The 72,089-nt window shown below is 32.7% G+C and overlaps 4 protein-coding genes and 1 long non-coding RNA gene across 7 annotated transcripts in view; 3 read left to right on the forward strand and 2 right to left on the reverse strand.

The window, feature by feature from the left end:
- LOC143071139 (uncharacterized) overlaps positions 1-7,296 on the reverse strand; it is a 90,977-nt gene extending 83,681 nt beyond the window's left edge. The window contains exons 1-2 of the mRNA XM_076245274.1: positions 6,517-7,296; positions 5,795-5,950 (exon numbers count right to left, since the gene is read on the reverse strand). Of these exons, the coding sequence (XP_076101389.1) occupies positions 5,795-5,950; positions 6,517-7,146 (786 nt within the window). The 5' untranslated portion in view covers positions 7,147-7,296. The remainder of the gene's footprint in view (positions 1-5,794; positions 5,951-6,516) is intronic.
- A 10,039-nt stretch (positions 7,297-17,335) lies between these two features.
- LOC143071127 (uncharacterized) lies at positions 17,336-34,824 on the forward strand. The gene is made up of 6 exons (XM_076245251.1): positions 17,336-17,379; positions 21,538-21,626; positions 23,865-24,106; positions 30,939-31,086; positions 31,873-32,295; positions 32,730-34,824. The coding sequence occupies exons 2-6, from the start codon at positions 21,539-21,541 to the stop codon at positions 32,804-32,806; spliced, it is 978 nt and encodes a 325-aa protein (XP_076101366.1). The 5' UTR covers positions 17,336-17,379; position 21,538; the 3' UTR covers positions 32,807-34,824.
- Positions 34,825-37,654: 2,830 nt separating this feature from the next.
- LOC143071128 (uncharacterized) lies at positions 37,655-52,478 on the forward strand. 2 transcript variants are annotated; one of them, XM_076245252.1, is made up of 7 exons: positions 37,655-37,808; positions 39,532-39,620; positions 41,475-41,716; positions 44,741-44,888; positions 46,415-46,447; positions 46,971-47,399; positions 48,962-52,478. In XM_076245252.1, the coding sequence occupies exons 2-7, from the start codon at positions 39,533-39,535 to the stop codon at positions 49,039-49,041; spliced, it is 1,020 nt and encodes a 339-aa protein (XP_076101367.1). In that variant the 5' UTR covers positions 37,655-37,808; position 39,532; the 3' UTR covers positions 49,042-52,478. The 2 variants fall into 2 exon arrangements, with proteins under 2 accessions (XP_076101367.1, XP_076101368.1); XM_076245253.1 differs by lacking the exon at positions 46,415-46,447.
- Positions 52,479-52,662: 184 nt separating this feature from the next.
- LOC143071130 (uncharacterized) lies at positions 52,663-56,369 on the reverse strand. Its single transcript, XM_076245254.1, has 2 exons — positions 55,669-56,369; positions 52,663-53,572 (listed from the first exon to the last, which is right to left on the reverse strand). The coding sequence occupies exons 1-2, from the start codon at positions 56,099-56,101 to the stop codon at positions 53,202-53,204; spliced, it is 804 nt and encodes a 267-aa protein (XP_076101369.1). The 5' UTR covers positions 56,102-56,369; the 3' UTR covers positions 52,663-53,201.
- A 7,424-nt stretch (positions 56,370-63,793) lies between these two features.
- LOC143071145 (uncharacterized) overlaps positions 63,794-72,089 on the forward strand; it is a 10,618-nt gene continuing 2,322 nt past the window's right edge. The window contains exons 1-5 of one of the 2 annotated variants that reach the window (XR_012976803.1): positions 63,794-63,861; positions 64,105-64,215; positions 65,345-65,574; positions 66,365-66,518; positions 68,999-69,238. This is a non-coding gene — a long non-coding RNA (uncharacterized LOC143071145). The remainder of the gene's footprint in view (positions 63,862-64,104; positions 64,216-65,344; positions 65,575-66,364; positions 66,519-68,998; positions 69,239-72,089) is intronic. The other variant, XR_012976804.1, reaches the window with a different exon arrangement.

Below are 72,089 nucleotides of genomic sequence, written 5' to 3' on the forward strand. Positions count from 1 at the left end.
TTCAACTTGGGTAGTTTGTTGTATTCACTAGTTGAGCTAAAGAATGGGCGAAAATCTGACAAACGGTAATTTGAATTGTTCTGATGTTCTGTATATGAAGAGTTTATAGTATGAACGGGTTGAGTAGTTTCTATGCGTGGAGTAAAACTTTCTGCGTGTGTATTCAACGCTGTAGTTTTGACTAAGATAAATTTGTTGACTTGACGAATTTTACCTTCTAAGTTAAATGCATACTCATCTGCTTCAACGATCTCTGTTTCAATATCTCCGTCGTCCAGTTCCTGTACTATGTCCTCATCTAACTTGCGTAATATTTCTTGCTTCCGTTTCAGACTATCCAATATGTTTGACAAATCATCCGTGTCCACGGTTCCATCTTCTTCCTGTTGAACGTCTTCAAATTTCTTTATCAGTCTGGAAACTGCACTTCTATGTCCTGCTCGTATCGAACGTAGCTTCAGATTCATCCTGGTCTCGGTACCAATATCGTAGAGTGGTTGTTTCGGACACAAATTAAGGCTTAGTAAATAAGAACGTCTGCTTGCAATGATACTTGTATTGAACTCTGAAAAGCTAACGTCACAACAACGGTGACGTCGTGTACATAGTGAGCGGTAGCGGGAACACATAATGTGCAATTCTTAACAACTATGTTGTATAACAGATTAGCCACAATTCAGAGACACTTACTTATAAAAAAGAAGAAGTGGTATGATTGCCAATGAGACAACCGTTCACAAGAGACCAAAATGACACAGAAATTAACAACTATATGTCACCGTACGGCCTTCAACAATGAGCAAAGCCCATGCCGCATAGTCAGCTATAAAAGGCCTCGAAATGACAATGTCAAACAATTCAATCGAGAAAACTAGCGGCCTTATTTATATATAAAAAAATTGAACGAAAAACAAATATGTAACACATAAACAAACGACAACCATTGAATTACAGATATACCGGTTTAAGTAATATGTATTTCACGAGCTAATATAAGCGGGAAGAATTGTAACGGTAAATCTGTGTGCAATTATGTGTCATTCGAATTTTGCATTTCGGACAGTTCAGTCTGGTCATTTTCTTCAATACGGCCGAACATACAGAAGAAAGTCTACTTCTACAAGACGGCTCGTTACCTGATAAAAGCAGTGATGGTGCAAACAGATCATCTTCTGATAGGGTCTGACATGGCACGTTCTCTCTAGTCAAGTTGTACATGGACGGGAAAATGGATATCCTTGAATCCTAGTTGGTTCGTGAACAAGACGCGATGTCCAAGAAGATAAAAGAGGAAGTCTCTATCAAGTTCAAGCACGAAGGAAACCGAATCCAATTTAAATTTAACGAAGAAATTGTGATTGATATCAATAAGCTCTACAAGTTAATACCGCCAACAAAGGCACAGAGTATTCGTGTTGTTCTAGATTTGCTAGATAAAGTTAAAGGCCGTAATAAGCTTATACGGATTGCTGATTCTTCACCGACAGGATGGTCAACCGTCCGCGAGTATGATTCTAATGATATTGCTTCTGACAGTGAAGATGAGAAGAAAATTCACCAGGCGGAGTGTCGAGCTATGCGCACAATGAAAGACAAGACAAAAGGGCGTTCCGCTCCGTATTCCAACAAAACCAGATTGCCACCAGCCGAAACCTATGCTAATCCTACCTACAATCAACTGTTTCAGAGGCAGCCCTTTCGTAACAGCGTCGCATTATAGTCATAATTTCATGTCATTTACGGGTGTAAAAGGAAGGTTATCCAAGCATGTAAAATTTTGGGAAAATATTGGTGCAAATTCCCTTTTTATTGATATTGATTTAAGCAGTAACGGTTATGTCATTCCATTTATTGACCCACCGGTAAAAAAGTTCTTTAAGAATTACAAATTAGCACTGATGAATGAATCATTTGAAAATCAGACTGTTTCTGAGTTAGTTTCTACATGTTGTGTTGTTGAAGTATCATTTCAACCTCATGTTGTCAATCCCTTAAGCGTAGCGATTAAAAAATCTGGCAAAAAACGGCTTATTCTTGACTTATCTGTTTTAAAAAAATCAATCAAAAAAGACAAAACAAAATTTGAAGATTGGAAGATATCAGTTCAGTATTTTCAGAAGGATTCGTACATGTATAAATTTGATTTAAGTTCTGGATATTTTCATTTGGACATTTGTCCGCAGCAACAAACCTTTTTAGGTTTCAGATGGAACAATACAGTTTTAGTATTTGGTATATGTACGGGCCCATACATATTTACAAAAGGTCTGAGACCTATGGTAAAATAATGGCGTTAAAACGGTATAGATGTTGTATTGTACCTTGATGATGGTTTTGGAATGTGTACAGATAAATCTAAGTGTATAGAAGATTCCAAATTTGTTAAGAAATTTTAAGAAGACGCCGGTTTTCTGATAAATGAAGGAAAATCAATTTTTTCCGCTGTACAGTCATTAGAATGGCTTGGTATTGTTTGGAATGCTAGCGAATTTAGTCTTGTTATCCCAGACAGACGTGTAAATGATTTGCGTGTATCAGTTATTGGAAGATTTCCTATAATATAACTGCTAGGACCTTAGCTCAGGTTGTAGGTAGAATTATTTCCATGGCTCCAGTCATTGGTAATGTAGCTAGAATTATGACAAAATTTTGTTATATGGCAATAGAGTGTAGAACAGAATGGGACAAATGGCTTTTATTTCCATATCCGTACAAAGTCTTATCAGAACTGCATTTTTAGTAAGAAAACACAAATACTTTAAACATTAAGTTGTTGGGTCATTACTCAAAGTCACGTGTTGTATTTTACTCTGACGCCAGTGGTAAAGGGGTAGGTGCATATTCAGTAGAACTTGACAAGAAATTTTTTAATGAAACATGGGATTTTTCTGAAGCTCAAGCTGATAAATACTGTAACATTCATTGAACTTGATATTATTACTGTTGATCTAAAAACCATTAGAAAATCCTACAGTTTATACTGTATTAACCAATGGTACTGAACAGTATTTTTTATGACATTAGTTTTACATGTATTGAAATGTACACATCCCCACATTTTCGGCTTTATTTTATTTGATTTTTGGCTGAAACTATTCTCTTTTGGTGTGAAGAGGTGGCCTCTTGTTTTTAGCAATAACATGTACGAAAGTCTTCAACATAAACAAACGGATTTAATTGAAGAATTCTTTCAGTAATTACCATATTTTTTTTTCTTTTTGAGATGATCATCAGGGGTGTTGTCTGTTGAAAAACACGTCCTCCGAACGTAACAAATATGTTGTCAATCAAGAAATCAAGGATCTTGATAATGTCAGTTTCAGAGAATTTTTTGTTTGAATCAGAGTGATTCTTTAAAAAGTAGGATGTATCCCTTCCTAAGACAAGATACCTGTATCTTCGTTGGCCATTATTTTTGATGAAACAAAGCAATACCAACTCTTTCAATTTGTCTTTTAGTTTGGAATGTGGAATACTTGTGACAGGCGCAAAAATGCGGCGGGGTTAAACATGATTGTGAGATCTCAACCCTCCCCTATACCTCTAACCAATGTAGAAAAGTAAAGTGTAGAAAAGTCAAATGTTTCAATACTATTACAAGATGAAAGAGAGTTAGATTGTATGTACTCTTAAAGATCTGTGGAATTTTTAAGTATCCACATCTGATTCACGCCACCTCTAGAATAGGCAGTTTCACAATAACTTTGAAGCCCGTCTTTGATTGCTGATAAAATAGATGTTAATAATTTAAAAAGAGGTTTCGTGGAGCACTTGGAAGACCCAGCAATATACCGTTGTTTGTAAGGACACTTATGCAGTTTAGGTATCCAATACAGTGATGGAAGATCCAGTTCATCATCATTGGTTGAAATTCCAAAGGAACTTAGAACAGACCTATGATTATCCAGGATTTCCTCTTTGGGAAGTGTCGTGAGGGTATATGTTGGTTTTCCAATTGAATTGTCAATACCTAAATCATTTATCAAGCAGTTAATGTAATGAGTTTTACACACAAAAACAATGTTGTTTGGGGCTTTATCTGCGGGGACAACAACATATGTGTCATGAAGGTATGATAATTGTTAAGAATAGGATCCAATTTACAGGATATCAGTCCATTACCCATGATCAAAAGTCGCTCAAAAAATGTACCATTTTTGAAATGGGATATTGTACCGAGATGAAATTTACATAAAGAAGATTAAACTTGTAGTACTAGTATATATTAAGGGTAGTCATCAAAGTTTCAAATTCTGTTAGAATTAATGTGATTCTGAAATGTATGGGGTGGATGATTGTCTGAGAAAATGGTCCATATTTTATTTTTAATTTTAACCAGGGAGTTCATAAAATTTCCCTATTAATACTAAAACAGTTTGAACTCTTAAATGCCGCCTATATCCCTTCAATAATTCCCCATTAAAATCATGGAAAGGGCTACTCGTATGACAAATTAATTGACACTTTTATATAGGGAACACAATTTCTTTCCGTCAATTATGATTAAATGGCATTGAATTAACGAAGGAAATGATTGGGTCCCCGTTCCATGTGGATCTCCATGTTTTTAGTTTCATATTTTCTTATAAATAAAAATAGCTGAATACTAAAGTCGATAGTTATCAAAGGTACAAGGCTTATACTTTGATTCGCCAGACGCGCAATTAGTCTTCATAAGACTCATAATTGACACTCATATCAAAACATTTAGAACGCAAAAACAAGCACAAAGTTCAACTTTGTTTCACTTTCCTTTATTTATGTGGATTTGCTATTGAGGAAAGTAGAAGTGGTTTGATAGACAGAAAAAAATAACAATTTATATAATGCATTGTTAACGGAGCTTTATACCTAGTTATTTGTTTTTATTTGTAAAATAAACATCTTATTACTTGCCAGACTTATTATTAGATAGAAGCTGGAAATACAATGATTTTTTTTAACCTTTTTATCTTTCCCCAATCAACGTGTAGGTATAGCTGTAAACAGGCAAAACTGATTTTTACCGCCAAAATATTTTGATCTTTGTTCAATGTGTTTATTGACCGTGTCTGGCTAAGTTTAAAACTTGCTGCGTACAGTATGATGATGTCAGGCGGGGAAAAAGTGTACGTTGAATTGCACACCTGCGTATTAAAGGTAGTATACCGCTGTTCGAAATTCATAAATCGATTTAGGAAAAAACTAATCCCGGTTACAAAATAAAATTGAGGGAAACACACCAAATATAAGAGGAGAACAACGACATAACAGAAACAAAACACTAAAATGCAACAGACACAGAAACGAACTATTATATATATAACAATGGCCATTTTCCTGACTTGGTACAGGACATTTTAAGAAAAAAACGGTGGATTGAACCTGGTTTTGTGGCATGCCAAACCTCCCGCTTTTATAGCAATGTTCAATATAACATTAAAATAACATCATTTTATGACGGGACTACAATACAAATAAATAGGAGAACATACAGGACAGAGAATCACACAAATAATAGACGAAAATGTGTCAAAAGGACAGCAATCTGACCAGAGACCAGACACCAGCACAAAGCCCAAATTGGGTCTTCTTCACAGCGATAAAATCCCGCACCCTAAGTCGTGATTCATCTGGCTTCAGAACAAAAGAATAACTGTTTATACATGAACTAAAGATTAAATTGTTTATGAAGCACTTAGTTCAATTCAGCTATTTGAGTCTCTGATTTAACTTTTTGCAATGGCAGAAAAGATTAAAACAATTTATTGTCAGGTAAATGAATTATTTGAGTTAATTTGACATAAAAACTTACATTCATTGATGTCTGTATTCCTTGTAAGGTTGTGTTTACTCCCTGGAACGATCCATGCATATTCCATCCTATTCCTTGTAAAGACATATTAAGACCATGAACTGTTGTGCTTAATGTTTGAAATGTAGAATTCAGCTCTTGAACTGTTAGTGCAATCTAATAACAAGAAGTTTGTAGAAGATATTTTAGAATGAAAGAGTAGTGAAAAATTATTCAGCGCAACATGTATTGTAATTGAACCTTTGACCAGTGAAGAAATATTATTTGTATAGCTTTTCAGAGGGATGGTTAATCAACATTGTGTTTGTCTATTTTGAAGTAGACATCATTGGAGTCTCATTTTCCTAATAAGAATTCTTATTTTTACAGATGAATCTTGATGTGTTGAACTCACTTAATGTTAAAATCTTGCACATATAGAATTCAATAAAATAGTAATGACTGATAAGCATTATCACAATTTTATAATTAAATGTTCCCTCAAAAAAAAAAACAGCACTTCACTCGCAATGCTCTTCAACTCTATAAATACTTTGCATCCCCACTATTCATTTTAGGAGTCAATGTTTAGGAATTTATATAGACTTAGAATAGAACATACAACAATGTATGTCTATCACATTGAATTAAATTATTTACCGACTGAGAAAGTTTTCTTAGTTAATAACATGTGACAAATTCATGTTTATATCGTTATTTATATCTTAATAACATTGTTGTACCTGATCCATTTTCTTGTGAACATCCAAAAGGTCAATGAAGTATTTAGTGCAAAGTGGTTCGTCCATAGGCCTGTTCTTTATTCTGACCAGTTCATCTTGTTTGGTAGGATCAAGTTGTAAGACAAAGTTTGTGAGATGTGGCCACAATGCATCATATTCAGGTTTTGTTATGCCACATTTTGTGTTGTGACTTAAGTAGTCATTCTTGTACTGCCTGAGCATTTTGATTGCTAGTTGTTTGGCTGGCCCCAGAGTGCAGCAGTTAAGAAGAATCAGGCCTGCCAGGGTGATATCAATATCCTCCAGTTGCACAGATTTAGCTGTATATTTACAGTGACAGTAATGTTGACCTGGCCCTTGGTTTTCTGTATACAACACATCCCATTGGCAGTAGTTGATTAGAAGGGTTGGATTACTTCTACAGTTACCATTGTCTTTACAGCACTTCATGTATCTGTGTCTTAAATGGAATAGGGTATGAACCACTGGCTGACTATTAAGATAATCTTTACAGCATGCTACTCCATGGTTAGTGTAATTGTTCTCCAGCTTTTTTCTTAACACTGGCGTAACAACTTCTAAAATAGCAGACCCAATAACAAAGAAACGTCTTCGGTCTTCTCTGTCCATAGTTCTAAAACTACATACAATTTCAATATAAAATTCTATAACAACAGAAGTACAAATAGCTTGGTCTATTTATGAGCTTAAGTTATATATACCATTACTATCGAGATATAATTTGATTAAAAAGATCAGAAACCAGCCTAAAGTCACAAATGGGTCTTCTACACTGCGAGAAAATCCCACACCCGAAGTCGCGTTTCAGTTGGCTTCTGAACAAAATATGTTTGAGTTCAGTGACAATTGATGCTATTCTAGTAAACACCGAACATATAAATGAACTTAAATTAAAAAAAAACAACAACAAGAATTACAAAGACTTGAGACAGTCGCAAAAATGTGGCCTGGTTTAACATGTCGATAACCATTTGCTGCATACTTCCATCAGGTCAATTATATCATAACACAACATGAGTTATGAATGAAAAGTCCTTATGTAAATTGCCTTGCAATCATCAGAAATTTAGGTGAGAGGTTTACATGATTACTCCTATCCATTGATTTACAGATTATATTAAATAGTACTCCTTGACTAGAAATTCAAATTTGTTAATTTGCAAATATTGTCCTTGTGTCGTTTGTTCTTTTTATTTTAGCTTAATTATTTGATAACGGGTGAGAGTTTATATTGTATAGGAATATCTTAGAAGAAGTATGCTGTTGGGTTTATATCTCTTGTACACAGTACCCTGTTTCAATTTTCTATTCTAGCATACTGTGGATTCATTATTATTCGTTGGATACCAAATTAATTGAAAAAGGCATGACCGAACATAATATTTTTTTAAGTTGTAAGTAAACATGTCACAATACAGTCTTTGTTATGTAAGTATCACTCCGGTTTCATGAATAACTGATAATCATGGGAAATAACACACTTCATACGAGTAAAGTGAGATATATCATCACATGTGCTTTTATCTAATAATTTGACCCCTGATCTTAGAAATCATATGCATATTAACAGACAAACATGTACATGTATTAAGAAAATCATGAATTATTATTTCTAATGCACACTAGCAAATCAGAAGATATTTTCTTTTGTCAGTGAAAAAGGGGGAGGGTCAAACCTTTTAAAAACAATAGTGCTGCACCTATTTAAATATTAAGCTATAGATTTATTCAGAATGTCATACCGATGAAGATTAAATAAAAATATTTGAAAAAATCAGATCTATAGATTTCAATATGGGACAATGTCCCTGATGCGCCTCGAAAAATAGGAACTCAAAAGTCACGTGTAAACAAAAAATCTCTGTATAGTGATATTGGACATGTTTCTATTGTTTACAAATTACTTAGCTTAACCATTTGTGGTGATTATGAAGTAGAGGAACATAGAATAAATGTGTAAAAACTATGGAGCTATTAAATGTGTTCAAAGTATTAAATTTTTAGAGAACTTATTGTGTTAAAAGAGGGTTTTTTTTTTTAAACAAGGAGCATCACGAAAGGATGTTCGGGGTATGCTTATTTACGGGAAAAGTAATCTCACTTCGTACCCCGAAAATTTAACCACATATGTGAAAATGTTACAGCTTCGAAACGAGCTATCATAAATATCCAAGTTTACGATATGGACTGAGCTACAGGAAAAAACGTTACCATTACCGCCTATGTATAAACAATTAAAGATATTGACCCAGTTCAATCACAAAAGTAAAAGTTCAACAATTAACAATTTTCTTACGGCTGATATGCAGATTCCGAGAATTAAATATCCATGAACATTTAAGTTTTCCTTCATCTACAAAAAGTGGTACCAACAAAAATAATGAATCCACAGTATGTAACACATCAACAAAAGAGGGACAGTCAAACTCATAAACGACAACCACTGAATTAGAAGCTCCTGAATTGGGACAGGCACATGCATAACGAGTGTTTACTCTATTCGTAGGATTATGTAGGATATGCCATTGTCATCTCCACCAAGAGTTTTTTCTGCCCCTTCAGATTTTTTGGATTCTAGTATTCTTTTCAAAGTCGGGTCATTTCGCAACAGCTTTGACCTATTTCTTAGCGTCTTTTGCTGAGAACCATACTAACACTAGCAAACCTGGTGATAGTAAGTTCTCTGGTTTCGGGCCTGCCTCTTGCCGAGAGACATGCAATTCGATGAACTTTGAGATTTATGGATCTTCCTTGGGGATACCGGCTCTTCTCTGTGATGTCTTTCACAGACGTCATATGTAAAGCCGGGGAATAATCATCTGAGTTGTCTTACTTGTTCTTGAGACAGCTGAATGCTGTTTGTTGGCAGCTGAGTCTCTTTTAAAGGACACAGAGGGGAATTCTCAGACTTGAAGTCAATGCTCCTACAGGTTTACAAGAGCTTTGAATGTCTCAATTCCTTCTACTTGGCTCTGTGGCCAACTTTACTCTTACTAAGAGACAGAAAAATCGAGTGTTTCTGGGGCTCTCCAGCAAAGACTTCTCAGTTCTTCTCTATCTAATGACTAGTTGTTCTCTGTTTCCTTGGATCAGCTACAGAAGGAAGTGAATAAGGCTTCTCCTGTTGTCAAGATTGATGTTAAGGTCACTGATGGGAAGAGATTTGTCAAAAGACTACTCAGATAAACAAGCTTTCTTCCTTTCATCAGCTCAAGGCTTCTTCCTCTTCTTCTGCATAGTCTATGAAGATATCAGCTATTTCTCGTTCAGGTTGAAAAAAAGTGAAAGTTGTAAATGATAAGAAGCAGGACAAGTGATGTGTTGTTTCCTTGGTTAAATTCGTTTTCACTGGTAATGATCTCTGATAACTTCAGACAAGTGTGTATTTTCAATTTTACGGAGGGGATTGGAACGTTAGTTTTTGGAACAGTCTCCTCTTTCTCCTGTTCCAATCAATTTGTCAGTGTCAGTGTCAAAGGATTCTCAAAAGAATCAGTTGTTACAAGACGAAGTGAACATTCTCATTCAGAAGGGTGTGTTGGAGATGGTAAATCCGTCATTTCATCTTGGGTTTTATTCTCGACTTTTCTTGGTTCCAAAGAAGAACGGGAAATGAGACTGGTACTTGATATTTCTGTTCTCAATAAGTACCTTGATATCCATCATTTCAAAACTGAAACCGACAGGTCAATCAGGTCGACTATTTAATCTGGAATTTGAACGACCTCTAATGCACGCTCCCAAGTTTCGTCATTACCTGAGACTGGTTTGTGCAATTTCTGAGTCTTGCCTAGGCTTTGCGGCTGATAAGACCTCAAATACACTGCTCATTGATTCTTCTTTTCTAACTAAGAATTATTTACCTGATAAAGATTCTAGGTTAAATACTACTCCTGTCATACCTGTTTCTACATACAATCAGGTATTGGGCACTGCGAGAACTTTGCTCATGTATCTAGCCACGTCAGCAAAATAAGAACCTACTGGATTTTCGTCATTCCTATTAAAATGGGAATATCTGAATTTCTGCTAAAACCATTTATATCACAATTTGCAAAACTGTCATGTTGGCTTATAAGTTTGCTTTATGTGTAATTTAAGCTAAATATCAATTTAAAGCTCATGAAGTCAGAGCCTTTTCTTGAAAATTTTTAATTCCTCATCTCTGTCGGAAATCCAGTCAGCTAGTTTTGGGTGGTCAGTTGTCCTTTCATAACTACTATTTACGCTCTATGCTACTTTATTGTGTCAACCTCTATTCTTTATCATTGTTTTTCCTCCTCCTAGTGACGGGGTTCAGCGCTTTGTTAAATTATGTTATCTAAACTTATGAAGGTAAGGTATTTAATGTAACAAAATTGTAAGAATTAAAATTTATTACAATTTGGTTTTGTAAATAAAATAATCACCTTCATAAATCAGGTCTCTCCCCTTCCATTCATCGTCACCCTTAATGCCTGGCAATTCAAGGAACATAGGTTAATGGCGCACATGCTTAAGTGGGAGAAGTTGTCACGGGGGGTTGCTTTTTTTCTATTGCTGGTTGCCGGTTAAATAATGACAAATGTATGAAGGTGTGTATTTTATGTAGATGAAACGTGCGTCTGGCATTTAAATTATAATCTTGGTACCTTTGATAACTATATACACCACTGGGTCGATGCCACTGCTGGTGGACGTTTCGTCACCAAGGGTATCATCAGCCCAGTAGTCAGCACTTCGGTGTTGATATGAATATCAATTATATATATATAAAAAAAGAAGATATGGTATGATTGTCAATGAGACAACTCTACACAAGACCCCGAAAAGACACAAAAATTAACAACTATAGGTCACCGTAGGGCCTTCAACAATTAGCAAATCCATAACGCATTGTCAGCTATAAAAGGGTCCGAAATGACAATGTAAAACAATTCAAACGAGAAAACTAAAGGACTAATTTATGTACAAAAAATGAACGAAAAAACAAATATGTAAAGCACATAAACAAACGACAAATATTGAAATACAGCTCATGACTTAAAATAGGCACATACAGACAGATGTGGCGGGTTTAAATATGTTAACGAACTATAAAAATCACTTGAAAAAGGCTTAACACATCAGATGGATAGTAGGACGTAGAAGGGTTCTTGTACATCCCCACAACAAAAAGACACTAGGTACATACCTGAGAGTACTCGCTGTTAACTGACATCTATTTCAAGACCTCTAACAACTAATAAAAACATCGTGCATATATATGTTCATTTTTTTAAATTTCCTGTTACAAAATTTTGATTTTTTTACGGGTGGCAACGGAAAACACATAAATCTTATCAACTACTATAGTATTAAAATGATTTTTTATAACATAACAATAAGGTACAAATGTATATGTAAAACATAACATCAATCAAGTTTATGCTACACAGAGTATCTCATTCCACAATATGTAGATGATACTTCTCTTATAAAAAATTAATCTTGACAAGAAGAATTAATTGACATATTCAAATTAGTGAAACTTTTACTCTTTTCAGAAAATTTAAATATTTTGGAAATGCAATTTCTTGGCCCCTATAAAAAGCTGAATAATTCATTTTTGAAAAAAGTATTTGATGCTTTAAAATATACTAAATAAGTCTTTGATTAACACATGCCATATATGGTTTGTATCAAGATTAGACAAAAAAGGTGTTTTCTGATTAATGACGTGTAAGACGAAGGTGGAAATCTTATGACTTTTGATCACTTTAAAAATGTAATTATTTATATAAAAACTAATTTTCTTACATATCAAGGCCTAATTTCTCCAATAAAAAAAGTATTTAAAAGAATGAAACATATGTCCCAATGACTTAGAGAAAAAAGGTCTAGTTTTGCCCTCAAATGTGAAGTTTGTTTTAAATCCCAGAGAGGTTCAAAAGACATGTACAATATTTTAAATAAAAAAAAGTAAAATCCTAAATATAAATGTGAACAAAAATGGTCATCGTTTCTCAATACAAACTTTAATTGGAAAAATATCCCTGTAATGCCCTTTCATTAAACAAAGAATTCAAAATTCAGTGGTTTCAATACAGAATAATACATCGAATTTAAGGCACGAATGAAAATCTCTCTAAAATAAAGATTTAAGATACAAATACGTGTAGTTTTGGGTGCGGAGGGGTCGAAAGAATAGAACATATATTCTGGACTTGTCAAAATTATGGAAAGACCTTAACTCCTGGATATTGACAGAAATAGAACTAACTTTAATTGTTTTATTTTGAATTCTTACAAAACAGATAAAAATTACATAAGAAACTTATTAATTCTGTTCACAAAATTTTACATTTATAGAAGCAAATTATCAAGCTGTGTCTATCAAAAATATTATATATCTTCTGTTTATTGTATATATTGTGCATAAATGCGTGTATAACTTATGATTATGTTCATCTGCAAATAAAAAGAAATGCATTATTCAAAACAAATAATTATGCTATGCAAATATTTTCCTTAAGGTAGCACAATACAAAGATTTTTCATCCCCAATCAGACATCTTTAAACTGATGTAATTCCACCCATCTTTCTTTAAATTTTATAAATGAGGTACCAACAGAAAGAAGAAGGATTATTCTTTCAAATTGTGATAATTTAATTATGACATAATTATTACATAATCAATTGTTATATAATTAGTTGCCATTCTGTGATGTCCATACTTGAATGAATTAAGCTTCTTTGTTCTTCATAGCATCCTAAAAAAAATTATAGATTCTTGCACAACACAGTTTGACCTCCAAAACTGTGTCTCAGATTTTTCCTATTGTATTTCATTCTCTCATAAATCTTCAATGAAGTTTGCAACATCAATTCATTAGAGACCACTAAGTTCAATTGAGTATAAAATTTGTTCTATTGATGATTTTGGAAATCTGAGACACAGTTTTGGAGGTCAAGCTGTGTTGTACGAGAATCTATAAAATATTTTGGGATGCTATGAAAAACAAAGACGCTAAATTCATTCAAGTGTGGACATCAAAATATAGCGACTAATTACATAATAATTAATTATGTAATAGTTATGTCATAATGAAATTATCACAATTTGAAAGATTGATCTTTCTTCTTTCTTTTGGTACCTCATTTATAAAATATAAAGAAGGATGAAATGAATTACATCAGTTTAAAGTTGTCTGATTGGGAGTGAAAAAATCTTTGTATTGTGCTACCATTGTCCTCAAAACCAGACCAAAGAACAATGTATCCATGCATAAAAATATACGTGCCCCCTTTTCACACATCATTCCCTGGGTAAAAACCCGTGTAATTTATATACCTAAAGAGGGTATGGTAAATGTGATGTAAAGTTCAATTAAGCCTCTTGGTTTTTTTTTTTTACTTGGAGGTCAATAATAAATGTAAAATAAATACATTTCAGAGTTAATATTAAGGTTCATCATAACCTTTTGGCTAACATGGCCGTATTTACACCACAAATTTTACTCTGCGTACAGACATACCTGTGCACCTGCAAAAGTGTTAAGGCTTGTCAGGACCTAGATAATTAAATTGTAAATGCATTTTTTGATTCAAAAAATTATAAACTTTTCTGGATTTTGCTATTATTTTTTTTTCATTCCTGCAGAAGGTGCAAAAATAAACTAAGTTGGAAAAACATTTGGGAGCCTCATATAATCGATGTTGTGAGAAGTGTTGAATTAAATGGACAATAGACACCAGGGTTGAGTTCAATATAGTAGCAGTTACGTAGTGCTACGTAGATTTTGACTATTGAACATGTAGCTATAGACAAGTTGTTACATAGATATTGATAGCAGCTACGTAGCCGCTACTCAACCCTGTAAGGGACGACATCAAAAGATCAATGTAAGACAAAAAAAACTTAATTCAAATAGTACGGGGGTGGGGGGTTGAACTGCTGCAAGATTTGGTTATCCGACATTGATTTTTACATATATCCATATGGGTCAATCAATTTTTCCCAAATTAAGTTAATAGGGGGTAGGGAGGTCAGTGAAGAAACTATTTGAATTAAGTTTTTCATCCTTTATTGAACTTTTGATGTCGTCCCTAAATAAGCAATAAATTATTTAAACAGTGTAACTGAGTGGACCGTATCAAATGAAACTGGTGTTTTTGTTTATTTTGATATCATCTACAGACTGGTAACAAATGCACATCAAAATCCAGGTGAGTTATTAATTTTCTGAAACATAGTCTTCAAATGACTTCAATATATCTAGGTCCTCCATGCCTTGAAATTTCCTAGATGCATCAGTGTGTCTGTACTCATAGTAGATTTTTGGGTGTAAAAACGGCCATATTTTTCAATTCCTTCAGATGAACCGTTTCACTTTTAGTTTTGTTATGTACACAACAACAACAACAACAACAACAACAACAACAATACTTTATTTTAAGAGGGTTACACAGTTAGCTATATAAATAATCTTTCCTGAGGCCCTCATCATGAGAAATCAAACAAAATGCAAACATATACATTGCATACATTAGTATAAAAAGTCAAGTATGATAATAATGTTCAATACAACTTGATAGAATGTGATGACAAAAAAAAACATGATGACATGATCAGTTTTTAATATTATTGATACAGCTAGGTTGCTTTCAATAAATGATCTGTTATGTTGTATTTGAAAGAATTAACATTTGTAATATTTCTTAACGGTATTGGCAAATTATTCCACAAGAATGGTCCAGGCATAGGTTACCTTAGCCGTATTTGGCACAACGTTTTGGAATTTTGCGTCCTCAATGCTTTTCAACTTTGTACTTGTTTTGTTTTATAACTATTTTGATCTAAGCGTCAATGATTCTTCTTATGTAGACGAAACGCGCGTCTGGCGTATTAAATTATAATCCTGGTACCTTTGATAACTATCCAATCAAATTCAAATATAATGTGTGTACAAACGTTTTACTCCGCCTACTTATAATATTGATTGCAGATGTCAATCTTAATTACAAAACTTGAGCAAACATTAATACAAACAAAATAGACAAAGCAAGCAAGTTAACCAAACTCAAACATGCATTACAAAATTGAGTCTAGTATTATGTTTATTCTTAGTTTTTTTCTTTACAAAAACACTGTACATCTACATTTTATATACTAGTTAAGGTATTTTCTCTCCGTGAGGAAAGACCTTATTGTTTTTGTAATGTTTTTTCTTTCTTTTTTTTCTTCCAACATTTGTTTTGACATGGCCTCCCCCGTTTCTGTTTAAGTTATCAAGACCAAATATGAACCTCATCAAGAAGTATTACCAGATGACCCTGTTAAGGATTTCATCGTCCCCTTTAGAAGTTATCTCCCTTTTATTGATTTTTTTTTAATATGGCCCACCGTGGTTGTTTTTAAAGATATCATGACCTTATTTTATGGTTTCAATATTTTTTATAACGATTATCTTACTGTGGTCTCATCAAAGATACCAGGCTTATAATTTTGCTCGGTGACTATACAAAAAATCTCTTACTAGCGACGCTCGAATAAAAATAATAAAACAGGCCAAATAGATAGTACGTTTATATTTTCCGAAACATAATAATTGCGAGCAATGATAAAGATAGGAAAAGAATGTTATACATTTTTGGAGAATTCGCTGAATTAAGACGTGTTATGCGTTCACTCTTCTACATTGGCTAGAGGTATAGAGGGAGGGTTGAGATCTCACAAACATGTTTAACCCCGCCGCATTTTTTCGCCTGTCTCAAGTCAGGAGCCTCTGGCCTTTGTTAGTCTTGTATTATTTTAATTTTAGTTTATTGTGTACAATTTGGAAATTAGTATGGCGTTCATTATCACTGAACTAGTATATATTTGTTTAGGGGCCAGCTGAAGGACGCCTCCGGGTGCGGGAATTTCTCGCTACATTGAAGACCTGTTGGTGACCTTCTGTTCTTGTTTTTTCTATGGTCGGGTTGTTGTCTCTTTGGAACATTCCCCATTTCCATTCTCAATTTTATTGATCCTGGAAATGTTACATTTGATAATAATTTAATCATTTGATATGTTTAAAAAACGATTTTATTAATTGAAGCTTAAAGTCATGTCTTTTTTTTTTATATTAAATAAAAAATCACAAATCAATTGGACAACACTAATGTAATCATTTTGAACATGCATTTCATGTAGCGTAGACAAAATGCTAAATTCCATTCGAAACGATCATTTGTCATTTCGGGGCCTTTTAATTATAGCTAACTATGCAACATGGGTTTGTCTCATTGTTGAGGGCCGTAGGTAACCTATTATTGTTAATTTCTTTGTCATTTTGGTCTCTTGTCAAGAGTTAATTGAACTTATCGCATGTGTTATCACTCGAAAAAGCCCGAACTACACTCGAAAAAAATGGACCGAATCACTCGAAAAACCTCGGTCCTAGCCGGACACTATATCTACCGTGAATTTCTATAAAATGAATTACAAAAATATGATTGAAAATGACGGAAAATTAAATTTGAAATTTTGAAATAAAGAATAAAGATAAAATGTGTGAGTTTTACAGTTGCAGGAAAATTGGTATCGTACATGTTATTATCGGAATATCTATACCTTCAAAATTACAACAAAAAATAATTCATTTTAAAACAAAAGAATCAAAATCTTTTAAATTAAATTTGATTGAATTTACGTGATATTTGATTTTACATGCTAACGCTCGTACTTTATAACGACGTTAATCATTCGCTCTCAAACACACACAAACATCCCACGGTGTTTATTTAAAGCTTTCAATGTTAAATTAATTAACCGTTAAATCGTATTACGTTTCGACTGTAATTGGTATACATGAGTCGGATGACTGTTTATCTGTCATGTAAGTTGAATCCGATTTATACTCGTCAGTTCTAGAGAAAAGCGTACTTTTCAATAATTTGTTTACGATTTGTAAGTAGGTGAGAGTAAATCAGTTTAATGATAAGTTGATATTGACATGAAACTCTATTATTTTTTAGAAATCATGAACTTTATTGGACATAAATTAATAAATATTTAAATAGTTATAAATAAGATAAACCTGTTTTTAAATCCCAATCAATATCGACATTTAGGTCATAATATATGTACAAATAGGACCCGTTACTATGCTCTAATAAGTTTATCGTATTTGCAATATTTGTGATAATTGCTCAAGTGATTGATTCTAAGGAATCATTATGATTTAAAACAAAGGAAATATTCTGTGCAAAATATAAGGACTTCGCTTTTTTAAATGAGTAAGAAAATTATAAATTAAGACAAGAAAACAATATACATTTCACGAATTTTTACGTCAATACTTATTTATAAATCAACAAGGGGTAAATATAAGAAAGACTTTTAAAAACCAGTTATGTTGGGATTGTTTTTAAAGAACATGTAACAAATAGCCTGTATTATTAATCAATATCTAAATTACTATCTATATTGTATTATTAATCAATATCTAAATTACTATCTATATTGTATTATTAATCAATATCTAAATTACTATCTATATTGTATTATTGTCGTGGTTTGTGTTGAGCACTGACAATAATAATGTTTTACGTTAAAAATTATATTTTCTTTTAAAAATAAGAAGGTGTGTTAAATGATTGTCAATGAGACAACTTTCCACAAGAGACCAAATGACCCCGAAATTACAAATAGGTCCCCGAACGACCTTCAACAATGAGAAAAGCCAATACCGTATATTCAGCTACAAAAAAAAACCGAAATGACAAATGTAAAACAATTCATACGAGAAAACTAATGGGTTTGTTTATGGGTAAAATAATGAACGAAAAGCAAATATATTACACTGGTTACATATACTATTTACTATTATAAGATATACACATTTATTCACTGAAAGTTGACAGCTTGAGAGCTAAAGGGTAGATAGCCCAACCAACAGTTATACAAAACAATTAGACATTTATAATTAAGAGTAACGGATCTTAAAACATTACAAACGGTTCTGTAAAGATGTATCTATCATTTCTAGTCTTATGCAATAATGATCGAATTATTGTCTTCCAACTTAACTTAGTAAAATAATGATAACTGATTTTTTTGTAGTTGAGTGTACTACATGTACGATACATGTCTAAAACTTATGTTTCCAATTGTCATATGTGAATGGAGATAAGTGTTTATGGTTAGATGACATAAAAAGTATTCTAAATGAATGTGTTTTAACATATATTTGGAACTCACAAACGTTTATTAATTTAAATTGGCTGCATCTGACAGTTAGTAGAAACCTAAACGATCAATTTGAACAGAATTGGCACTTATAGTTAGAAAAATCACCAAAAGCTGTAAATTACAAAGTATTTAAAGATAATTTTATTTCGGAGGCTTATTTAGATATTTTAGACAACAAACATCTTGTAGAGGTTTGCAGATTTAGAACGACGAATCATGAATTACCTATTTCAGCTGGTACATGTAGAGGACATGTACCTTATTTGTATTGGATACCAAAGCTTCATAAAATTCCGTACACACAACGGTATATTGCTGGCTCATCTTCATGTTCAACTAAAGAATTGTCCATTAGATTGACTAAAATTCTGTCCGCAGTGAATGAGGGTATTCAGAAATACTGTGAAACTGTTTACTCGCGTAGTGGTATTAACCATATGTGGATTCTTAAAAATTCTAAAGAACTTCTAGACAATTTTAAATCTCGGTCTTTTTTCTGAAATTAGTTCCATCAAAACTTTTGATTTTTCAACCCTGTATACCACCATTCCCCATGTGAAATTGAAAAATCGCCTAAAAGAATTAATCCACAATGCCTTTCAACATTAAAATGGTAGCATACGCTAGAAATTTATTACTGTGGGATTTCATAAGGCATATTTCGTTAATAGTGACAAACAAAAAGGTAAAACATACTACACAGAACAACAAGTGATCAGTATGCTGTAGTTTCTTATCGACAACATATTTGTTGAGTTTGGAGGTAGACTTTTCCAACAAATTGTCGGCATTCCTATGGGAACAAACTGTGCGCCTCTTTTTGTCGACCTTTTCTTATTTTCATATGAATCGAAGTTCCTCCAGACACTTGTCAAAAACAAGAGGATCAAGGAAGCCAGATTATTTAATTTCACTTTCAGATATATTGATGATGTTCTTTCCATAAACAATCCGAACTTTTCTGATTGGGTTCCATTAATATATCCCCCAGAACTAGAGATTAAAGAAACAACAGACACGGCTTCCTCCGCCTCATTTTTAGACTTATATCTCGAATTTGACTTACACAGTCATCTCAGTACCAGAATCTATGACAAACGAGACGATTTTAATTTTGAAATTATAAATTTCCCCCACCTTAGTAGCAATATACCAACTTCACCTGCATATGGGATATATATTTCCAAATTATTCGATATTCAAGAGCTTGCAGCTCCTACTCCGACTTTGTAAAACGCCATCAGTGTCTGAGTAGAAAGTTGATGAACCAGGGTTATGTCAAAGAACGTCTCGGCCTTTTTCTAAAAAAGTTCATCGGAAGGTACCAAAACCTTGTTGATAAATATTCCGTATCAACTTCTCAAATAATATACACGATGGTCTTGGTGTATAGATTCTGCGTACTGATGTTGCTTATCATCTTAACAACGTGTTTTATAGTTCTTTCATTTGTCTTTGTTCTATTATTTATATTACTTTTACTGTTGAATGGTTTTATATGATATTCGTTTGACGTGGCTCGGTACTTATACATCTCGTCAATGTGTTTGTATTGGCTTTTGTTTTTTGGTGGTTTGTTTTGTATATGCGACCTTTTTTTTTTCTTTTGTTCTTATAACGTGACTCTGTACTTTAAAAGATCCCGTCGGTATGATATTGTTCTATTATATGTCATTATGATATATTTCTATTATGAATTACTATATACGTTGAACCACAAACGTCAAAATCATTCAATCGCGTAGTGGAATTAACTATTTGTGGATTCTTTTAAATTCTATATATAACTTTTAGACTAGTTTAAATCTCGGTCTATTTCTGAAATTTATTCTTACATACTTTTGATTTTTTAACCCTGTATGCTAACATTGCCTATGTAACGTGTGTGACGTATAAAATTTTCTGACATCAGACACTCAAATCAATGAATGTGTTCTTAGATAGTAGATGTTTTTGTGTTCTGTTAAATTGTTCCTTTTAAAATTGTTATACGATGATGACTGATGTACCCATATTTTTATTTATTTAACGCATCAATGTAAATATAACGGAATTTGATGAGACTGTCATTAAAGTGAGAGGGTTAGCGCTATAGAACCAGGTTTAATCCACCATTTTCTACATTTGAATATGCCTGTACCGAGTCAGGTATGACAGTTCTTGTCCATTCGTTTTTGATACGTTTTGTTATTTGATTTTGCCATGTGATTATGGACTTTCCGAATTGATTTTCCTCTAAGTTCAGTATTTTTTTGATTTTACTTTTTTTTTAACACCAGTGAACAAAATAGAAACTGTACTCTGTGCAAAAACAATGAACTCGGGGATGAATTTCACTTTATTTTGGAATGTTCAATTTGAACAGGAGAGAAAAAACTGCATACAAAAATGTAGTTACACCAAACGAAATATTTTAAAGTATCAATTATTAATTTCATCCAAAAAGAAAGTAGAGTTTATTAAACTCGACAATTTATCAAAACAATAAATAAATCTCCAAGCTGAATCTAGTGTGAAGCCACCCCTGTTAATTTTTGTAAAAGGTCTTGTACTAATAGTATTAATTAAATGTTGTGTATATTGTAAATGTTGTACATAAGTATATCTCTATACCTTGTCAAAATGATGGTTTATTGAGAATAAAAAGATATGTCAATAAGCGAGGTTTATATATATTTGTGGTTTAAAATTGATAAGACGCAGCAATACAAGAAACAAATGAGAAATTCACACTTTCACACAAGAGTTGTTATTTACATTGAGGTTAAACCACGTGCAGTAATCTGTTTTTGTGCTTTTTTAGAATGAAGGTCACAAGAGAGCATACGTTTGCCTTCGTGTTCTTGTTTAGTCTTAATATAAACAGTTGTTATGGAATATATTCAGTTGATTGTAAGTATACTTATTATGTCTTGAATTTAAGAAAATCTCGTAGAATGATAGTCATACATATTAATTATTTGTTTTATACTTCTTTTATTTTCAGAAGGAAAGCTTTTTAATTGTTTTTATGAATATCTATGCTTTATTGTTAGATTAAATAATATTTTGAGTGTGAGTACCTTATTTTTTGTGTCGTTGACGAATGCAGTATCACAGATGTGTCTAGTCTTCCTCCTAAGGATGTACTTAAGTGGAATGAAATAAATTAACAATTAAAGATTGATACTATAAGTCAGAAGAGCATTAGTTAAGGAACAAAATAAGCAAAACATATTGATAGGTCATGGAACACCTTTTCGAGTTATTTGATTTTTTAAACATGTCGAAAAAAGGATGACTCAGACTTTTACCTTATATTATACTTTCATTGGTATTATTTGGTTCTCTACTGAAAAGAACGAAAATCAAAAATCTGCTTATATTTTGCAAAATAATCTTTTATGAGCTATCAACTCTTATATGAAAAAATAAATGGGTGTTATGGGGCAAAATATTTTACCTTGTACCGTAGAGAAAAACACCAAGGAGCCTGAACATCTGACACAAAACCCCACTTTAGTTCATCCTTAAATTCATAATTGTTGAGTTTTATCCAAATTAGATTTTTATCTCTCAGTTTGTAGATAGTATCAGTATCAAATGAACACATATAGACATTGTCTGTAATCAACATTATATACATATATTATCAGGAAAGAAATTTTCGGCAACTCATTTGATTTGTAAATTGTATTTTGCAATTTGCATTTTATTTCAGTTTGTCTTTTACGTTCAGATATTTCACATCTAATCTTTTATAGTCATATTCTTTACAAAGCACGGTCGGTATAAAACAATCCAACAGTAAAAGTAATATTAATGATAGAACAAAGACAAATGAAAGAACAATATAACACGTTGTTTTAAGATGATAAACAACATCAGTACGCAGAATCTATACATCAAGACCATCATGTATTATTTGTGAATTTGATACGGAATATTTATCAACAAGGTCTTTGTACCTTCCGATGAACTTTTTTAGAAAAAGGACGAAACGTTCTTTGACATACCCCTGGTTCATCAACTTTCTACTCAGACACTGATGACGTTTAGTATGACGTCCATTATCACTGAACTAGTATACACATTTTTTAAGGGGTCAGCTGAAGGACACCTCCGGGTGTGGGAGTTTCTCGCTACATTGAAGACCCATTGGTGGCCTTCGGCTGTTGTCTGCTCTATGGTCGGGTTGTTGTCGCTTTGGCACATTCCCCATTTCCTTTCTTAGTTTTATTTTAACCATACTCTCTACGTTAAATCATTTGTTGATGATGTATGACTATGAAAGTTTATTTTTTCTTGGTATTTTTGTTGGTTTTTTTTGTATATAATTTTTAAATTCCCATCGGTCTTAACGTATTTTATTGGCTTGAAATATTCTCAAACTATATATGTGAAATTGATAATTTTTGCTCTCAGTCTTTGTTTAATAGAAAACAAAGGATTTATTGATTGTTGGTTGCTTTACGCCGCATTAGCACAACAAGGCTATATCGCGGCGAGAAAACAAAGGATTGGTTGATTGTTGGTTGCTTTACACCACATTAGCACAACAAGGCTATATCGCGACGAGAAAACAAAGGATTGGTTGATTGTTGGTTGCTTTACACCACATTAGCACAACAAGGCTATATCGCGACGAGAAAACAAAGGATTGGTTGATTGTTGGTTGCTTTACGCCGCATTAGCACAACAAGGCTATATCGCGGCGAGAAAACAAAGGATTGGTTGATTGTTGGTTGCTTTACGCCGCATAAGCACAACAAGGCTATATCGCGGCGAGAAAACAAAGGATTGGTTGCTTGTTGGTTGCTTTACGCCGCATTAGCACAACAAGGCTATATCGCGGCGAGAAAACAAAGGATTGGTTGCTTGTTGGTTGCTTTACGCCGCATTAGCACAACAAGGCTATATCGCGGCCAGAAAACAAAGGATTGGTTGATTGTTGGTTGCTTTACGCCGCATTAGCACAACAAGGCTATATCGCGGCGAGAAAACAAAGGAACTACATGTAGGGTATCTATTAATGACACAAAATCAGTATGTACACAGCATAAAGAAATACACAAAAAGTATAGTAACAGTGCTATTGTTTTTAAGTCTTTCTAGTCTATAGTCATGTACAAATATTTTATTATGTTTTAGTACAGTTTACGTCATATAATTGTGATGAGGAGGCAAGGCGACTAACAGAGAGTAAATATTATAATTTGTCATGGAATGGGCAAACTTCTCCTAAACTATGTGATTTTAGTTTTACTGGAGGAGAGTACAATAATCAAAGATCATATGAAGTATGTTTTGAGTCATTACTATTTGATTTGCCTTCTACTTTTGGAAATGTGGAGCTGCACGTACAGAACAAAACAGGGAGTAAATCAAGATGGGTAAGTGCATAGTGTGAGTGATAACATGATAACATATTCGTTTTAAATACGCGAAGGATTCTGAAGCGCTACGGTAGTCCGATGCAATGGTAGTGCTGCAGTACGATGGTCCGCACTGAAGCGTGTTTGTTTTCACTGTGTGATAATACTGAAAATGTGACGCAAATTTGCTGATAGCTCCGCTGAAGTGCGTTGGTGGTTATATGGTCGATGGTTTAACTGTGACGTTGATGTTTACGATGAAAGTCAATGCCGATGGTGTATACTAGCTAATAAGCAATGGTCTTAAGTGAGAACTACATTAAGTGTGGTAGTGTAGTGTTAAGCATGATAGCATTGTGGATATTTTGACAATACTGAGCTACCTCTTATTTGTTATATTTACAAGAAATCTACCCGGAAATTTGTGTTTAATTATAGTCAACTGTGTAAAGATGTTAATATCAGTGAAAATACACCTACTTCATGTAATTGTAGTACCTCCGAATATATTTATGGACCCATTTCCCATGTTATAACAGGAGATCTTAACATCGTTCAAGACCGAGAGTTAAAATCATTCCTCAGTAAAGGACCTAAATATCGTCCCCCGTCAATTATTAATTGGAATGAGTGTCGTAATATCATCCACGACTCACTCCATACTTACTGTATGAAATGGATAAAACGGGAAAAAGCTGACAAAAAATCTTTGGACTCTTTTTTTAATTCAGTAATGAAGATAGTTGATATACGTATTCAACATTTTAAAGAACATTTTACTATTAACAATAACCACAAAAAACCTATTTCTCGTATCAAACATAAACTAAAAGAACTAGCCAAGAAATTTGTTTTTGTCCCGGCCGATAAAGCTGCTAATAATATTATTATTGTTTGACGTAAATTTTACATTGAGGTTCTGAAAAAAGAAATCACCAATTCACCAACATTCCAACTGACTCCATTTTCAGAAAACGACATCTGTAACAAACATAAACTTTTAGCTACCGCTTTACAAGCAGAGCCAAATACAATGAAAGTCCCAAATATGTACTGGCTTCCGAAGCTACACAAAACACCTTACAAATATAGATTTATTTCGTCTTCAAGCCATTGTTCCACTACTAAATTGTCTATTCTTCTTACCAGCACACTTGGTACAATTAAAAACCTGATAATAAATTGTTCAAATAAGGCCTTCGAAAATAGTGGAATTAATTACTTTTGGAGTGTCAAGAACTCGTTGGAAGTACTTGATAAATTGCATGCTTATATTGGTGATTTTAAATCTGTTCAAAGTTTTGATTTTTCTACCCTGTATACCACATTGCCTCACATTCTCATTAAGAAAAAATTCACACACCTAATTAAATGGGCATTTAAAAAGTCAGAATGTGAATATATATGTTCAAACTCTTTTAGGTCATTTTTTAGTAGCAATAAACAAAAAAAAAAACTATGTCAATTGGACATGCTTTGATACTATATATGCCCTTGAATTTTTACTAGATAACATTTTTGTTCGCTTTGGGGATTCCGTATATCGTCAGATTATCGGAATTCCAATGAGGACTAACTGTGCACCACTTATTGCGGACCTGTTTTTGTATTGCTATGAGTTACAATTTATGACAAAAATAAGCAGAGACCCATCGAAACAACATCTTATAAACAAATTTAATAATACTTTTAGATATTTGGATGATATTTTGGCTCTCAATAATGACGACTTCAGTATGTATATTAAAGAAATTTATCCTGTTGAATTTACTTTAAATAAAGCTAATACTAACAATGACCACTGCCCTTTCCTCGATCTTGATATTGTGATAGTCGTGTTTTACGGGGGTTCCATAAACGACAAGTCTAAGGTTCTTTGACATCACTTTATTATTATAACATGCAGACTTCTTATACGTTCAGGTATTTCACATCCAATTTTTTATGGAAATATTCTTTATAAAGCACAAAGGTGTCAGTAATCACCTCAAAAACTAAAAAAACCTTTGAATAGACTTATTAAGAAGGGATATAGTTACGAGACTGTTGTCAGGTCATTAAAGATTGCATATTTTGGCGTTAATATTGATTCACTTATAGGGTCTTTGCATCGGAACTAAACACATTTATTCAAAAACCAGTTGTTGGCATGACACGGGTTATGTTCTTCTCATATATGTTATGATGGTATGATACTAAACCCCTAACGGGAAGGATTGTGCCTGATGTTCATATGATGAAATCATAATCTTTCAGTCAGTTTAATTGAAGTCTGGAGCTGGCATGTCAGTTAACTGCTAGTAGTCTGTTGTTATTTATGTATTATTGTCATTTTGTTTATTTTCTTTGGGTACATCTTCTGACATCAGACTCGGACTTCTCTTGAACTGAATTTTAATGTGCGTATTGTTATGCGTTTACTTTTCTACATTGGCTAGAGGTATAGGGGGAGGGTTGAGATCTCACAAACATGTTTAACCCCGCCGCATTTTTGCGCCTGTCCCAAGTCAGGAGCCTCTGGCCTTTGTTAGTCTTGTATTATTTTAATTTTAGTTTCTTGTGTACAATTGGGAAATTAGTATGGCGTTCATTATCACTGAACTAGTATATATTTGTTTAGGGGCCAGTTGAAGGACGCCTCCGGGTGCGGGAATTTCTTGCTACATTGAAGACCTGTTGGTGACCTTCTGCTGTTGTTTTTTTCTATGGTCGGGCTGTTGTCTCTTTGGCACATTCCCCATTCCATTCTCAATTTTATTGTATTTAGAAGGTCGATTTTGAGTGTTGGTAAGGTGAAATCAGAGACTTTACAACTTAAATTATATAACTTTCAGCTTATCATGAAGCAGAACCGATCCAAAAACATTTAAGGGATGGCTTCGATTAAGTGTTATGTATTCAAGCGGGAAGATTTGCTGCCTGACTTTGTTTTAAATATTTATGTTACCTCCACCTGCACCGCTCACTTGATTCATTCATTCGTTACTTTCGTTTCCCTTTCCTTTTATTTCCTTTGTTAGCATGCAACATTCATACACTTATCCTCCTGTCTGCAAATTACTATGGTGTTGTAAATAATGGTTAATAATAAAAACATTGCAATATTCAAACGTAATGCTTGAACAATCGCAAAAGGACTTTCGTACTTTGGCGCGGACCATCATATTTCAGTGTCCCAATTGCATCCCGAATCACCGTTAACATATGTTTTCCACACACAAAACATCCTTTTGACTATTTTAATTCTATTTTCTTTAAAGTCTCCTTTTTTATTTTTTGAGGTACTTTCTGTTATGCGTTTATTTTTCTACATTGGCTAGAGGTATAGGGGAAGGGTTGAGTTCTCATAAACAATTTTGCGCCTGTCCCAAGTCAGGAGCCTCTGGTTTTTGTTAGTCTCGTGATTTTTTATTTTAGTTTCTTGTGTATAGTTCGGAGTTTAGTATGACGTCCATTATCACTAAACTAGTATACATATTTTAAAGGGGCCAGCTGCTCTATGATCAGGTTGTTGTCGCTTTGACACATTCCTTTCTCAATTTTATTTCTCAATTTTAATTATTTCTCAATGAAAGTAAAAAAAATAATATGTATCCTCTTTGGTTGCACTTTTATGTATACAAGAAACATACAATGATTGAAATAATTTGAACTGCATGTGGGTTAAGTGTTTTCACAGAATGAACCAGTAACTGTGGTTACTAGTAGTCAAAACTATTTTGAAAATTATCTGCTTGAATATATAATGAAGTATACTTACCCACTCGCAAATGAGCGACAACAAGTTGCTTTGGTTTCGTCGAATCATTTTAAAGTATGGATTCCAAAGTTTTATAACAATTTTGATATTGAAAAGAATACACAATGTGTAGCTTAGTTTCGGCATACTACCGCGACATTTAAAACACGAAGGTGAACAGGAAGATAACATTACTGTCGCAAAAGTTTCTGTTTTGAAAAGTTACTTCTTTAGGGGATGATTAAGTATTTTTCTCACTCGCAATATTAGAGAAAACTACATTTCTGTGGCTATGTCGAATAATTTTAGACTTACAAGCCTTATGGCAATTTGAATATCAGTTTTATTCAAAGGGTACACAATGTATGTATTGTTTCTGCCTATTACCATAGCATGAACCAGAACATTGTCAGGAAGGACCAATTTTTAAGTAAACAATAGGACTATAGAGTTCATACCATATCTTCTTAATTTTATTGTTTAAACCTTTTCCTTTTATGAGTCAGTATTTAAACAACACCTTTACTAAGATCACACAGCTCTTTGAGCTGACATGATATTCGATATACTATTTTCTTATCATGATTTCCAATTCATAGAAGTGATAAGTACAATGCAGATATACCATGACATGTAGGAAGAAAGTTATCTCCTTGAAACTTTTACGATATCCCTAATATTACCCAGAATTACCGAAAATGGATGTCAGGTTACCTAAACCAATCAGATCAAAGTGGTTATTTAATTGCGCAACTGAATATGGTATTCAAATAGATTATGAATTATCAACCCTGTATGACAGACATGTTGATTATGTGTATCGAATAGGCCAGGTTTACTATGGAAACATGATACACTACTCTTCAAAATCTGATAATCTATTGTCCGGATCGGATTCGGGTACCAGTAGCTTATTGAGTTTTCTTCTCTTTTTTCGTCAATCCGTGATGGTATCAACTTATAATCATTGATGTTCCGTATCAATACAGACAACAGTAGAAACCTGCTTTTCAATAGTCATAATTTGATTAAGCAAACTAAAAGCGAGGGACGCACATTAGATCTAAGAGAAAAACAACGGAGCTACAAAAAACACTTATCTACAACAAAAACAAACACCAACATACATGGAAACGGACTGTAGATGACAAAGAGGGACGAAATATATCAAAGGTACAGTCAAACTAATAAATTGACAACGCCATGGCTAAAAATGAAAAAGACAAACAGACAAACAATAGTACACATGACACAAATAGAAAACTAAAGAATAAACAACACGAACCCAACCAAAAACTTGGGGTTATCTCAGGTGCTTCGGAAGGGTAAGCAGATCCTGCTCCACATGTGGCACCGTCGTGTTGCTTATGTGATAACAAATCCGGTAAATAGTCTAATTCGGTAGGTCACCGGCATTCATGAAAGGGAAGGGGTTGTAGTTACGACGTAAGGAACATATCCGATATCATTTGTAAAACAGTTATTCCGTAACGGTCAACCAACTCGTGATGGCGTCCGTAAAATTTACGAATGGATGATTTCAACTTCACCATTTGGAACTCTCAGTTTAATAGCTTCCTTGTGAGCAGCAACCCTCTATCAAGAAAATCATGATAGAAAATGCAAGCATGGTAATATCGTTTCAATTGGGAGATATATACCACGTATGCAGGTGCTGCTGGAATGTTGCTACTTAGAAATAAAAGTTCACAGTTGGAAAGCTGAAATGATCTCTTTTGTCGTAAAGTTTTGTTTTCAAACGACCCTCATTGTCAATTTCTAGATGTAAGTCAAGATATGAGGCCGACTTAACTGTATCTGTGGTATCCTTTATCTCTAGTTTGATGGGATAGATGCGTTCCACATAGTCACCAAATTTTGAGTGAAAGAACATCATCTATATAGCGGAAAGTATAGCTAAAGGATATCGCTAACTTCTTATCTTTCTTCCTAAGATGTTGCTGCATGAAGTCAGCCTCAAATAACAACTGTCGTATATCTGACTTGGTACAGGACATTTCAAGAAATAAATAGTGGGTTGAACCTGGTTGTACGGCTAGCCAAACTTGCCGCTTTTATGACATGTTAAAATTACCGCGAAAATGACAACACTACGTGTCAGAAATGTTCATTTTTTATCAAAAAAATTATATTAAACATGTTAAAGTCATAAGAAACCTAAAATCAAAAAAAATAATGCATATGTTTTTTTTATAACTCAATGGATAGTTTTCATTATAAAACTTATGTAGATATACTTTTTTTCTGAAGAAAATTCTTTAATTTATTCATATTTAGAAGAAGTTTACTTTATTTTAATTGCTTTTTAAGAAGCAATTCCCCCGACATATTTTCCGTATGCAAAGTGACTTCAGTGTGACCCATCTCGTAAAAATCCGGTGACCATAATACGCATGGATGTCCTTAAAATAAACTATTATCTGAATTTACATGTTAAACACGTGCTGAATTTCCATGCTTTTTTGTTGATTTTTTGTCGATTGTTGACAAACAGGTGACAATCGTTAAACTTCGGCTTGAAAACACGAACTTTAATTACCTGCCATATTTTCATAACAACACTGATCGATTGAAAAAAAAATGACGATTGTACGAAATTTACACGAAAAAAATGATAAATTCGTGCACAGAAGACTAAGTTTATAATGTTTGTATGCATTGGTGTAAGAATTGGAAGAACATTATTTTTCACCGGTCACTCGTTTCTTATGACTTTAAATGAAATGATACCATATAAAAAAATGTCTGATAAAAAAAAAAAAAAAAAAAAAAAAAAACCAACAACAAAAAACTGAAAAAACATTAACACATTTTCGCTTAAAATGAACCGGTCAGATTTAGCTGATATATCATCATGTAGCTCGTCCGATAATGATTGTACCAATATAATTAAAATTTTATAATATTTAGTTAAAAGTGTCTTTCAATTTTATATTTTATCATTATCCTGTTGCATTGGACTGCTTGAAAATAAAAAAAAAGTCTCCAATTCTAATCAGATAAGAATATAATAGATTCTTCAGAAGTTTTCTTTCAGGGAATTTAAAAGCCGTGTTTTCATTTCTTTTTATCAACTTTTATTTTTTGTAGTCATATAATAGTGCTGACCGATATATAGAGAAAACCTGTGTAAAACAGGCATACGAGTTAAGCATGTCCATTATTTTACCAAATGGATATACAGAGCCAACTCAAAAGACCTATCTCAATATTAAAGTGACAGCCTCTCGAATAGAAGGTACTAATATTTATTGATGAAATATGTGCATGCATAACATGTTACAAGCTTGGGATACAAATACTAAAGGTCATTAATAAGGATTTTGTTATGCCAGGCATAGATTACCTAAGCTGTATTTGGCACAACTTTTTGGAACTTTGGGTCCTTAATGCTCTTCAGGTTTTTACTTATTTGGCTTATAACTATTTTGATCTGAGCGTCAATGATGAGTCTTATGTACACGAAACGCGCGTCTGGCGTATCAAATTATAAGACTGATACCTTTGACAACCAAATAATGATCTTTGGCCTTTTTAACTTTTTTTGATTCGAGCGTCACTGATGAGTCTTTTGTAGACGAAACGCGCGTCTGGCGTATATACAAAATTTAGTGCTGGTATCTATGATTAGTTTATTTATTAAAATTACGAGATTTACAAAATTTGAAATACCAGACGAAAAAATATCAAACAAAAACACGTAAACCAATTGAAGTCATTGGTTTTGTTAAATTGATTTCTTTTTTTAAAACCAGATATTCTATTATACAATAAACAATAGGAAATAAAAAAAACTCTGTAATTTCATTATTCTTTGTTTATTATTCCTTCTGCAATCCTCGATCAGGAGAACATCAAATGACACCATTTAAACAGATATAACTTTAAAATATTATATTAAATAATATAATATTTTTAAAAATATCAACCCCGAATTATGCTGCAATGAAAGTCAATATGTTTGAAATATTATTGATATTTCAATTAAACATTGATCAACTTCTTATTTTACTTATAATTTTAGAAGACACAGTTGTAACCGTCTTCAGTATTATTTTAACTGTAGTTGCTGTTGCAATATTTGTTGGGTGTGCATGTAGCATGTTTGGCTGTGTGAAGTCGGAAAATGGACCTTGTGGCGTACTTTCATGTATTGGTGAAGTTTTATCATATTGTTTGAGATGTAAATGTTTTGGGGATTGTAACTGTAGAGAGAATTTCTCATCATGTGACTGTGACGATATACTCAAGCCCTGTGGAGAATGCTGTTCTGCATGGGCGGGATGTTGTACAACACTCGTGTTAAGAGTGAGAGGCGAGAGTCCTCAAAATCATTCATCGGAAACGACAGAAATGGATTCCATACCACAGGAGTCTGAACAGATTAGCGTGTCGTCATCAATACTTGAGCCTACTGGACCGCCACCAAATTATCATTCATTACAAGGTATTTATTATCATTTATTACTTTATCATATGTTGTACATTTGTTGCCATTTGCACAACTACAACATAATTTGATTGCTTCAGCTCAAATCACGGTATATGAAAGTTTAAAGAGTTCATCAACGCATATACTTATTTATTTAATATCAATTGTTACCTTTGCATAATAAAAATAAAAAAATGCACTTGTTCTCGAAGACAATCTTTTCTTAATTACGCAGACAGAGGTTATCTTTGTCTGTGTTGTAAGTTAGAAAAGTTTTCAATAACTTTCAATTTGTATTTATATATTTCATTGTCATTAAACATTGTCATTAAAAGATAAAGACAAAGATGTGGTATGATTGCCAATGAGACTACTTTAATACTTTCGGCAATACACAAACTTGTTAAACGTAATACTACATCTGCAATACCCTTTTTTGTCTATTGCAGGAGATCCATTAGCGCCTCCTCCAAGCTATGAAGCCGCTACAGCTTACAAACAACCTTCTGCCCCTCCAATCGAGTAATAAACACACAAAGAGATATATTAACGCCTCCTCTAAGTTATGAAGCAGCTACAGCTTACAAGCAACCTGCAGCTCCTCCTATTGAGAGAGATAGACAGAGAGAAAGAGAGAAAGAGAGAGAGAGAGAACATCATACATACATCAGGCTATCTGGGACAAATATTGTTCGTTGCTTTTTTTGTACTGTTTTCGTCGTAGAAGTACATTACTGAGTTAATTTGTGCTGTGAAGTATTGTTAATGATTTCGGTTGTTCAAAATTTTACATCAAAGTGTTTTAGTTCCCCTGAATGTTTTACTGGCAATGTTATATACTTTTTAAATGCATTTTCGTACACCCCTTTGGCGCTCCATTATTAAAAGGGAAAATAAAATGTAATCAGCTCTTAAAATGTTGACAAATATATCAAGGGGATAGTCAAACTCAAGAGTAAAAAAACAAATTGAACTTGTCATGGCAAAATCAAAAATAGACAAAAATGCAAAAATGCAAAAATGCAAAAAAAAAAAAAAAAAAATTCAATGCGAACCCCACTACAAAATCCTGGATCATCAATGATGCTCAGTAACGGTCATGTATTTGTTTAGAGGCAAGCTGAAGGAAGTCTCCGGGTGCGGGAATTTCTTGCTGCGTAGAAGACCTATTGCTGACCTTCTGCTGTTGTCTGTTCTATGGTCGTGCTGTTGTCTCTTTGACACATTCCCCATTTCCATTCTCAATTTAACTTAAGGTTGAAGTCGAAGTTGATGTTAGGCTGCTGTGACTGTTCTTGTTATGTCTTTATTGTTATATGCTCAATTCTAATATGACGTCCTTATTACGCTTTGTAAACAAAGCCGTGTTCTAATGAGCACAAAATATGTTTGACACATGCGCACGAACTTACTATTTATATTAACGTTATTTCCATCGTTATCCTTTAAAATATATACATTTAAGCAGCTAACATAAACTTTTATTATATTTTTTTTTATGAAGCAACATATATTTACCCAGCTCGTAGCTTTTAAACTTATCAAATATGAAATGCAATGCACAGACTCCTCCAGGAGGAAACGGGAACAGCCAAACATTTTTACGGTAATTTCGTACGCTTCGACCTATAAAAGTACTGTATTTGTCCTATTAGAATCGAAATAATTCCTTCATGTCATGCTCTATGCTCATTTTAACATGGGTAGGCATTATATTTGTCGATATTTTACACTGAGCGTTGTAAAATATCGACAAATATAATGCCTACCCATGTTAAAATGAGCATAGAGCATGACATGAAGGAATTATTTCTTAAACATTCTTCGTCTTGAAATCTTTTTAGTCTCAATCGTGCGACGTGAATACAAGTATGAGATGTGATATAAATGAGAGTTTGACGAATCATTGACCAAAAGATCACACCACTAGGATTTGCTGGCCTTTATTAGTTCATTTAAATCTCAAGTGTTTGTATTCTACGTCGATTGTGATGACCAGTACAATGTCAGATTTGAACATGGTACATTGATATTGCATCAGCTTTAACTTTTATGGGTGTAAACACTTTGTATTTTTTGCATTTGACTTTTTAATTGTTTTAATTCAATATTCGAGAAAAAGGAGCGGATGGCTTTGCAAGCCATGTATATTTAATTGGTGACCAATTACAAACCACTGAATTGCTGCCACTGTTGGTTACCATTGCAGTCTTCGGCGGTATCAACAACACAGAAGTAAGCACTAAATTTGACATATTAAATGATATGATAATTACTATAAAACTAGGTTCAATCCACCATTTTCTACATTTGAACATGCCTGTACCTAGTCAGGAATATGACAGTTGTTGTCTATTTGTTTGATTTGATTTATCATTTGATTAGGGACTTACCGTTATGAATTTTCCTTGGAGATCAGTATTTATGTGATTTTTACTTTACATAATTTTACCGTATTTGCAACACTCTGTTATGCTACAACAAGCATATATGGCCCTTGTAATATTTGTAACAATTTTTAAATAGATGTTATTTTCAATGCTATTCAACTTTGTATTTATTTGGCATTCAACTTGTTTTAAGCAGGCGTATTAGTCTTATGTATACAAATCTCGCATTTTGTGCAACAAAGTCCAAACTTGGTATCTAAAATTAGTTTGTTTTGATAATGAGCATACTGTAAAAAAATGTAAAATTGGAATTACATTTTGATACAAAAGTCCTTGGCATGATTAGGTTTTTTTTAATCTATAATAAATCATAAATAAATATGATAAAAGTACTAAAGAGTTGTGAAAGATACCAAATGGACCTACAAACTCATAAGTCGAAAATAAACTGGCTACGTCATGTATAAAGAAGAAAAATACAAACAATAACACAATAAAACACAAAACACAGCAGTTTCATAATCAAATGTCATTCATATGTGACGGACAGTTCGTGGTTCTGTTGTGCTGCTTTTGTGTGCTGCTTTTGTGTGCTGTCCTAGGTTGTTTTACGTGTTCGTTGTTATATTGGAGTTAGCATGTCGAAATGTACTATTGTAATGTTTATTGGTGAATTTCTCTGTCCTGAATGATCTTTCATGTATTTGTTCTGTACTCCTGTTATGTAAATAAACTCATCATAGATACCAGGACCAAATTTTGTATATACGCCAGACGCGCGTTTCGTCTACAAAAGACTCATCAGCGACGCTCGAATCCAAAAAAGTTAAAAAGGCCAAAAAGGTAATGTTGTCGTTTTAAAGATAAATTTATCATTGCCACAAAAGCGCGAGGTTAGGTTATCCACAAAACCAGGTTCAATCCACCTTTTCCCCCCTAAAATGTCCTGTAGCAAGTCAGTAAAATGACATTTGTTATCTTATAGTTCGTTTCTGTGTGTTATGCATTGTCGTTTGTTTTTTTCTTGCACTTTAGTGTTCCTGTTGTTTCGTTGCTTTCGTCTTATAATTGATGTGTTTCCCTCGTTTTAATTATAGTTTGTAACCTGGATTTGTTTCCTCTCAACCGATTAACGACTTTTGGAGAGCGGTATACTACTGTTGCATTTTTTTATTCAGATACCACATTCTTCAATATTCTGTCAGATTCTTATCAAACGTGAACAAGTATAACACCATCTAGATAATAGGGATAATTTTCACCAGATTGTCAGATCGGAAGGAATAATGATACTCTTAACAATACATAAATGAAATATACATTTTTTTTACATTTATAATTATGTATAAAAAACGGTAAATCACAATTAAGTTTCAAATGATGATATAGACTTTGATGATCAGAATTATTATTATTATTATTGATGACTGCATCATAGATCGTATGAATAACGTAACTTACATATAGAATTTAAAAGTACTTACATTGTTTATCATCTCAATAACGTGTTAAAGTGTGCTTTTATAAGTGCATATATAATTATTTTTACTGTTTAAACTATTTTTTGTGATGACAATTTGATGTGGCTCGGTACTTATACCTCCCTTCATTGTGTTATAGTGCTATGGTATATTTTTGTGTTGACAATTCGATGTGGCTCGGTACTTATACCTCCCTTCATTGTGTTATAGTGCTATGGTATATTTTTGTGTTGACAATTCGATGTGGCTCGGTACTTATACCTCCCTTCATTGTGTTATAGTGCTATGGTATATTTTTGTGTTGACAATTCGATGTGGCTCGGTACTTATACCTCCCTTCATTGTGTTTTAGTGCTATGGTATATTTTTGTGTTGACAATTCGATGTGGCTCGGTACTTATACCTCCCTTCATTGTGTTTTAGTGCTATGGTATATTTTTGTGTTGACAATTCGATGTGGCTCGGTACTTATATCTCCCTTCATTGTGTTATAGTGCTATGGTATATTTTTGTGTTCTTGTATTTTATTTTTGTTGGTCTGCTTTGTCTAAATGCCTTTATTTCTTTGTTCTTTTACGATTACGAAATAACACAATGTTGACGACTGTAATCCTAATTTTGACATTTTTATCTATCATGATCGATTCACATATTATTGTCTTCATATAAGTTAGTGGTTTATCTATCTTTGAAACAAGATTTAATCTCCCATTTTAAGGACTTTCTTTTTTGAATTTTCCTCAGATAACAGTATTTTGTAATTTTATTATTTTCTACCTAAGAAAATGCTTCTACCTGTACCTTATCAGGAATTTGACAGTTGATATCATTGGTTTGATATTTGACTATTAGTTTGCCATTTAACTATAATGGACTTTGCGTTTTGAATTTTCCTCGGAGTCAAGTATCTTTGTTAGTTTACTATTTCCGTTGTTTGTTTAACATTTGTATACAAAAAAATATATCTCTATTTACAATTTTTGTCTCAGTTGACGTAGAAATCTATATATTTGGAAAAAATGGAACTTAAAATTTTTTAATTTCGTTGTTAATTTTTGAATACTATTTTTTTATCAATTAACAAATATAACTCCAACTTTTTTTTAGAAGTTTCCTTTAAGTAGTCAAACAGTAGCCCATTAGGTAATAGGTAATTAGGAAATATAAGGAAAATTTTAGAATGAATAAGTTTTTAAATAACTTTACTCTACATATTTGAATATAGAAGGGGTTCATCATGGGCAAAGGACTAATTTTGTCATTTGCATTTGAGTGAATTGTGTGGTATTTACATGGATTAACTCTACTTTAATCTCTTTAGAAATTAGATAACCTATAAGTTATGAAAAATTGGTTTTCAATAATTTATGTTCAAAGATTGATAGAACCCAAACGAATTTATTTTAGTTGTGAATCATTTAAATGTAAATATATTATAATGCTATTCTAAAACCCCGATCAATATATAGATCTATTTTTAGGTCATCATAAGTCCCTGTGATCATATATGCACAAATACTAAATTCCGTTTCCTCGCTCTAATAATGCTGTTGAATATTACAAATATGTGTAACATCTTAAACTATTGATTCAACAAAATGGAGGAAAACAGAAGGACTTCGCGTTCTTGAATGAGTACTCAGTACTAGTAAGAAAGGTAGTATCTTAATTATTTAGTAAACACGCCAAACAGGAAGTCGACATGACGTAATAATATTATAGATAATTCTATAAAATTAACAGTATTTACAAATAAAACAATTCTATTTCAAATACGTTCGATCAAACATGTAAATTTATGAATAAGGGGATGCAGTATACTGGCGGATCAAAGTGAGGATTCCGGGGGTTGGAACCGCCTTTTTTTTCTGACGATCATTTTTAAAAGTAAATGCTGGCACGTTATGGTTGGAACTCTCCACATCTTGATTTAGGGTTCGCCCCCTTTTGAAAATTGCTGGATCCGCCCCTGCAGTATCATTGCATATTAGATAAATATTCATCAAGATTCAAATACGGGGATCTGAACAATTAAAGGGTACGAAACGAGTCGAGATCTATTATTATTCACTGTAATATAATTGTTTTGTAAAAATGATTACAAACTAAATAATAATTTGGTGTAGTAAAAGTTGTTCCATTTCTTTTTAAAACTACCAACACAATAGCTTGTGTCTCTGATTGTTATTCCTCGAGGGTGATATAATCAAAATTGTTCAATACTTTGGTATCACCTCGATATCCCAAAGATACTTGTTTTTGAAACTAGCTGTTTTAAAACTGAAGAAATCATTCAAAAGTAATTCTGAATATATATATAAAAAAGTCAATGTGGTATGATTGTGGCAATGCTAAGGAGACAATTCTCCACAAGAGACCAAATGACACAGAAACTAACAAGTATAGGTATCCGTACAGCCTTCAACAATGAGCAAATATCACACCACATAGTCAGCTATGAAAGACCCCGAAATGACAATGTAAAACAATTCAGCTCTGCGGTTGTATAAAGCTGCGCCCTGCGGATCATCTGGTTTTGTCTAGTTTCTGTTGAAGTAACTGTAACCAAGGTTAAAAAAAAATGCTAGAAACACCTTCAGTAAATACCGGTATACGTCATGACACATGTACTATTGATAACATTACCGGTACTAATTTTCCTACACCAGATGCGCATTTCCACAATACATTCTCTTCAGTGATGCTCGTGGCCAAAAAATTTGAAATCCAAAGCTAATAAAAAGTAAAATCACAAAAATACTGAACACAGAGGAAAATCAATTCGGAAAGTCCATAATCACATGGCAAAATCAAATAACAAAACGCATCAAAAACGAATGGACAAGAACTGTCATATTCCTGACTTGGTACAGGCATTTTCAAATGTAGAAAATGGTGGATTGAACCTGGTTTTATAGCTAGCTAAACCTCTATGATGAAGAGCTATAATCAAAAAGGTCATTCAAAAGTAAACAAAAAAGTAAACAAGAAAGAGCCTTGGCTCACACCGAACAACAAGCTTTAAAGGGCCCCAAATTACTAGTATAAAACCACTCAAACGGGAAAACCAACGGTCTAATCTATATAAAATAAAAAAAAACGAGAAACGAGAAACACGTATAAATTACATAAACAAATGACAACTACTAAACATCATATTCCTGACTTAGAACAGGTGCAAATTAAGAACACACAAGCAGGGGTACTGGCCTAGTGCTTGTATATGAATACAAGTACTACATTTGTATTTGAGCCAAGGCTCTCTTTACAAAAAAGATGAAGAGCTATAATCAAAAAGGTCCAAAAAGTAAAACTAAATCCGTGAAAGGAATCAGAGCTTTGCATGATTTGTATTAATATTCGTCATACATTTTTTTCAGAATGCATTTTATCACAGAGCCAAATCTAGTATTAATTTTTATGATGTACCTCTTCATGGACAGTTGTTACGGATTGTATTCAATTAATTGTAAGTTTACTCAGATAGTTACTAGTTTAGTGACCCATGCATAGTTACTGTGATGCTTTATTTTTGGCTACATATTCACACAGATATTATATTATCAATGTCGGTTATGTAAAACTGAGTCTACATAAAATATTTTGATAAACGTTACGAATGTAGTTATAATTTTCATCTTAATGATCGGTGACAAATGACAGCAAACAGTGATTTTGTACATGTGTTAGATTAATTGATAAAAAAATTAAAACAAAAACGAACTCAAGCATACATAGAAATGAACTTTCTGATAACAACTACCATATTCCTGACTTGGTACAGGACATTTTAAGATGGTGGATTGAACCTGACCAAACCTCCTACTTATATGACAATTTTAAAACATATTCCTAATATCATGTGTTCCTAACGAGTACATATTCTTCTCCGCTTCTAGTAACCGCCATAAGTCATTATTAATAACCGGCTTAACCGGCTTATTCATATTCGGATATGTCACAATCGGAGAAAATTTTCACGGGAGAATACCTACGAAAATTTAAACATATCCATAGACATCTGCAATACAGATATTCCATAACGGTCATCCAAATTAAGATGTTCAGGATCACAATACAATCACATGGTGGTTTATAGTCCAGTACCCCTGTTTGTGTGTTCTTGATTTCTTGATATGTATCATAACCTAACTAGGGTTAGGTACTACAAATGTAGTACTTGTATTCATAAACAAGCACTAGGCCAGTACCCCTGCTTGTGTGTTCTTAATTTGTACCTGTTCTAAGTCAGGAATCTGATGTTCAGTAGTTGTCATTTATTTATGTAATTTCTACGTGTTTCTCGTTTCTCGTTTTTTTTTATTTTATATAGATTAGACCGTTGGTTTTCCCGTTTGATTGGTTTTATACTAGTAATTTTGGGGCCCTTTATAGCTTGTTGTTCGGTGTGAGCCAAGGCTCCGTGTTGAAGGCCGTACCTTGACCTATAATGGCTTACCTTTTTAAATTGTTATTTGGATGGAGAGTTGTCTCGTTGGAACTCACACCACATCTTCCTATATCTCTTAATTACTTGATATACCATAACGTCGCTGGGCTTCTAAAATGTTGTATATTACAAATTTTTCAAGAAATTTTTTTCTTACAAACAGGCTTTGAAAATTTTGGCAAAATGCATGCTTCCAAAATGTCGTATGTGAACTTGAACATTTTTGTAAATAGCAGTGAAATAAAAACGTTGACATTTCTGGATCATCCAAGAACTTAAATTATTTTCACAAAAATAAAGAAATGTACAATTATTTGTTTCCCAAAGCCATTCTACAACGATTTTCAAGTTTTCATACAACATTTTGGAAGCAAACTTTACAAACAACTGACATTGGCAATTTTGTAATATGTCTTATTTCACACATTTTGATTGGTCTAACTGTATGCTATTTTGTGATACTAAAGATTTCCTCCCGCCCAGACCATTGGTGTCAAAAAGTATTTTTAGCCAAAAAAGTCATATACGACATTTTAGAAGCCCAGCGACGATAAGTTATGCAGTGTTCGATACTAACATTCATATACTAGCACTAGGCCGGCACCCTAGCCTGATAGATATGTTATATGTTCTGCAGTGTTCGGTACTGACCTTTTTTCTAACAAACGTTTCCTGAATTCTCCGTTAATAAATGTTAGGAAAATAAGGGTCCAAGGAAGTTGTATTTTTTTGGCTATTTTGTTATGTCCCTTTTGGTCATGTAGCTCTTGTAAGGTTAGTCTTTTTTTCAAATGAAATTTATTTTTTTAGTTAAAATCACTTGCGTGTCGAATAAACAATCTAACCTATCAATCAGTTATCTTACTATTTCAGTACAGTTTGAGTCTCATTATTGTGACCAATACGTCAGACGACTTACAGAGAGTACATTTTATAATTTATCGTGGCATGGACAAACTTCTCCTAAACTATGTGATTTTAGTTTTACTGGCGGAGAGAGTAGTGAGCATAGATCATATACAGTCTGCTTTGAGTCATTGGTATATGATTTACCATATTCAGTAGGTGATATTATCTTGCAAGTAAAAAATGAGACGGGGAGTAAATCACAATGGGTAAGAGCAGTTTTATTTTTTGTTTTAATATTTTTAACCATTTTTTTACTATTAGTGGGGTCACAAAAAGAAGGATTAGTATTGCATCACCTTTTTTAATTAGTTTTGATATGAACGTTATCCAAGTCGGAGACCGAGGATCGTATGTGCAACCCGAATTCCCTTCCCCCGATTAATAAATGAAAACATTGAAATTTGACGATCCGCCATTTTTGTCAATCTGCGAGGTGCAATTAGTATTTAAACTTTTACGTTGCGGAACGGACAAAACATCCGGAATGTAAAAAAAGGGGATGATATTGTCTTGCAAATATAAAAAAATGATACGGGGAGTAAATCAAAATGGATGAAACTGAATCACATTCGGGAGATGGACGATATTGTCCTTCCGATTAAGATGATATTCATCTATATGATGCTGCAATTGTTTTGGACCATAGTTTTCTATAGTTTAAATTGTTTTACATTTGATATCTTGGAATCTTTTAAAGAAGAGGGGCGAAAGATACTAGAGGAACTGTAAAACTCATAAATTGAAAATAAAATGACAACGCCATGTCCAAAAATGAAAAAGACAAACAGACAAATAACAGTACACATGAAACATAGAAAACCGAAAACTGAGCAACACGAACCCCATCAAAAACGGGGGGATCTTAGGTGCTCTGGAAGGGTAATCAGATCCTGCTTCACATGTGGCATCCGTCGTGTTGATCGTGTTATTACAATCCCGGTAAACAGTCTTATTCGGTAGGTCACATTCATGAAAAGGGAAGGGGATTGTAGTTACAACGTAAAAAACATATCCGATAGCATCTGTGAAACGGTTATTCCATAACGGTCAACCAACTAAAATTTACGAATGGATGATTTCACCTTCACCTTTTAAAATTCTTGATGTAATAGCTTTCTTGTGAACATCAAGGAAATCATGATAGGAAATACAATCCCGGGAATATCTTATCAGTTTGGAGATATACTCCGTATGCAGCCGCTGCTGGAATGTTACTACATAGAAATGGAAATTACCCGATTTGAAAGCTGAAATAACTCGTTTGTCGTAAAATTTTGCTTTTAACCGACTCTCATCGTCAATTTCTAAATGTAAGTCAAGATATGAGGCATTCTTAACTGTATCTGTTGTGTTCTGTATCTCTAGTTCGATGGGATAGATGCGTTCAATATAGTCACCAAATTTTGAATTATTTAGTGAGAGAACATCATCTATATAGCGGAAAGTAAAGTTAAAGGATTTTTCTTACTTCTTATTTTTCATTCTACCAAGTTCCTGTATGAAGTCAGCCTCATAATGACAAAGAAACAAGTCGGCAAGATGAGGGGCACAATTGGTTCCCATTGGAATGCCGACAGTCTGTTAAATCGAGTCTTCCAAACGAAACAAACATGTTGTCAATAAAAACAAAATCAAGCATCTTGATAATATCAGTTTCAGAGAATTTTTTGTTTGAATCAATGTGATCCTTTAAAAGGTAGGATTTATCCCTCCTTAAGACAAGATACTGGATTTACGTTGGTCATTTTTTTTAAATTAAACAAAGCAATGCCAACTCTTTCAATTTGGATTTTCAGTTTGAAATGAGGATATTATTTTTGTAAAGTCTAGAAAAGTCAAATGTTTCAATACTATTGTAAGATGAAAAAGTCTTAGATAGCATGAACAATATAAAGTCCATAAAAGATCTTTGGTATTTTCTATATCCACATCTGATTAACGCCATCTCTAGAATAGGCAGTTTCACAATAACTTCGAAACCCGGCTTTGATCGCTGATAAAACAGATGTTGATAATTAAGAGGGAGGTTTTGTGGAACACTTGGAAGACATACCAATATCCTGTTGTTTGTAAGGACACTTACGTAGTTTATGTATCCAATACAGTGATGGAAGATCCAGTTTTTTTTTATCCTTGGTTGAAATTCCAAAGGAACATAGAACATACCTATGATTATCCAGGATTTTCTCTTGTGAAAGTGTCATGAGGGTATATGTTGAGTTTCCGAGTGAATTCTCAATACCTAATAGACCTAATTCATTTATCAAGCAGTTTATGTAATGAGTTTTACATACAAAAAAGATTTTGTTTATGGATTTATCTACGGAGACAACAATATATTTTTCATGGAGGTAGGACACGTGTTTTGTAACATTTGGGTCTTTAAAGATTGACGTAGCATGGATATTGATAGATCCATTCAGTTTCTTAATTCTGATTTGAATCAACGACCTCACAGCCGTAATCCATTCTGAATGAGCATCTACGTCTTCTTGCTTACGCTTCGCCCATTGCCTGTCATTATCCTGACTGAATCCACCTGTATTTTAAAATTGTATTTCCAATTGATGGATTTAGGCTCACGATATTTCGGACCTTTGGATAACACATTTCGCCGGGAAGTGTTATTTAAAGTTTTGAGACCGTACGGGGGCCTATAGTTTTAAAATTCTGTGTCATTTAGTCCTATGAGGACGGTGGTGTCATTGGCAACCATACCTCATCTTCTTAATTTTATATTTTGTAATATACCGTATAATGTCTTATAGGAAAGGAATAGAACAATTAAAGTTGTTTTTCATCATGTTCATACCGTGAACTTAACGTTGCGATTTGTGAGCTGTTATGCTATTCGAGACAAGGATTAACTTGATATAGTTAAGATAAATGTTGTTTGTGACACTAATTAGCACGACATTTACTGGATGACTTGATACTTTCGAAACGACGACAACGCTTCAGTTGAAATCATTGTAACTCTTATAACGCTTCCAATTTCATTTCCTGGTTTATAGGGGGATTTGTTTGCTTAATCTCTAAAATTGTCTATATAATTTGTAAATTTTTATCTGTAGGTTCATCTTTTTTCTATCTTTTAAACGTTTAATAGTTAGCTCGGCCTTTTAGAAATATTTTACATACTAGGAATTATTGCATAGAAGATTTCTCTGTGAGTAGATTTCGAGCCCTGATTTTGGCTATTGTTATTCATTTGTTTTAATCTACTGCAGTATTACACGGGACACGACAGATATATTGAGAAAACCTGCGTAAAGCAGGCGTACATGTTAACCATTTCCATTCTGCTACCACATGGGTATAGAGAACCAATACCAAAACCTTACCTTATCATCAAAGTCACAGCATTTCGTTTTAGAGGTAATTAATATAGAATAAAGGCGCTACAGAAAAATATTTCTTTTAGCATGACAATGAGAAGACTGCAATAACATTCAATTGGGTGAGTTGGTGTACCTTTATTTTTCTCTCTCATGCTATCCAAATCTACAAAATGTTTAAATACTGACTGAAAGTGATGTAAATGTGATAGACTGTAACCACTTTTCAATAAATAACTATATATACATAATAATCCATCAAAAATGTTATTTAACACTGTTTGCAGCTTGAAAAAGCTTACAAATTCTTCAGAATTTGGTCCACTTTTGAATGGGAACATATTGTTAACAAAACCGACAAAGTTACATCGAAATAAACATATTTATATTTGTTTCAGCGTAATTTTGTATTTGGTTTAGAATGCCCATTTAATACACCCACATTCATGAAAGGAAAGGGGAATGTAGTAACAACATTGGGAACATATCCGATATCATTTGATAAATGTTTATTTCATAACATTTAACCAACTCGTGATGGCGTCCATAAAATTTACGAAGGGATGATTTCAACTTCACCATTTGAAACTCATGGTTTAATAGCTTCCGTGTGAGCACCAACCCCCTATCAAGAAATTCATGGTAGGAAATGCAAGCATGGTAACATATCAAATGGGAGATATATACCCGTATGCAAGTGCTGCTTGAATGTTGCTACTTTGAAATGGAAAGTTCACAATTGGAAAGCTGATATCATCTCTTTTGTCGTAAAGTTTTGTTTTAAACCGACCCTCATTGTCAATTTCTAGATGTAAGTCAAGATATGAGGCCGACTTAACTGTATCTGTTGTATCCTTTATCTCTAGTTCGATGGGATATAAGCGTTCAGCATAATCACCAAATTATGAATTATTTAGTGAAAAAACATCGTCTATATAGCGGAAAGTAGAGTTATAGGATATTGCTAACTTCTTATCTTTATTTCTAAGAAGTTCCTGTATGAAGTCAGCCTCATAATGATAAAGAACCAAGTCGGCAAGAAGAGGGACACAATCGGTTCCCATTGGAATGCCGACAGTCTGTTCAAAAACACGTTCTCCGAACGAAACAGATATGATGTCAATCAAGAAACAAGCATTTTAATAATGTCAGTTTCGGTGATTTTTTTGTTTGATCCTTTATAAAGTAGAATTTATCCCTCCCTAGGACAAGATACTTGTATTTACGTTAGCTATTCTTTTTTATGAAACAAAGCAGTACCAGCTCTTTCAATTTGTCTTTTTGTTTGGATTGTGGAATACTTGCGAAAAGTGTAGTAAAGTTAAATGTTTTAATACTATTGCAAGATAAAAGACAGTTAGATTGTATGTTCTGTAAAACGATCTTTGAAATTTTTAAAGTATCCACATCTGATACAACATAAGGTACAGTAAACATTGAATTAGTCCCGAAAACTTTTGAATTACAGACAAGAAAATATTTTTAGCAAATTGTAAACAAATCCCAACAATTCTACTTAAAAGTGCATGTTCTAATTGTTAGTCAACAAGGCCTCTCTTCTTTTAGATGAAAAGACTCGATCAACCAGAAGTAACATAGGTATGCCTGTTATTTTTATTTTCATCTTTATTGTCAACTTAGTTTCTGTTATTGTGCTGTACTTTATACTTTGGAAGTATTGTCTTTCATTTCCGCTTATGTACTTTCTCTGCTTGCAATTTTATGTTTCTGTGTTGAAACAGTTATTTGTTTTTATTGCGACTAATATTACATTACAATGTTGACTGTAGTACCCTAATTTTTTACGCTTTTTACCTATTACGTATGTTTGTTTTGCAAAAACACATTTATATAACCAATATATATAATGGAATATAATGCGACTGGCATGCAATATATTGCTTTAGCAATCTCTAAAACCAGGTATTACCACCATATTCTACGTAATAAAATGCCTGCAGCACATCAGGAACTGAAAGCAGGTTTCCATGCGTGACATTTTTCTGAGCTTTTGATTTTGACATTTTATAAAGCACTTTCAGTATTAAATTTCAGATAGAGCTCGTTATTTTATTCTTTTTTAAACCGGTAGTCGACCTGGTTTATCTGCTTTCAATTTCAGATAAAAAATATAACACAACCACAAGCAACAACATAGGTTATACAGTAGCTGGAGTTGTTGTCTTTATTGTTTGTGCATTTGGTATGTTCTGCTGTATAAAGTCGCGTCTCAGATCTAGAAGAGAAGTAGGCTTGGCATGTATTGGCGAGGCTGTATGTACTTGTTTCACTTGTGAATGTTTTGACTGTACAAATTGTCCATCGTGTGACTGTGATTGTGAAGATATATGTAAGCCATGTGGGCTGTGTTATGCAGCCTTGGTGGGTTGTTGTACACCTTCTGTTTTAAATGTGAGAGGTGAGAGTTACCAAGATGATTCGTTGGAAACAACAGGAATGAATCCAGTGTCTGAAGAGCCGGTACAGACTCGCACGTCGACTTTAATGCCAGAGCCTTCTGCACCCCCACCAGATTACCATACATTACAAGGTATCATTTATGTATATTTTACATTATTTTATACAACTATTGATACTTTCACAGATTAAAGCACACACTTATATATTTTTTGAATTCAACTTTATTGCAAATAGGTCAATGGATAAACATTTCACATATAGCTCTGACATAATGCAGATGATTGTATTGCAAGAAAAATATTTGACAGTAGATCCGCAATGATGTCATCAGTTATAAAATGTTTTCCCGTTTTAATGATCGTTTTGTTCATTTCTATTTCTATTTCTAAATTTAGGAACAGACTTTTTAAGGTAAAGATTGCATGCAATGTAACCAAAGCCTTATGGAACTGACTTGATATCTAAATGTTCCAAGGCTGATCACTACTTTTTTAATACACAAAATATACTGCATTGATCATAACATTCTATAGATCATATCCATGAACATTTCAAGAAATTTAACAAAGTAATATAAAGAGAGCCGTGGTATTGTGGGTAGTGCATCGGACTACTAACACAAAGGTTCCTGGTTCGATTCCCGTTTCGGATGAAAATTTCAGGAACTCAATTTTCGGCTCTCCCTTGACACCATCTGCGAGTATGGTCTTGAGGAAACGATGATAGTCCGTCGGAAGGGGACGATAAATGGCTGACCCGTGTTAAGAGAGCCATATCTCTTGCACGTTAAAGAAACCCTTGTAGATTTCGAAAAAGAGTAGGCTAATGCCGCTACAAGGCAGCACTCTCACCCGCAAAGTGGAAAGGGATTAATATAAGTTGCAAAACTTGTTTCCCAATCCACTATAAATTAATAAGTTTAAACTAATATATGTTCACATATTCAAGGCACAAATGAAGTCTCACTTGTCAAGAAAATTACATAACCTTTGCAAGGTGCAGAAATCTTCGAATATCTGATTTAAAATGATAAATGATATAATGGTTAAAGTCAACCCATTGGAGTTATCTTCCTTTGTCTAAAATTGCTGTTAAATCAACTACAACCAATGCAATATTTGATTTTGCTTCCCACTGATAAATTGAAGCAATCTTTACCATTCAGTGCTTACAAGCACTTTGATAAATCAATGTCTATAGCTTCGAAATAACATTTTACGTCGTCGGTTTTCTACGAAATATTTATTGATCTTTAAAAAAAAATTAATCAAAAACCATGTATTACATCAATAAAACAACATAAAACACCAGCAAATAACACCATACTTCTCTATAATCATAACCACTGTAAATGGTTCTTCAATATCTAACAATGATATCAGAAAGAATAATAGCGAACATGTCAAAATAATTTACTTTTGGATGTAATGTGACTTTGTGTTATTACTTTAAAGACAGAAAAATAGTAAAAACAATATCGATAATGTGGTCATTTTTATAAATTTCCTGTTAATAAAACTTTCATTTTTTTGAAAACACTAAGGATTCTCTGAGAACTAAATTATAATCCTTGTACCTTTGATAACTATTGGTCTTAGTATTGAAATTGTACATTTGTTAAGGTAAAAAACATTCCCACTTAACATTCATAAAGTTCACACTACATTTAATATGACTTTTTGTTTGTTGCAGGTGATTCATTACCGCCTCCTCCAAGTTATGAAACCGCTATACGTGATATACCTCCATTAGCACCTCCGACCAATCATTGATGAAGACACATACGTACATCAAACCAATCATTGATGACGACACATACATACTACATGAATCTAAGCATTGATGACTACACATACGTACAACGTGAATCTAATCATTGATGAAGACACATACGTACTACATGCACCAAATCATTGATATTGACAAATACGTACTACCGTGATCCCAATCTTTGAAAGTAATCAATGACCCGACAAATAGCCAATGGAAATGTCATATTAACGTCTCATGATGCTGGTTAAGCTAACTAAATAAAAGCATGCTTGTATCACTTTTTCGTATCTGTACAGTGTGATACAATTAATATCTCTGCATGTAAGCATAATTAACAGGACATAATCATAAGAGAATTTCAAATATCCTATTCCAGATAGACAAGGATGTAAATGTATATATTTTCAATTCTCTTATTACTGATACTTCAAGCTGATGACATAAATGCATTCAATAAAAGTACATAGCTGGTTGAATCTGAAGACAACTGTTGAATAAAAGGAAAAACAAACAAGTTGGTAAATAGGATACGGTGTACTGCGATTAACGGAAAGTCGGTAAGGTGTCGAACAAGATTGCTCCATAATGACACAAAACAAATACATATTGCTGAAATGGCGTAAAACACATTTTACAAATTCTTAAGATTTTGGTGTGTGTTTTTAATTATCTCTCCCTATAGTATGAAACATAAGTCAGGTAAGACTGACCACGTATTGTTCGTTTGTCTTTGTTTGTATGTACGCTTTTTTCAGAGAACTTGGATGTTGGCGACTGATAAAGTTTGTTGTAGTATTCGATATTTTTAGCGATATCAAATTAAATGTATTAAATTTAGCACATCCAAATAGTTATCAAAGATACCAGGATTATAATTTAGTACGCCAGACGCGCTTTTCGTCTACATACGACTCATCAGTGACGCTCATATCAAAATATTTATAAAGCCAAACTAGTACAAAGTTGAAAAGCATTGTGGATCCAAAATTCTAAAAAGTTGTGCCAAATACGGCTAAGGTAATCTATGCTCGGGATAAGAAAGTTCTTTTTTTTCGAAAAATTCAAAGTTTTGTAAACAGGAAATTTATAAAAATGACAACATTATTGATATTCATGTCAAAGACAGGACTTCGTCAGGTTAGATAACTATTTCACTTTTGAAGTATTCGCCACAAAAGAAATGAAGGACAAGCTTTTTTTTACAATGAATTATTTTTGTATTGAATGTATGTTATCTTACGATTATACTAAATTTGTTTACAAAGACTGTTATAATGTTTTACTTTTAGAGTGGCCTATCATGATAATTATTAAACAGATAATGCTTTAACAGAATCTGAACGAAGAAGATATATATTTAATTAATTTTCAGTTTGAAATAAACTGAGAAAAGAACAAGGGGATGAGAAATCAAAACGATATATGGAATAAAACAAACACAACACCATGAAAAACGACGAAAAGCCGATCGATTCATAATACACTACAGAAAAATAAATTTTGAGCAACACGAACAACGTCCAAGGACGGATATGAATGATATAATGGTATAGAAATAAATGAAAATCCAAAAATAAAGTTGTCCCAAGCTGCTTTGCAGGTAATACTTCACAGACTGCATTATGATGACGTCTTTATACTTTTAATATTCATTTAAAGTTACTGTTTGATATATAAGGTTCAGAAAACAAAGGATTATAGACTTGATAGACATACAACTAAATAGTTCTAATTCGAATTTAGACTACATTTAATATTGTGACTGCGATTACTATTAGATTGATAATCGTTTTTCATGTATTGTTGTTGTAGACATTCAACCGTGTATTACTCTTTTGAATGTTTTTACATTTTGCTTAAATAAGATACTTTGAACGACAAAAATTATTCTTTATTTCTTCCTGTGTGACGTTCACATTCTGACGTCAAACACTCGACACTACACTAGAGTTTATGTGAATGCAGCCAGGGCACTTCAAATATTTCAATCCTTTATGTGTTGATTTAAAATACATATACAAGTAAGCAATGAGTGTTGTTTTTAAATTTGATAGATATTCTTTGTGCTTCTTTTTTAAATAAGTGTATGTTTCTGTTCTAATTGAGGTTGACTGTGACACAATGATGACTGCTGTACCCCTATTTTATAAATTTCCTGTTTACAAAACTTTGAATTTTTCGAAAAACTAAGGATTTTCTTACCCCCAGGAGTAGATTACCTTAGCCGTATTTGGCATAACTTTTTGGAATTTCGGGTTCTCAATGTTCTTCAACTTTGTATTTGTTTGGCTTTTTAAATATTTTGATCTGAGCGTCACTGATGAGTCTTATGTAGACGAAATGCGCGTCTGGCGTATTAATTTATAATCCTGGTACCTTTGATAACTAATTAATCCACCATTTTCTACATTTGAAAAAACCTATACAAATTCAGGAATATGACAGTTGTTGTCCGTTCGTTTGATGTTTTATCATTTGATTTTGCAACTTGATTAGGGACTTTCCGCTTTGAATTTTCCTCGGAATTCAAGATTTTTGTGATTTTACTTTTTAGTAATAGGTTGAGATCATTGTTTAAACTTATTATACGCAATAGGTTGAGATCGTTGTTTTATATGCTACTCACTGAAATACAGACTGGTTGATGAATTGGGACATGTACATTCGAATGTTGCGGGGTTCAACTTGTTACATGTAGCGGACGCACAAACCTCCCCTAACATGAGACAGGTGTGTAACAGTTCAAAATGAGAACAAATTTTAACGATCAGTTGAAAAAGGCTTAATTCACTTGATGGATACAAATAGAAATACATCCAACAAAAATAATTACATTGGATGCATGTTTTATTGTAATACTTTATTTGATTGGCTAACATCAATCTCGAGTCATTCTGAAATTATCATTCATTTCGAAATGAATTGTAACATTGATGATGACACACATTTCCACAATAAAGTGCACAGGTAAATAAATGAATAACTTAATTGTAATCGTGTTTTCGTGATCATAGAAAAAAAAAGGTAAATACAAGTATTGAATGCTTCTTTTAGTAATTTCATAAGGTTGTAAAAGCGTTGATTGTGCGTACATTTTAAGACTGAAGCGCGTTAGAGCTTCATACAAAATGTACTTCGGTCAACGCTTGTACACCCAATGAATTGACATAAAGAAGTATTCAATACTTGAATACAGATCAGACATGAAAGCTACTGTGTGACGCTTATTCCGAACACACCGAGTCTTCACTGCGGAAATTGATATCATTTACGAAGTAGGAACAACGGCTTGTAGTCTCTTAGTATATATGTCATGTACTTACCGTCTTTATGGCAGTACATATTATATAGCTAAAAATGTATAACGCCATTTTATATATTTGGTAACCAAATTGAATTAGTATTGTTTTAATGCATTGGAATCTAAATTAAAAAAAAAAAATAACACCTACATGTAATAAATGTTTTGTACTCGCAGTGTTTTTCTGGATTTACTGTGGCCTTCACCAGGAAAGTCAAATGCCCTCAAAATAAAGGGAGGACGTGTATGACAAAGAGGGACATAAAGAGAATATTATATCATTTGTTATCGCATACAGTTTTCTGACTGTTTTGGAATATCAACTTTTTATATTTATTATATCATAGTCATTTTAAAACTCTTCTTGTATCCACTGGATTTTGTTTTAGAATGACATTGCAGTTCTAGACGTTATTGAAAACAATATCTCACGGACTCAAGATCATAAAAAGTTCTTACAACTGGCTGGCAATGTCTAATCTGCAGCAAAACACAAACTTCTTCTTGTAGTTCAATAGGGGACAGCCATTTAACTTCAAGGGGGTGGGTGTGGGTTATGGTTTTCCAATTTGACGAAAAAAAAAAAATAATCTGGTCAAGCAGATGACAAAAATATTTATTCTAAATTCCAGATTTCCCCCATACCTTCTATTGTTTAAAAATATTTAAAAAAAATTGGATTGAAAGTTTTGAAAAAAAAAAACAAAATATTAACCCCTCTCCCCCTTTAAGTCAGATGGTTGCTCCCTTAGTACTTGGATGAACAATAAATGTTACCCATTATAAGTGAACGACGATCAAATAGTACAGGACTGTAGCAAGATTAACCAAATAATTACTCCGTTGTAAAACTATTCACTAAATCCTTTTTACCATACTAGGCGAGGCGGAAGTAACATGTCGAGCATTTATCATAATATCCGGTAAATGTGACGGAAGTTGTGAACCCGTGAACTTGCTCTTTTCTTCACAGTCCATTAACCACTGTACAATTCTTTGGTTTTTATTGACATTGTCACTTCTCATCGTCTGTAATACTTTTTGCGTCAGCTGCACTGGATCATGAGGCTTGTGACTTGCGTCATTTTCTAAATCAGACAGTGTAACGTCAAAATTGTTTTTATTAATGTGAACGGTAGATGCTGTAAAATGACGTTCATGTTGTCTGCGGATATCCAACATTTCGTTTATTATTATGTCATCATCCGAATCGTCCTCTTCTACTAATTCTGAAAACAGACAAGATGGATATTATGGTAAAAAATCAGCGGGTGCCATAAGTTGACAAGAAAATAATATTTTTTTTGTGTTTTAAAACACTTTAGTTTACTAACCAGTTTTGTGCAAAAGGAGATCGTGCTACTTTTAAATAGTTAGTTTTGTACAATTTTTACATCAATAACTGTAACAAAACAATATAGAATTTTACAAACTTGGACACATTTCTTTTTATGACCAAAAATAAATTATGTTAAGGTATATTGCAAATATAATTTTGTCCGTTTTTATGCAACTGTCATACAAGTAAGAGGTTTAGCTAGCTATTAAACCAGGTTCAATCCAACATAATTAGAAAATGCATGTACCATGTCAGGAATATAACAGTTGTTATCAATTCGTTTGATGTGTTTGAGCTCTGATTTTACCATTTGATTAGGACTTATATCTAGAACTTGACGATAAGGGTCGGTTTAAAAACAAAACTTTAAAAACAAAAAAGATCGTATCAGCTTACCAATTGTGACCTTTTAATTTTTTTTACCGGCTTTGTAATAACATCAGCAATGAGAAAATGCCTGTACCAAGTCAGGAATATGACAGTGGTTATCCATTTGATGGAGCTTTTGATATTGCCATTTGATTAGGGACTTCCCATTTTGAGTTTTCCTCGGAGTTAAGTATTTTCGTGATTTTATTTTTTACATATTTTTATTATTAATGGAAAATTAGGTTTTTTTCGTGAACTTTAAATAACGATAAAGTCTAAGGGTTTTCTTCATGCAGTTTTACGAAACTTGGACATCATTTTTTTTCATGAACAAAAGACGGCGGTTCATACCGATAAACAGATCAAAATCTGGAATTTTTCTGGGTGTTACTGATAAAAGGACTTCGTTTTTTATCTGTTAATGTTTCCATACATTCTGCGTTGGAAATGTTTTCCAGCATTAATATCTTTGTCAAACATTCATGGAATGTGTTTGAAATTTGGATAGAGGATTCTTCTAATCTTCATCGATAAGACATATGTTTACCAACATACCAAGCACCATGTAGACAGCGTTCCAAGCACAATGACACTATGTCGACAACATAACAAGCACTATGTAGACAACTTACCATGCACACTGTCGACAACATACCAAGCACTATATATATGTAGACAACATATCAAGCACACTGTCAACACCATACCAAGCACGCTGTCGACAACATAACAAGCACTATGTAGACAACTTACCATGCACACTGTCGACAACATACCAAGCACTATATATATGTAGACAACATATCAAGCACACTGTCAACACCATATCAAGCACTATGTAGACAACTTACCAAGCACGTGTCGACAACATAACAAGCACTATGTAGACAACTTACCAAGCACACTGTCGACAACATATCAAGCACTATGTCGACAACTTACCAAGCACGCTGTCGACAACATAACAAGCACAATGAAGATAGATCAGTCTCTGGACTGAGAGGGATAAGTTGATAAAAAATGTAAATGATGCCAATTTGCTGACCCAGTGAATCATTCATAAACCAAATTTAAATTTTATGGCACTAATGGTATCCATAAACAGTTGAATGACATTTTTACATGTTGAATATATACATATATAAATATCTGCAGTTTTAATTTTGCTTTTTTGTTTATTTTCTTTATTCTATATTTTGTCATTTGTATATCATTAAGAATTAATAATAATCATTGTAATAAATTGTTTGTAATTATACTGCTCTTTAAGGGCGTCCTTGATATTGTTGTTGTTGTTATAACTTACCAAGCACACTGTCGACAACATATCAAACACACTGTCGTACCGATGCTTGTAAAGTAGTCCAATGATTGTTCACAAAGTTGAAATTCAAAATTACCTCCGACAAGAATCCTTACTTTTTATTAATGACGAGATTAAACAGGGTATGTGTAAGAAATATTAAGAACTCTTTGTACCTCTATGGTCGTTTAGGAAATAATAATCATATTAACTTATGCAGCAATGCTGAAGAAATTTAACCTTTTTTTCAAAGTTAGTGATAAACTGAAATCAGAAATCAATTGATGTGACCTTAATTACTGTATAAGACATACCTCTGTGGTGATTCCAACATAATTTAGTGAGCGGTTTTTCGTTCGGGAGTGGAGTAGGACATCTCTTTGCAGAAAGTAATAGTTTTCCAGATCCTTCTCGTCTACTTGTTGCCGAACCCTTTTGTTTCATCTTGTACATCCCATTATTAGCATACATATCAGAGGTTTCATATGGTATTTGTGTTTTTCGACCTTTACCACTTGCATATCGTTCAAGCCTGGTACCCACTACTGGTGTTCCCGGCCGACTTTGATCCTCCCTAAAAGGAGGACAGAGATCATGTCTAACAACTCGGCGCTGAATCTTTTCTTTTTCCTTAGTGGTGCGCGAATCATGTCTTTTTCTTAAAGAGGGGAGAATGTCTTCGGAAGATTGGTAAACAAATCCTCGTCTTATTTTCCCAGGAATTCTTTCAAGGGAGGATTGAAACATTGCTAACTTTTCAATATCGTTTCAATGATATCGATTTTGTTCCCTTCATGGAATTATTAACACAAATCTTTATCACGTAATTTTTAACTCTTCCTGAGTTCACTTGTCATTTTTTTTCTAAGTAATCTCGTATCCGCAAATAAACAACATTTTGTGAACAAGTTCCTATTTAAGGTGTTGTATTCGTGTCTTCCATTTTACTATTGTGGCTGTGCAATAATACAAATTAATCCCAGTTACAGTATGTTTAAATCACGTACTAAACTCTTATATACCGAGATTAGACGTACCAAAATGCTACATTATGTTTTATATTAATTTAAGGTTTAATCTAGGATTAACTTAGTGTATTATATGCACAAAACAACACATGGTAGAAATTTCAGCTGACCTACTCAAATAAGTTCATTGAAATTGGATATTTGCCGATAAAAAATCTGTGCAGACAATTCTGAACAGAGCGTGCGGTCTCTTCACCAAAAGTTGGACATAGAATTGAATTCGAGAAAATAAAAAGGCAAACAGATTACATCTAAATTGTCTATCATGGTTAAATGTAGCTTGTTCATTTTGCTTTCCTTTGATGTCTATGTATCATTGTCAGATTCTTGTGTAAACTATCTAAGAGATTTTGAGAAAAAAAACTTAAAGTGGAACTTTACATCCAAGTTGATAAGAGTGAAATGTTATGCAATAACCATGAAATACACTCATTTTTGTTTTTAAGAAGCACACTTTATTGATCCTACAAATTCGATGGTGTATGTGCCATGCATGATATATTTGCCGCCTGACGTTCTGTAAAAAAAAAAAAAACCATAAGTCGTTGTGTTCATTAAAATGATGTTTCAAATGCTTACTAATTATCTATGAACATCACAGTCAAACTTGTATATTTTAATAAACACCTATTCCATTCTACGTCTGTATTGTTCCACTGCATGGTGACAGTTTAAAGTGTTGTTACCTCGACATTTAGTAGTTAATATACGTACCAGTTTTAAAGTACCTACTAAGTGTTTTAATAAATACTAGATATCGGTATTCCATTTAAATATCTCATATCACTTGGGAATTTAATTTTTCTGATTTTTTTATTCATAAATTAAATATATGATATTTCCATAATATATGACTTTTTCAAGTCTTAAAATGGAAATAATCAAAGTACTGAAGTACTGAACATCGGATGACCGCAGGTTCTTGTGGATGGTCAAAAGCACATGTCACAGAAACAGATCACATCTCTATACCTGAAACTTGGGTTAATTTACAGAGATATTTTTTTCTGATACAAGTTCGTGCTTGGATGATGAATAAATGACAGGAAATTCAACCTCACCGTAATAACTATTATATTGTAGTGCAAGAAATCAGTATACCTTGGACTATTATACTTATATAATAATAGTCGTAGAGAATACACTGGTTTGTTGTTATATATATTATTAATATAACGATTGCATGTATATCTAATTTTCATCTATTTGTATATGATAATTCTATTCTACTATTATTATAGTGCAGTGCAAGTGCATGGTGGACACTCTTCTGTAAAAAAAAATCAAAGCCTTAAAGGCTGTAAAAGCAATTGCTGCCATGTTAATGTTTTGGGGACTTTTATTTTTCATCTACATATATAAGAATTAAACCTGACAGGACATTGTTGTCTAGTGAAAAGCAAGAAGGTTTTGACTTTATATCAATAAAAGACTTAAGCAGAAAATCATTTTTAATATGTTTTATATTTCACAAGTTGACAACAAGTTTACCAGGCTAAAGTTGGGGGTAATTATGGATTATCCCCTGGTAGTGTTTGTAACTGGGCAATAATTACTTTTATTTATTTAATTTTAACAATTTTCATAATTAATTTAAATGAACCATTCAGTTAAAACATTTCACCTTTCGAGACGCTAATGTTGAAAAATGGGACAGAAATAAAATAACTTACAAGACATAAACATGTAAAAAATAAATATATATTTAAGCCAAGGATTTGTATACAAATCCTTGTTTAAGCTTACTAAAAATATTTTCATAGTGTTACTTTGACATCATTTCTTAAAACTAAGTCCCACACATAATTGTTCATTTGATATGTGTCATCCTCATGCGATACGAGAAGTTTTCATGTCGCTTAATAGTCTTCTTGTCGCTTACATAGCCAGAAATTAGTAGTGGTTTTGCTAATTAATATTCATAATATGTAAATGAGACTTGTACCACGTGATAGTACTTTGAACTGGACTGGCTTGATAGGCTTGATATCATTAAAATCTTTAAAACACGGATATTATAAGTTGCCCGTCACAGAGTCCTTATTTACAATCACTTTGATATTTCCGTAAAGTTGTCAGGCGGTCAAAATCAAAACAATGAACGCGAATTTAGTGAATTTTTCGTGCTTTCGTGAGTTTATTCTTCTTGAAATAGTGACATTTTAATTTTACGTGGGAACCTAGAGTTCAACGACTACACATACAAGGTTTGGACTTGCTTATTCTTTGGAAATTAAAGTTTCATATTTCACCCCGGCAACCTGTTTTTGTAATGACCTTGTAAGCCAATTTTCAACACGAAGTTTGCAAATTTGACGTTTCAGCCATTTTAGCCTGTATTTTATACTGCAATGTTAAAAGCCTCTCGCTTCGATTTTTAAAATAGCTCAGGAACCTGTATTTTTGCAACAACAGTCATTGTGTTTCGATTAAATGGTGTATATTGTTGTGTATATTCATTTTCTGCCCCGGCAACCTGTCTATCACTTAAATTTAAATTAAAACAGACATTTTTTTCAAAATTCCCTATCATTTTAATGTAATTTCCGTCGCCCATATCCGATTTCTTTAGTATAATATTCAAATAAGCAAAGTGGCGTTGATTTCTGGATATGAATTTATTCTTCTTGTCCGTTCTTGACGCTTCTTGTCGCTAAAATTCTTCTTGTCGTTATTAGTGAGACCGCTATTTTTAGATTACAGGTGGTCATTTACACGACAAGTGATTTTTATTTTACGATAAATTTATGAATGACAATGAACGATATTTTATGAATGAACAAGAGCACCTGACCTCTTTCTGAAACACCAATTAAACATATAAAATCGTATTTATTAAGATATAATTCAGTCAAATTTTCACCACTAAATCAACAACTGAAATGATTCCATATTTTGTTGAAACATCGTACAACCGGAGAACAGAAATCGCAGGTATGAAAATGCACTTTTTTCACTGGTGTTGAAAACCCAAAACTAATTTGACTATTATTTATGAATGACGGAAATTTAAGCGATAACAATACATCGGAGTGACCTCAAGGTCATCCTCTGTAAAAATTATCTAACCTTAGAGTATCTAGCTGCCTCTGTATCTACAAGACAACGGTATGCTTTGAACATGGTTTTACATTGTACAAGATCAATGTAAACTTTGAATATTTCATAAATATTTTGCACAGAAATTCATATCAGAGGGGGAGGACAGGGGGGTACCCTTCTCCCTTCTCCCACCCCTCTTCTCCTTTCTCCTACCCCTCTTCTCCTTTCTCCTACCCCCGTTCTCCTTTCTCCCATTAGAATAAAACATCTCCTTTTGAGATAAATTAAAATAAAGCTGTATCTGTCGTTTTTGTCTGTACAGAAGCCACAATTTATTAGCACAAAAACAATTCATGATTGATCATTATAACAATAAGAAATTAAAGGCGGCAAACATTTCTCATGTAAGGGAAACGACACTAATTGTTTTCAATAAAAATCTTGTAAATGTCTTGGTTTATTAATTGTACGCCCTCGTCTGGTATCTTACCCTTCCGGAGCACCTGCTATCACTTCATTTTCCGTGTATTTCTGCGTTGTGTTTTGTGTACTTTTGTTTGTCTGTTTCTTTTTTAGACATGGCATTGTAAGTTTATTTTTGACTTATGAGTTTGAATGTTCCTCTGGTATCTTTATATGATATGCCCGTGTGTCAGAAAAAAAAACATATCTATAGGTGTAGTTTAAATTGGTGTCATCTTCTGTCAATCCTATGTATTAATTTTTAGTGAAACTGGATAGCCGTGAACAAATTTTGTCTTGACCATTCTGGAACTTCTGACACTGAACATGGTGGTTAACATCATGCACATTTTCACTCATATTTGATTAAAAGTTGCTACAAATTAATACAACTCAGACAAGATATTGGTACAACAGACGGGCAGAAAAACTAATTTATAAATAGTGTCGAAACTTAGTGTCTGGAACCAAATCATGTTAATAATATTCTTGCTTAGAATTTACTGTTTACGGTTTACGATCCAACATGCATGAACAGTCGGTTTTTGATTTTGTCTTTTTTGTATACGTTTATATAGATAGATAGATATTTTTATTTTTAAAGTACAACTTTATACATAATTATATATACATGCATTTATAATTATCATCGACACAAGGAATACGCAAATATATATAACTTTAATTTGTTGTTTGATACAGTACAAAAACGTCGATCGAATCACATTGAATGGAAGGATTCTTTCATGTTTGCGTATTATAATTGTGAACGTCTTCTTTTCTGAAACTACAAGGCCACATTCAACTTATCTGTACCTCAATGTTCTCAAGGGTACAGTTGATAATTGTGCCTGGCAATAATTATAGAAGTTCACTAATTTTGTACATGTTCATTGAGATTGATTTGTGTTTTACTGTAGCCAATGAACTGCCGGAGACTAATATGCATGATTTATCTTCTAAATGTGTCACAGAACAAATCAGGAGCTGATCTCGTGACCCTAGCACAGTAGGTCACGAGCTAATAGACGCCGGCTTTATAGGAACTTTCGTAAGGAGAACACCACTAAAATGATTTGCTATAGCAGTGATGTGAATGCTTACTTGCAACCTGTTAAAGTACAAACTTTATTGTTCAAATATAGCAATTTAATATATCACAAATCATAATCACACAAAAATAACGCATATACGTTACGAGCAATGAATTAGGTCATTCATTTCATCAAAAGTGATGAATCAGTGATGTTGTTCATCAATAATTTGCTCCACCATATTTTGCATGTTTTCAATTTCCTTGCAAATTTTGTATTTTTGTCATGCATCCTTTTAAAAGCAGTTTTACATAAAAGAACTATACTACAAATCTCGGAATCATAGTCATACTCAGATTGCGACAGTACCGTTAGAACATATGTACTTAAACAGCATTGTTTGCATGTTTCACAATGTGAAATAAGTTCTTGTCACAGAAGATTTATTTTGGGGTGATTGAAAAACCATTCCCTTTCAATCATTGCCACAAGTTCTTTTCTGATGAACATTCTTTCAATTCTGTATGCTACTGTAGTGGAAGTAAGGGATATGGAGAAGATGAACATGGGACAAAATCGCACAAAATACAAATTATCAATTAACAGGGTTTTTATTCCTGTTCTTCATCTTGCCAGTCGATGTAGAGTCTTTATCAATGAACGAATCATTCATAATCCTAGAACGTGGTCAAGACCGCCCCAAGCGTCGAATCACATTTAGTGACAAAAATGTTAAAAAGAAATAAAAAAAAATCGTGTGATATGCCCCTATATTATTACATAGATGACTTAGATATCACACGATTTTATTTTTTTTTATTTCTTTTTTATATTTTTGTCACTAAAACTCAAGCGACTGTGTCATAAGTGTGAGTGTACCGCAAAACATGCTCTCTTTTTCACGCCCTGTGTTAAAATAGTTGTTTTTTTTTTTTAACAAAACAGTCTAGAACAGTATCAAATATATTATTCCCGGTGCATACTAGAAAAGGAGGTTTTGGAAAGCACGTGTGTCAGAATATTCGATCTACATTGAATATAGAGGGGATGTTCGCCATACATAAGGACAAAAACGGTATAATATAAAAACAGGTTAGAAAAGAATCAAAGGGCAGTATTTGTTTGATGTTTAAAGGATACAGAAAAAAATGGAGACTAAATAAGCTGTAATTTTGCTGTTTTGCTGTCGTAAATAAAAATTTCATTTGAACCAATGAGAAAACATGTAACATAACTAACTATAAGTGTGTCGACCGACCCACAAGTAATTGAAATCAAATTAACCTTTGTCAATTGGCCGTTTACCGACTGTGATATCTAAAGGCTATTTGCCAAAACTGTAAAGGAATCTCTCTCTGTTAAAACAGCCCCAGTTTTACAAACTAGGCAATTAACTGACAATGGTCTTCTCAATTTCATAGTAGATCATAGACATAGTACGAAAAAAGAAATACAGATGTCATAATGTGTGATTTCATAAATTAATTAAGTTTAATTACCATGAAGATCAGCCTCTTCCTTAAGAAGCAGTTTAACAGCATGCTTGAACGTTGAGTTAAAATCCGGATTTAATCTAATGGAACGTCTAATTCATACTAGATTGATCATTTAAGCTATCGGTATCACTTTTAAATTGAAATTCGATTAAAAGATAATGTTTTGATATTTTTTCTTGAAATATTAGATCATTTCTTAAAAGGAGAGATATTTTATTTTTTCTCCTTTCTCCAACTTTTTCTCCTTTCTCCCAGCCTTCCTCTCCTTTCTCCTACCCCCTTTCTCCTTTCTCCCACCCCCTTTCTCCTTTCTCCTACCCCCTTTCTCCCTGTCTCCCTTACCCCTGTCCTCCCCCTCATATCAGTTTTGACTGCATAAATGGAGGTTTCTTGCATTAAATAATAATGTGCTTTCTATTGCAAGTCTTACATGTCAGATGTATTTTTACATGCATAAAATACGAATTTTCAATAAGCTATGAGAGATCCTTCACCGAAGACTGATCGGCCAATTAATATTATTTTTTTTATTCGAAACCGTATAGAATCATACAACGTCTTCTTATCTTTATTTTTATCTTATCTCCTCCGGGCCCAATGACTTAGACTTTTTATCGAAACAATGTACGTTTATAAATAACTAAGGAGTAGTACTGCATCTGAACAAAAAAATAATATTACAGGATAGAACGATTGTCAATGGGCGTCTTAATTGTTTAAAATGTCCAGTGGCAAATACCACATGCATTTAAGTATGAAAACATGTTATGTGGTATTTATATAGACACCGCTTGTCAGTCTTGGCCTACACATCGAGCTTCTTTATTTTTTGTTCTTTAACATGTTTTAAAAACAGATTTTGTTCTCCGTATTAGATTTATGATAAGTCGATGTAATTTCTTTTCTAAGGAGTTAAAAGGCTGCTTAAAATTGTAATGTTTTTTTCTTGTTCAATGGGCTAAACATTTCGTAGAACAGTGGACTATATTCTGACCTTGGTTTATAAAGCTAAATAAATGAGTCACTGAATTGGAAACGAATGAGTTTTACAGGATGCATAAAATAAAAGATTTGAGTTTTTCCTTTTTACATCGTTAACTTATAATTGTAAGATATATATTTTTTTTTCTCCGAAGGTGTGAATATCATTATATCTGATGTTACAAATATGTGAGCATTTGGTAGTGAAAATGTAAGATTTGCAAATATATATTTGCGGGATCTTATTTCAGGTTGAAAAACTGCGGTCGTAAGGAAAGTAATCATTTACATGCCAAGTTAAATGTCCGATGTTATTCTGATCCCGGCTTTGTGTATACAACAAATAATTATGAAATAGGGTAAATATCAATGCTCACACAAAATCAATATTAAATGGACAGAATAAAATCAAAATGTAAATACATGTATAAAAATGACAACGAAGTCGGATAATACATAGACTAGTAAGTCCTTTTTTCAAATGATTTTCCAACAATTATAAATCTATTACGTCACACATACAACATTTAACTGAATCAGATATAGATATTTGATCGTCTGTTTTTAAAATTTCCATTTATATCTGTTTAATGGCTTGATATATTTGTGTTATTGCTAATCATTTCTTTTTAAAATATAGCTATAAATCTTACTGTCAAGGGGAGATAAACGACATTTTGTTTGTTACCTGTATTTTCTTTTATTAGGAGATTTTGTAGACTTTAAGACCTTAAATATGTATAACAGCTATAGCAGGTTGTGTGCTGCTGCAATTTTCTCAGTATTTACCAGTCCGGTTTTCTCAAATACAGTTGATCGTAAGTAAAATATACTTTACAAAAAGACACATGCATAACAACTTTGGGCTCTCTGTATATATATATAATGTTTTAAAATAATTACCAGAATGAACAACGTTGAAAAAGTAAGATTATCATCCAGTGGACAAACTTGCTAGACATTGTATTTGTTAGAAAAAGAACTCGTTTCAACTACGAAAATTATCAAAAAGTATGTAACTGTTTTGTAGAGTTAACGTATAATTACGAAAAAGCAATATTTTGCATGCAACAAATCGAAATTTTCAATAAATTACATCGCAAATGACAGTTTACTTGTAAAAAGAGGCAAAATTCGACAAAAAAAATCTTGCAAGACAATTGGCAGAAGCCGTTGCATTTTTAGTTGTGGTTTGAGTGCTGCAAAAATTCGGTTTCAATATGTCATATCTAAGTACTTTTGTGAGCATAATTTATGAAAACGAAATTTTATATAGAGTTATATTTTAATGACCTTTACATTTTGATAACTTACCATTTTCTTAAATCTAACCATGGTCAAGACTATTATTTTTTGTCAAAAAATACCATTGGCAGTTACATCAACGCATATTTAGTAATGTTGTAATACTTTATATCATTCATGCGAACTTTAGTGGATTTTATACTTTTTCGAAGAGAACAAACACCCCCGCCAAAACTCGGGGAGTTATCAGGTGCTCCGGAGGATAAACAGATCCTACTCCTCATATGATAACCGTCGTGTTGCTGTAGGGCACATGTGAGGATCAAAATGCATTAAAAATAAATATATTCGGTTGCTGATGAGAGTAAATATAATCTCAGGATTAGATGTAGCATGTCAATTACTTGAATTTATTTGGTCCTCCATATATGTGCGTTCCTGAAAGTTTTTAAATATAACTGTCAGAAATTTTCGAAACTATATAGAGATATCGGAAAAAATTCAACTATTCTAAAAAACCAAACCATCCACAATTAAGGAATCAAATTCAGACAAAAAAGACACGAAAATCCAAACTGTTTGCTTATCACATATAAAAAATTATGATAATATTTATAATAAAACTATTTTTTAACGGATAATGATGAAAAAATTAAACATCATTCTATATTCATTTAATATACTCATTAGCGCTTTTTTCAGTACTGTTTAATTCCTACAACTGTGATGAGGTTCCGAGGACGGTTTCCTTAGATAAAACCTACACTTTATCATGGTATGGTAAAACAAGCCCACATCTGTGTACTTTTAATTTTACTGGTGGTGGTAATGGAGAGTCCTATATAAACATGCAACTTTGTTTTGAATCTGAAGAGTATACGTTACCATCGTATGATGTAGAGCTGATAGTTTCAGAAGAAACTCAGAAATGGGTAGGTTTTGGCAATTAGAACATGTAGATGTTAGATATTGGTTTCTGTACATTATCTTTTATCGTTGTCTTTTGAACTTAGTTGTCTCATCGGCAATTACACCATGATATCTCCATACCTTTACATACGAGATTTGCCAGCTGACATTGTGACAAGACACTCTTAAACTGAGTTTTATTGTGTGTATTTTCATGCGTTTGTTTTTTTTCTACATTGGCTAGAGGTATAGGGGGAGGGTTGAGATCTCAAAAACATGTTCAATCCCGCCGCAATGTTTGAGCCTGTTGCAAGTCAGGATCATCTGGCCTTTGTTAGTCTTGTATGATTTTTCTCTGTGTGTTGAAGACCTATTGGTGGCCTTCGGCTGTTTTCTGCTCTATTTGTCGGGTTGTTGTCTCTTTGACACATGCCCCATTTCCATTCACAATTTTATTTACACATTGTAATAGTCAACTGCCTAAAGATGTTTATTTGGTAGACAAAACAGTGTTTGTTTAAATGGAAAGAAAATGATTAAGTGTACCCGATACATTCACCTTATTTGATGTACATTACTGTTGTATAATAATAATCTTATTTATATATCTGTATTTAAGTTTTACTCAATCATATTCTGTCAAGCACAAGACTGTGCTTGTCAGTGCACCGATTACTTCTATATATATATATATATATAACTCGTCTAATATATATTCATATATATATATATATATATATATATATATATATATATATATATATATATATATCGTTGGGTTGATGTTTAGACGAGTTGTATATATATATACAGGTTTATGATGGCTCACAGCAAAAGATTGAAAGACAATGTATAGAAAGAGCCTATCAGTTGATTTTCAAGATGCAACTAACAAATTATTATACAGAGTCGTCATGGAAACTAAAACTGAAAATAACAAGTGAAAAACTTACAAATGCAGACACTGGTTGGTAATATACAATTAAGTTGGTCAATTAAATGTACTTGTTTTTTATGCTTTTATATAGCACTTTAAGCGATCTTAGGCCATTTTTTATTGGCAGAGAATGCTAAAATCGGGGTCCTTGCTAAGAACCGGCGACAGTTTGTAGGAAAACTTGTTAAATTTGTTAATAATGTACTATATATACTTTTATATCTTCGAAATCTTACATATAATTTACACGGTTAAAATTTACCTGGTAAACGGTTGGGTTACAATATGTCAAACCGCAATCGGAACAACTCGGCCTTTCTGGTTGCACGAAGAAATAACCTCGTATGCATTAGGCGGAGGAATCATTGTCCGGAAAATTTTCCGATTCGATTCAAAATTATATTTTTTCGACTGGACTGGTACATTTTTTTTACCACTACTGATTTAACTTGCTCCTGTCCGGAAAATTTTCCGATCCGATTGAATTTTATATTTTTTCGACTGGAATGGTACAAATTTTTTACCATTACTTATTTACTTTGCTCCTTCTTTCGCGCCAAAATATTTGGCAGAGTTAAAGTTCTTGATTACTGTGATATGTAACCAAATTATAGCGCCACCTGGAGGATAGAACTTCTTTGTGTCGCGGATTACTACAATTCCGGCCAACAATTTAAGAAGAATTTCTCCGTAGTGCATACGAGGTTATTGTACTGCGTAGCGAGTTATTGTACTGCGTAGCGAGAATGGCCGAGTAGTTACGATTGGTCAAACCGTTGATAAAATGTATAGTTTTTTTTAAAAACAAACAAAATGACTGCAATATGAAAATAAGACGATATAGTTATGGTTGCCGATGGGACAACTTTGCACCAAAGACAATTTGACATAGAAGTTAGCATCCGTAGGTCACTCGATGGCTTCAATAGAAAGATAAATCCAAACCGTAAACCAAGTTATAAAAAGGTCCGACATGACTAGTAAAAAACAATCCAAAACAAAAAAGAACAAAAACAAATACGGTATACAGCAACAGACGACAACCACTGAATTAAAGTCGTCTGACTGGAACAGTCACATACACAATGTGGTGGGGTGAAGCATGTTTGCGGGTGCAAAACTATCCCCTAACATGGAACCGTGGTGTAACATTACCACATAGAAACACACTATAAAATCAGATGATTAAGACTTGACTCTACACAAGGCACACTGAAAAAACCCACCAAAAGAGTTAAGACATAAAGTATCGATAAGACAGTACTCGCAGTAACTTAAAAAAAGAAGATGTGGTAAAAAAAACTATGATTGCTATCGAGACAACTCTTCACAAGAAACCAAATGACACAGAAATTAACTACTAAAGGTCATCGCACGGCCCTTAACAATGAGCAAATCCAATACTGCATAGTTAGCTATCAAAGGCTCTGAAATGACAAATATGTTAAACAATTCAAACGAGAAAACTAACGGCGTAATTTATGTACAAAATAAGAACGAAAAATAGATATGTTACATAACAACGAACGACAAACCTGAAAAGCCTTTACCAACTAATAAAAATTTCGAAAAGTTGGTGCTGTTATCTTTTTCTGTACTGTATCTCCAAATGCCGAAACATAGAGCCATTAAAAAAAACCCAAAAGGAATAATTGAAATTCAAAAAAGAGGGACGAAAGATACCAAAGGGACAGTCAAACTCAGAAATTTAAAACAAACTGACAACGACATGGCTAAAAATGAAAAAGACAAACAAACAACAGCACACATGACACAACATAGAAAACTAAAGAATAAACAACTCGAGCCCCACCAAAAAACTAAGGGTGATCTCAGGTGCTCCGGAAGGGTAAGCAGATCCTGCTTCACATGTGGCACCCGTCGTGTTGCTTATGTGATAACAAATCCGGTAAATAGTCTAATTCGGTAGGTCACATTTATGAAAGGGAAGGGGATTGTAGTTACGACGTAATGAACATATCGAACATATCAAACGTTGATGATATGATAGCATGAGAACCGTACTTAGCTCGACATTACAAAGAAACATAAACTTTCGTGACTTACTGTCCCACGGGGAATCTGATAAATCAACTGTACAACTGATCGAGAAGTTTGTATATTTGTTATCTATATGAACTTTTTTTTAAATATGAATAACGTTCCGTTTCTTACTTTTGATATAAGGACTCTTTTTTATTTATCTTGTATATCATTAATCTGTAACTATACAGATCTCCATTATTTTCATGAGAACATACTTGTATCTGCACAATAAATAAGCATATGGTCATTTTGTATTTTGCCATTTTCTCTCATCTTAACGATCTAGTCTAACTATAAAACTAACAAAAACATTTAAATTGGTAATTTCGGCAATTATGGTTCTCACTTTTATAGAGCTATCTTTTCAATTTCAAACCACTTCTTAGTCATACAATGTAAATCAGCAAATTATGTTTTTGTACTATTTGAAGGTATTATTGCATGAGTTCTTCGATATATTGTAGGTTGGAATGTGGGAGATTATATACAAAACACAGCCTTAGAAATTTTACCCTTTCTGATTGCTGCTGTTGTAATATTCTGTTGCTTTAGAAATGAAAAGCTGAGAAACGGATTTTTTACTCGTATAAGAAAACTTCTTAAAATTGGCAGTTCCAGCTCGAGTCAATAATCTACAGATACTCTAAGAGAAGGGTCAAGACGATTATCTATCACTGAAAACCGTCTTAACTACGAATCAACCGGTAAATCATTAATTCTTGTCAAAATTATCAAAATATACATGTAGCAACATAAGTTACATTTTAAAACATTGAAGGTTTTTGCTAGTCTTGCTATTGACTTTTTGTTAGATATTCGGAATCCTCTTGTTTTGTCCATTTGTAGAGGGATAGAAATGTTTGCCCGCTAACCCCACTTTTCTTTTCATAATCTAATTACATATCAGAATAAAAGAACAAGTTTGAAAATCTTATCAAATCCTTGTTATTCTTTATATTATTTTTAAATATAAAAAGTACCATATGAATTTTAAATATATATGAAAATTCTAGAGAAAATCAATTATGTATAATATTATTGTTAAATTCCCATGGGCAAATGAATTAAAGCTTTAATACCTTAACAACAAGCACAACCCCATAATGTGCTTCTGCTTTTATAAACCCTGATATTAACATAATATCATTTTTAACAGCCTTCTGAAAAGCCTGCTATTTTAAAAAATAGTACCGAAAATCCTCAAGCATATTGTGTGAAATTCCTGAAGGAATAGACGTTTTACGTGAATATGTGTGAAGTATTGAGTTCAAAACGACATGTATAATCAAAATATATGAGCCGGCTATATAGCTTTCGTTGAAAAGTGCACCTTATACAAAACAATATACAAAACATGCAAATGTACAATAGATATATAATACAACACACTTGACCATTTACTAATACAATAGATATATAATATAACACACTTTACCATTTACTAATACAATAGATATATAATACAACACACTTGACCATTTACTAATACAATAGATATATAATACAACACACTTTACCTTTTACTAATACAATACATTTACTAATACAATAGATATATGATACAACACACACTTTACCATTTACTAATACAATAGATATATAATACAACACACTTTACCATTTACTAATACAATAGATATATAATACAACAAACTTGACCATTTACTAATACAATAGATATATAATACAACACACTTTACCATTTACTAATACAATAGATATATGATACAACAAACTTTACCATTTACTAATACAATAGATATATAATACAACACACTTTACCATTAACTAATACACTAGATATATAATACAACACACTTTACCATTTACTAATACACTAGATATATAATACAACAAACTTGACCATTTACTAATACAATAGATATATAATACAACACACTTGACCATTTACTAATACAATAGATATATAATATAACAAATACAACACACTTGACCATTTACTAATACAATAGATATATAATACAACACACTTGACCATTTACTAATACAATAGATATATGATACAACACACTTTACCATTTACTAATACGATAAATATATAATACAACACACTTTACCATTTACTAATACAATAGATATATAATACAACACACTTTACCATTTACTAATACAATAGATATATAATACAACACATTTGACCATTTACTAATACGATAAATATATAATACAACACACTTTACCATTTACTAATACAATAGATATATAATACAACACACTTTACCATTTACTAATACAATAGGTATATGATACAACACACTTGACCATTTACTAATACAATAGATATATGATACAACACACTTGACCATTTACTAATACAATAGATATATAATACAACACACTTTACCATTTACTAATACAATATATATATGATACAACACACTTGACCATTTACTAATACAATAGATATATGATACAACACACTTGACCATTTACTAATACAATAGATATATGATACAACACACTTTACCATTTACTAATACAATAGATATATAATACAACAAACTTGACCATTTACTAATACAATAGATATATGATACAACAAACTTTACCATTTACTAATACAATAGATATATAATACAACAAACTTGACCATTTACTAATACAATAGATATATAATACAACACACTTTACCATTAACTAATACAATAGATATATAATATAACAAATACAACAAACTTTACCATTTACTAAAACAATAGATATATAATACAACAAACTTGACCATTTACTAATACAATAGATGTATAATACAACACACTTGACCATTTACTAATACAATAGATATATGATACAACACACTTTACCATTTACTAATACGATAAATATATAATACAACACACTTTACCATTTACTAATACAATAGATATATGATACAACACACTTTACCATTTACTAATACAATAGATATATAATACAACAAACTTGACCATTTACTAATACAATAGATATATGATACAACAAACTTTACCATTTACTAATACAATAGATATATAATACAACAAACTTGACCATTTACTAATACAATAGATATATAATACAACACACTTTACCATTAACTAATACAATAGATATATAATATAACAAATACAACAAACTTTACCATTTACTAAAACAATAGATATATAATACAACAAACTTGACCATTTACTAATACAATAGATATATAATACAACACACTTTACCATTAACTAATACAATAGATATATAATATAACAAATACAACAAACTTTACCATTTACTAATACAATAGATATATAATACAACACACTTTACCATTAACTAATACAATAGATATATAATATAACAAACTTTACCATTTATTAATACAATAGATATATAATATAACACACTTTACCATTTTCTTATACAATAGATATATAATACAACACACTTTACCATTTACTAATACAATAGATATATGATACAACACACTTTACCATTTACTAATACAATAGATATATAATACAACAAACTTTACCATTAACTAATACAATAGATATATGATACAACACACTTTACCATTTACTAATACAA

The sequence above is a fragment of the Mytilus galloprovincialis genome, chromosome 4 (assembly GCF_965363235.1).
Source record: "Mytilus galloprovincialis chromosome 4, xbMytGall1.hap1.1, whole genome shotgun sequence".
In the NCBI taxonomy this organism is placed as follows: domain Eukaryota; kingdom Metazoa; phylum Mollusca; class Bivalvia; order Mytilida; family Mytilidae; genus Mytilus; species Mytilus galloprovincialis.

Bases quoted from the DNA above. Each gene is read 5' to 3' on its own strand.
- LOC143071127 (XM_076245251.1), top strand. From the start codon at position 21,539: ATGAAGGTCACAAGAGAGCATACGTTTGCCTTCGTGTTCTTGTTTAGT. The intron at 21,627-23,864 runs GTAAGTATACTT...ATTATGTTTTAG, and splicing joins TGGAATATATTCAGTTGATT to TACAGTTTACGTCATATAAT. The intron at 24,107-30,938 runs GTAAGTGCATAG...TATTTTTTGTAG, and splicing joins CAGGGAGTAAATCAAGATGG to TCATATAATAGTGCTGACCG.
- LOC143071128 (XM_076245252.1), top strand. From the start codon at position 39,533: ATGCATTTTATCACAGAGCCAAATCTAGTATTAATTTTTATGATGTAC. The intron at 44,889-46,414 runs GTAATTAATATA...CTCTTCTTTTAG, and splicing joins CACAGCATTTCGTTTTAGAG to ATGAAAAGACTCGATCAACC. The intron at 47,400-48,961 runs GTATCATTTATG...TGTTTGTTGCAG, and splicing joins AGATTACCATACATTACAAG to GTGATTCATTACCGCCTCCT.
- LOC143071130 (XM_076245254.1), bottom strand. From the start codon at position 56,101: ATGTTTCAATCCTCCCTTGAAAGAATTCCTGGGAAAATAAGACGAGGA. The intron at 53,573-55,668 runs GTATGTCTTATA...GTCTGTTTTCAG, and splicing joins ATGTTGGAATCACCACAGAG to AATTAGTAGAAGAGGACGAT.